Genomic DNA, 72,089 nt, shown 5'->3' with positions numbered 1-72,089 from the left:
GCTCTGGACAGCACTCTCAGATGCCCGATTGTTTGCCGTTGCTCTGACGCTGGGAGGGGTGACTGAGGACATGGCTTACAGGGTTGGCTTCAGGGAGCTAAAATCAACAAAGGGGGTGGCTTTACATCTAGGAGTATTTCAGGCAGGACTTCACGGAGGGTTCCAATAAGAAATGGTGCACCTAAGTTATCGTTCTTATTGGAACAAGAAGGTTAGCCTGGCCTCTGATTGATACATGGCTAGATTTACCTCGCTGCACCTTCTCTGTGAGTGACTGCAGTGTGACCTAGAAGAATGAGTCCCCTAGACAGGGGAGGGGGGGAAGCAAATGAGTACAAAACAAATCTGGTCTATTTCTTGTTTTGATCCACTCCATCTATCTTTTACATCTTTGGCTGGCAGCAGACGGTGCAGAAGGACTGCATGCCATCCACATCTCATGGCTGCTCGGCAGAAGATGGTACAGTACGACTGCTAGCAGTCCGTATCGCCTGCCCGCTCACCATAAGACGGTTCAATAGGACTGACTGCAGGACTAAAGAGAATGACCTGGTCAAGTCACTCCAAATTTAGTCCCTGTGCCCATGTCTGCCCAGGCGCTCCTGATCGACCTCACAGAGGCGACCAGGAGCACCTCAGACATGACGATGATGGCTACCAGTCGTACTGTACCGTCTGCTGCCACAAGGCAAGGGGTTGCTGCTACTGTGTAGCAATGCCGTACCGCGTCTGCCAGCACCCAGGAGACACAGGGTGACGGTTACCTGAGCGGGCTCCATGCTTGCCATGGTATGGCGTCTGCACAGGTAACTCAGGAAAAAAGGCGCAAAATGATTGTCTGCCCTTGCTTTCACGGGGGGAGGGAGGGAACGGGGGGCTGACGATATGTACCCAGAACCACCCACGACAATGTTTTAGCCCCATCAGGCATTGGGATCTCAACCCAGAATTCCAATGGGCAGCGGAGACTGCGGGAACTGTGGGATAGCTACCCACAGTGCAACGCTCCGGAAGTCGACGCTTGCCTCGGTACTGTGGAAGCGCTCCGCCGAGTTAATGCACTTAATGCACTTAGAGCATTTTCTGTGGGGACACACACACTCGAATATATAAAACCGATTTCTAAAAAACCGACTTCTATAAATTCGACCTAATTTCGTAGTGTAGACATACCCTTAGACTGTAAACTCTCTGGGGCAGGGACTGTCTTTTACTATGTGTATATACAACACCTAGCAGAACAGAGCCATGAAAACACCTGTTATTCTGCCATTCAGATGCGAATTGCTAGCCAAGACCTAGCTGGGCACATCGCTATCCCTTTTCACAGGACAATCCAAATGGAAAGCAAATGGTTAACTATATCTGGTACTGTGTGTCCAGCAGTAGCAAGGAAGAGTCTGTAGACTGTTAATGGGCTAAGAGAGATTCTGATGTGGCTCTCTCTCAGTCTCTTCTCTTGAAGTTGTTCCACTGAGTATTAAATAATGATATATGGATTGGATCAGAGAGCAAGTGAGAATGACTGTAGTCCCATGGCTAGAGCATTCACCACAGAGGTGGGGCAGAAAGGGGAATTAACCTAGACACTTCCACATCCTGAGGCCTCCTCCTCCTTGGTCATTTTGTGTGGAGTTTGGTCTGCTCTGAGCATGCCTACTGGATTGAGCCCCATGGGTAAGATAAGTGGGACCACATCTAGTTTCAGCTGGTTGGAAGATTCCACTTGGGATAAGGTGTGAGACTGAAGGAGGAGCATGCATGTCCAGCACCTCGGGGACTGTAACAGTGGAAATTTAGGTGCTGAGGGATTTTTAGGCACCTCTGGGTTGAGGCGGCAGCTTAGCGGGGCTTTTGAGGATGTCAGTGGTGCCTAAATTTTGGACTTAGGCACCTAAGTGGGAGTTAGGTGCCTACGTCTTTTTATGGAGCTTGGCCTTCCTCTTTCTGTGCCTCCATTCCCCATCTATACAACAGGGATTAAAGCACAGTGGTGCTGTGAGGATAAATACATTAAAGACTGTGAGAGCCTATGTGCTCTCATAACAGGGGTCATATAAGTACGTAGATGTTTGATTGTGCCAGAATGACCAAGATGTCTGCCTCCATAACTCCGTGGATTGCAGTGGAGTTTCACCGGCAGAGAATTGGACCCAAATTGTCCTTAATGTCAACTCTCTCATAGAGCATAGCTATAAAAATTCTCTTCCGATTCCAGAATCAAGCTGGCTGCATTCCTGAGATTAGGTTCAATGCTCTTGGGGGCAACAAAGCAATTCTACTTAATTACAAAAGGCTCGCTCTGCTCTTTGAACATAGTACATTTGATATAAGAATATTGCACTGGTTTTACAACTACACTGAAATATACAGTAGAACAAACAGCCTATGCAATTACATTGCATGGCAACATATTTGCCCATCTTAGAAAGGCACAGGACAGACACCTGGATTATGCACAAAACAGTTAGCTGGCAGAAGTTAAACGTCTACTTTATTTGCTTTTTATAAAGATCCCCAATCTCTTTTCAAGAAACCCAAAGATGCTAACAGGCTGAGATGATTAAATGAAACTTATGAAGAAACACTTTATACCAATTTAGGTTATTTACCCCACTGTGCAAGGTACTAGGGAAGAAGACCTACATCTCAAAATGTTGTTAAGGTACTTCAGCTCATAAAGCAGTGAATGATCTCCAGTTTATGAAGACTGAAGGCAATATTCTTTGTGATCCAGTGGATAAGAACAGATTTAACATTTTTATTAAAGTTAATGTTAAAAAAATTATATAATGCATAGGTTGGGAAAAGAGTGTCTGTACATCTGGGTATAGTGCTTAGATTATCCACAAATACAAAGTTCGTTTTTAAAAGTCATATGATACATAGAGTACTTAATCAGCAATAACCCAAATAAGATGCAGAACGAGAGAAGTCTCTCCTACCTCTGCCACTGACTTACTATGTCATTTCCCCTCCTATGCTTTGTCTGTCTTATCTACTTAGACTGCAAGCTCTTCAGGTCTGGAACTCTCTCTTATTCTGTGTTTGTACAGCGCCTAACACAACGGGCGCTTACTGTTGGTTGGTGTCTCCAGGCTCTATTTTAAGAGAAATGATAACAATGAATCCTTACAGAGCCTATCAATCTGTATTGTCTGGGGCAGACTCCGGGTTATATTAAGGTGTTGAATTCCAACAGCTGTGCGTCATGAACAAGGCATTCTACTCTCTGGAAGACAATGAGGCAGCCTTAATTAAATCTAATTGTCGCTTTCCATTGCATTACATTGTAAAGCTGAATGTTTTTGCTTAGTCCATAAAAGACCAGCATCCAATGTCTCCTGTATTCTAAAGCGCTCAATGACATTTGTTTTTCTGCCTGTGCAATATGCAGCAATAACAACTAGCTAATGCCACAACAGACAAAATGCCTCAAGGTTCGTGTCAACTGGAGTGTGATCTCTCTGAGCTGGAGTTTATATAAATTGGCTGTAGCTCATTAGTGAAGAGTTACACATGGTAAACGTTGCTGAGCATCCATGAATGTGACATAACATTGCAAGCTATTTAGGAGAGACACTGGGAGAGTGAGGATCATTATTATGATTATAAGAACAGGAGGACTTGTGGCACCTTAGAGACTAACAAATTTATTTGAGCATAAGCTTTCATGAGCTACAGCTCACTTCATTGGATGCATTCAGTGGTTATGCCGGTCATTAAATCCTTTCTTTCTGCTTACCAGGCTATAGCAGTTAGCTAGGTGCACTTAGTAAATCATGACATCAGTTATCGGGGATTTAGGGCCCAGTCCAACAGCTCCTGTTCACACAAGTAAGAATAGCTGGATCAAATGCATGCTGGCTATTGACTTTGCATTGAAAAGATAAATGATTATCAGACAGAATGGAGTTCGGGGCTGATCTTGCAAAGTATTGATGCCCTACTGAAGTCAATGGGAGTTGATGACATTCGCCACCTGTCTGGGTCAGACCATTTATGTGTAGGTAGCAGGTAGAAAGGACTGTCCATCATCAGCCAACTCTCCAGTATGATGTTTATTGCAGTGGCATTGTCTGGAGGAATAAGCACAGTTTTGAGAACCAGGGAGTTCGGAGGTCTAATCTCAAATCACCAAGTATGGCATTTTGGGGAAGTCACTTCTTATCTGATTGAAAAATTTCTATTGAAACTGGTTTTAGACAGAAAATTGGGTTTCTGGGTGAATGCAAACTTTCATGAATAGTGTCTACTTTCCGTGCAGAAATTTGACTTTTCAACGAAAAACTTTTCAGCCAACAACTGCAAACCTTTGTCTTTCAGCTGAACATGTGCTAAGAAAAAAACAGAAAGCTCCCAAACAGAAGTTGAAATTTTCCATGAAAAAATTAGATAATCCCCCCCCACCCCCCCACCCCACACACGTTGCTGGGATTTTCCACAAAAAAACCCAAACAAACAAAATACACAACAACCATCACCATTTTTCTGGCTAGTTTTAGTCACAACAATTTTCCTTATGGTAGATCTGAACACATAAAGTCATATAAAATAGCTAAGTATAGATAAGAGTGTTTCTTATCCAGACTTGTAGTCTGTGTAATTTAATACCAGGTAAACATCTGTTTGCTGGTGCTTGTTTTCCATTGCCAGACAATTGTGCTTTGGTTGTGTATATGTTCCACATTGTGCTTCCAGCTGTTACTTTCTCCTTTTTTGTGATCTCCTGCCTTAGTAACAGTGCTCGCAGTCCTGATACAGGAACCTTGGCTAGTTGCTCACATCCCTACAAATAGCTACGTACTTCATTTTCCAGCAGGCATGCAGAAGGAATGTACAGCTTTGCCCTTGTAATGTATACCTGATTCATGGCCAAAAATGAAATGAAAAACCAGTGACAGTATTACAGCAAGAGATAGACTAAGAGAAAGAATGGCCATAGTTACTCATTTCTCTTACAGGTTTCAGAGGAACAGCCGTGTTAGTCTGTATTCGCAAAAAGAAAAGGAGTACAGTATTTGCCCATGATTTTGTTCATAGAGGCCCGATCCAATGCCCACAGCAGCCCATTGACTTCAATGGGACTCTATGGACATCAGTGGGAGTTGGACAAGTCCCATAAACAACAGGGTGCAAAAGTCATAGATGCAAATATATCACCTTGGTCCCATGCCAGTTTGCCTGGACGTCATCAGCCTAACAGATAATAATTGGAGCTGGACGGAAGTTTCCCAAAGGAACATTTTTCCCATCAGAAAATGCCAGTTTGTCAAAACTGAAATGTTCAGCTGGAATGTGTTGATTTTGATGAAATTCCTGTAGAAACTAGGCACTTTATGACAGAACCCTGCCTTGTTTCGTGCCAGGACCTGGGAGGCAGCCTGGAATCCTTGAGTCCCAAGTTCACGGTTTCTTGCCTTCACAGGGCTTCCAGGGGCAGCCCACCAGGCCAGCTCTATCTCCCCGGCTCCTTGACAGCTCATCTCATGAGCTGCCACAGATCTGCAGCTCCCTAGCATTTGCAGCACCCAGGGACTCGCACCTCAACAGCCCTGGGGCTCTTTCCTGAAGCTCATGCTTCAGAATTTCAGGCAGCCACCTGCAGGACTCAGAAAGGGATTTCTTCTTCCCTCACCAGTGTATTCTGAAAGGGTTTTTAAAAAAAAAAAAAAAAAAATTCTCTGAAGCACCAGGGATGGCCAGAGCTGGAGATGGGACACTGGACAGGGTGGGCTGGGGCTCTGAGGTGGCACCGAGCATTCTCTCTCAGGTGCTTGTCTGGTTGGTTCTTGCTCACATGCTCAGGGTCTAGCTAATCGCCATATGTGGGGTCAGGCAGGAATTTCCCCCAGGTCACGTGGGCCGTGACCTTGGGGGTTCTTCACCTTCATATGCAGAGTGTGGGTGTGGGTCACTTGCCAGGGTTGTCTGGGTGTATCTAACTAAATCATTTCCCTGCCATTGCAGGGGGCTTGGGTACTGGTACACCTCGGTCCTTCACCCTCCTTCCCCATTCTCTCCCTGTGGCACAGAATAGTCTAGTCTCCTGTTGACTGTAATATTGGGGACTCATTTTGGTTGTTGGGTTCAGTGTGCAAGTTGCTGGGTGGGGGTTGGTGGCCTGTGATATGCAGGAGGTAAGACTAGATGGTCTGGTGGTCTCTTCTAGCCTTAAACTCTCTGACCTCCCTGGGGAGTCAGGTGGCTGTCCGGCTCCATGGCAGGCTACCCTCCTGGAGGGTGGGTGGGTAGCCGGGATGATGTTCAGCTAAAAATTCAGAGCCCTGGTCTACACTACAAACTTACGCTGGTATAACTAATCCACACCCTTGAGTGCCACAGTTATATCAGCCTAACTCTTGGTGCAGACAGCTCTATGTCGATGGGAGGGCTTCTCCCATCAACACAGCCAATGGCAGATTATCCAGTGGACCAATGGGGCCTGTGCCCAGGGGCCCTGGCCAATTGGGGACTCCAGAAAAATGGGCACCCCGCCCCCAGCAGAAATCCGCTGTGGGGCAGCGGAAGCCTGGAGCCCTGGCAGAAGCGTCGGGAGGGTGGGGCCGGAGAAGGCCCAGCGCCCTGACCCTGGTCCCCCACAGAAGCATGGAGCGGCGGGGGATGTCCTAGCACCCAGACCTCCACTGTGGCCTCGGGACTGGAGGAGCTCTCAATCCCTGCTGCAGCCTCGGGCTGGAGGAGCTCTGATGCTCTGTTGCACCCCAGGGCTGTGGTGGAGGTACAGAGCTTCTCTGGTCTTGGGGCCGCAGTGGGGGATGGTGCAGAAAGGAGCAAACAGGTTGCAGGGCCACAGTGTGGGGGCAAAATGTGGGGGACCCTTGGTGGAACAGTGGCGGGGCCACAGGGGAAGGGGCAGAACGGGGGCAGGACTGCAGGTGGAAGGGGTGGGGAGGGGCTCCGCATTTGCTCTGGCCCAGGGCCCCAGGAAAGCTTAATCCACCTCTGGACACAGCTATTGCCTCTCAGGGCAGTGGAGTACCTGCACCGATAGAAGAAGCTCTCCCGTCTGCATGGGTAGCGGTTTTGCTAAGCACTACCGCGGCGCTGTAAGTGTAGACAAGCTCTGAGATTATTTTTGTTCTGTTAGGAAACAATGTTGTTGTTTTTCTCAAAATCGTGGATGTTTCCATGGCACAGAAAATCCTGTTACCACCCCACTGTAACAATCCAAAAGAGGAGATTTTCCTAAACGAGGGCAGTGGGTTTGGATACCAACTGAAATCCAAGCACAATTCTTTTCTGGGTGCGATTGTCCATCTGTCCTATGTAGCTGTGTGAAGAAATAAGGGGGTGTATATGGCCCTTTGCGGCATGTCTGGTCAGGAGTTTGGATGTTGGAGGAGGGGGAAAAAAGCCGGGTCCATGGGGCTGCTACTCAGCGGTGGCAAAACCAGGGGCAGAGGAAGCACTAGTGCCCCTGCTATGGAAATATTGTGGGGGGCTGATGTATGCGTCCCCCCCTGCAGTGTTTTCCACCCCCATAATATCGCCTGGAGGGAGAGCGAGATGTGGAGGACGGACTGAGGTGGTTGCCATGGTGCATGAGATGGGTCTCTGGGGAGCAGAAGGGAGACATCCAGCCCGGGGCGGGAGGTATCAGTATCAGTCAGTTATGTGAGGTGGGGAACAGGGCACCAGCACCTGCATGGGGAGACGGGGCATCGGTGAACAGGGCACCAACGGTGTGGTGGTGGTGGGGGGTGACCACAGGGCACCCCCCACCAAGTCACAGTAGCTCCCCTCACTATCCCTTCTATATCCCCCCCTGCTGCTACCCGTCTCCACTCAAGAACGTGGGGGAGAAAGATGGGAGTGGGAGGAGTATTAGCTCTGCCCATCATAGAATCATAGAATATCAGGTTTGGAAGGGACCCCTGAAGGTCATCTAGTCCAACCCCCTGCTCGAAGCAGGACCAATTCCCAGTTAAATCATCCCAGCCAGGGCTTTGTCAAGCCTGACCTTAAAAACCTCTAAGGAAGGAGATTCTACCACCTCCCTAGGTAACGCATTCCAGTGTTTCACCACCCTCTTAGTGAAAAAGTTTTTCCTAATATCCAATCTAAACCTCCCCCACTGCAGCTTGAGACCATTACTCCTCGTTCTGTCATCTGCTACCATTGAGAACAGTCTAGAGCCATCCTCTTTGGAACCCCCTTTCAGGTAGTTGAAAGCAGCTATCAAATCCCCCCTCATTCTTCTCTTCTGCAGGCTAAACAATCCCAGCTCCCTCAGCCTCTCCTCATAAGTCATGTGTTCTAGACCCCTAATCATTTTTGTTGCCCTTCGCTGGATTCTCTCCAATTTATCCACATCCTTCTTGTAGTGTGGGGCCCAAAACTGGACACAGTACTCCAGATGAGGCCTCACCAATGTCGAATAGAGGGGAACGATCACGTCCCTCAATCTGCTCGCTATGCCCCTACTTATACATCCCAAAATGCCATTGGCCTTCTTGGCAACAAGGGCACACTGCTGACTCATATCCAGCTTCTCGTCCACTGTCACCCCTAGGTCCTTTTCCGCAGAACTGCTGCCGAGCCATTCGGTCCCTAGTCTGTAGCGGTGCATTGGATTCTTCCATCCTAAGTGCAGGACCCTGCACTTATCCTTATTGAACCTCATCAGATTTCTTTTGGCCCAATCCTCCAATTTGTCTAGGTCCTTCTGTATCCTATCCCTCCCCTCCAGCGTATCTACCACTCCTCCCAGTTTAGTATCATCCGCAAATTTGCTGAGAGTGCAATCCACACCATCCTCCAGATCATTTATGAAGATATTGAACAAAACCACGGCCCCAGGACCGACCCTTGGGGCACTCCACTTGATACCGGCTGCCAACTAGACATGGAGCCATTGATCACTACCCGTTGAGCCCGACAATCTAGCCAGCTTTCTACCCACCTTATAATGCATTCATCCAGCCCATACTTCCTTAACTTGCTGACAAGAATACTGTGGGAGACGGTGTCAAAAGCTTTGCTAAAGTCAAGAAACAATACATCCACTGCTTTCCCTTCATCCACAGAACCAGTAATCTCATCATAGAAGGCGATTAGATTAGTCAGGCATGACCTTCCCTTGGTGAATCCATGCTGGCTGTTCCTGATCACTTTCCTCTCATGCAAGTGCTTCAGGATTGATTCTTTGAGGACCTGCTCCATGATTTTTCCAGGGCCTGAGGTGAGGCTGACTGGCCTGTAGTTCCCTGGATCCTCCTTCTTCCCTTTTTTAAAGATTGGCACTACATTAGCCTTTTTCCAGTCATCTGGGACTTCCCCCGTTCGCCACGAGTTTTCAAAGATAATGGCCAATGGCTCTGCAATCACAGCCGCCAATTCCTTCAGCACTCTCGGATGCAACTCGTCCGGCCCCATGGACTTGTGCACGTCCAGCTTTTCTAAATAGTCCCTAACCACCTCTATCTCCACAGAGGGCTGGCCATCTCTTCCCCATTTTGTGATGCCCAGCGCAGCAGTCTGGGAGCTGACCTTGTTAGTGAAAAAGGAGGCAAAAAAAGCATTGAGTACATTAGCTTTTTCCACATCCTCTGTCACTAGGTTGCCTCCCTCATTCAGTAAGGGGCCCACAACTTTCCTTGGCTTTCTTCTTGTTGCCAACATACCTGAAGAAACCCTTCTTGTTACTCTTGACATCTCTTGCTAGCTGCAGCTCCAGGTGCGATTTGGCCCTCCTGATTTCATTCCTACATGCCCGAGCAATATTTTTATACTCTTCCCTGGTCATATGTCCAATCTTCCACTTCTTGTAAGCTTCTTTTTTATGTTTAAGATCCGCTAGGATTTCACCATTAAGCCAAGCTGGTCGCCTGCCATATTTACTATTCTTTCGACTCATCGGGATGGTTTGTCCCTGTAACCTCAACAGGGATTCCTTGAAATACAGCCAGCTCTCCTGGACTCCTTTCCCCTTCAAGTTAGTCCCCCAGGGGATCCTGGCCATCCGTTCCCTGAGGGAGTCGAAGTCTGCTTTCCTGAAGTCCAGGGTCCGTATCCTGCTGCTTACCTTTCTTCCCTGTGTCAGGATCCTGAACTCAACCAACTCATGGTCACTGCCTCCCAGATTCCCATCCACTTTTGCTTCCCCCACTAATTCTACCCGGTTTGTGAGCAGCAGGTCAAGAAAAGCGCCCCCCCTAGTGGGCTCCTCTAGCACTTGCGCCAGGAAATTGTCCCCTACGCTTTCCAAAAACTTCCTGGATTGTCTATGCACCGCTGTATTGCTCTCCCAGCAGATATCAGGAAAATTAAAGTCACCCATGAGAATCAGGGCATGCGATCTAGTAGCTTCCGTGAGCTGCCGGAAGAAAGTCTCATCTACCTCATCCCCCTGGTCCGGTGGTCTATAGCAGACTCCCACCACTACATCACTCTTGTTGCACACACTTCTAAACTTAATCCAGAGACACTCAGGTTTTTCTACAGTTTCATACCGGAGCTCTGAGCAGTCATACTGCTCCCTTACATACAGTGCTACTCCCCCACCTTTTCTGCCCTGCCTGTCCTTCCTGAACAGTTTATAACCATCCATGACAGTACTCCAGTCATGTGAGTTATCCCACCAAGTCTCTTTTATTCCAATCACGTCATAGTTCTTTGACATCACCAGGACCTCCAGTTCTCCCTGCTTGTTACCAAGGCTTTGTGCATTTGTATATAAGCACTTGAGATAACCTGTTGATCGCCCCTCATTCCCAGTATGAGGCAGGAGCCCTCCCCTCACAGACATTCCTGCCTGTGCTTCCTCCCGGTATCCCGCTTTCCCACTTACCTCAGGGCTTTGGTCTCCTTCCCCCGGTGAACCTAGTTTAAAGCCCTCCTCACTAGGTCAGCCAGCCTGCTGGCAAAAATGCTCTTCCCTCTCTTCGTAAGATGGAACCCGTCTCTGCCCAGCACTCCTCCTTCATGGAACACCATCCCATGGTCAAAGAATCCAAAGCCTTCTCTCCGACACCACCTGCGTAGCCATTCGTTGACTTCCATGATTCGACGGTCCCTACCCAGGCCTTTTCCTTCCACGGGGAGGATGGACGAGAACACCACTTGCGCCTCCAACTCCTTTATCCTTCTTCCCAGAGCCACGTAGTCCGCAGTGATCCGCTCAAGGTCATTCTTGGCAGTATCATTGGTGCCCACGTGGAGCCAATCAACCCATCAGCCAGCAGAGCTGAGCCTTGAGAAGAGCCAGCGCAAAGGGGAGCTCACTCACGATTCGTTCCCAAGGCTCCTCCTGGGGGCAGCACATCTACGCATCCCCCTTTGCGTGGGTCATTGAGGAAAGTCTCCCACATCGTATATATTTTTTAAAAATGCCAAATCAGTGTTTCCAAAACACCTCTCTAGATGATCCTATTCCATAGGGCCTAAAAACAAGACATTCCCATTCACTTTAGAAAGTTTTCCCCAGAAATAATGGATAATGGCTTGTTGCAGCAGCAGGATGGCCTAGTGATTGGGTGGCCAGCTGGACACCTAGGTTCAATTCAGCAAGTCATTTAGTCGCTGCGACTCAATTCCCCATCTGTAAAATGGGGAAATACTTCCCTACCTCACAGGGGTGTTGCAAGAACAAATACATTAAAGATTGTGAAGTGCTCAGGGACTATGCCAATGGGGGCCATAGAAATATCTAAGAGAGATAACAGGAGGTTAAAACAAGTTGGGCCAACCCCTCTAGCCTCCCAGCACTACCCAGCAGAGTTTCACCAGGGATGAATTTGGCCCACTGAGGGGCGAAATGTCCAAACAGATGCAACTCTCCTGCTGCAAAGGACCTTATTTGAAGAGGGTTTTCAGACCCACGATGTGTAACATTTCTCATCCTTCGCTTTGAAATGCTTCCGTGCTCTTTAATGTCCACTCATCCAGTCCAGCCCTGAAACCAGGATCTCTGTGAAAGAGCTCAGCGAGAGGCAGGGTGTGTCAGCTTTGTGTTCCAACTCCTTTTGTGAGGTGCCGTTGCTCAGTGACGGCCGGAGGCTGTGCATAATACAGAGAAAAGGGCAGCTGCTGTTACACCCACTTGTCCCCTGACTTCAATGCTTTCCCCCATCAGTCCGCTAGGGATCTGTACAAATGGCAGGCGATAGCCCTCGAGGCAATTCCGATCCTATCACAGTGTCTAATGCTATGTCTTCTACAGTAGGTGCTGGGAGTTAGAATTTCCTGGCATTACCATAACTTTTCCCATCATGAAATTAGAGTGACACTGTAGGTGTGTTCTCAGGCTTCATGCTGCCCCCAGTCAATGAACACTTGCTAAAGCATATTCCCAGTATATGTCAGTGCCCATGGGGTACTGCAGATCAGTGCTCATTGCTACTCTTGCTTCCCAGGTTCTTCCTAAGCAGAAAGAGAACAACCCTGCTTCTGGCTGTTGATATGATGCACGGTGCCAAACTGCCATAGCCTGGTGGTCAGGAAGAAAATACTGCACTGCTGTTCAAGACCCGATCCTGCAACTGAATGCACATGGGCAGACCCTTCTGGCTGTGTGGACCATCACTGACTTGAATGGGCTTGAGATCTGTGCATGCAGATCAGATCAGAGGATCGGGGTCATGCACTGGACACAATTATGCCTGCGCTATGGGACCCACTTAGCTTCCAAAGGCTAACCTGGGAAAATTAGCCTCCACCATCATCCACTCCCATAATCTCTTGCTTGATGTTCACATTGTTATGGTGATTTAGCACACAGGGGCAATGTAGCCTAGTGGATAGGGCACTCAGCTCGGAGACAGGAAACCTGGCTTCTGGTCCCCGTTGTGGCCCTGATCTGCTCTGGGACTCTACACAAGTCACTTAATTTTTCTGTTTCATGTATTTAGATTGCAATCTCTTTTGGGGGGGAGGGCTGTCTTTAGAGCGCCGCCTCTGATGGGTCTCTGAACTCGTTTGGGCAAGGAGGTGCTAATGTGATGCACATAATAGTAACAAGAGAGCTAATAAATGATCTCAGGTTTTGGCACGAGATCTGTTTACAGACAAAAGTCTTGAGTTTTTTTGTCTAAATTGGGAAAGCGAGTTTTTTCCCCCCATTGTCTTCTCTCTGACACCTGTTAAACGACCTTCACTCACACTTCTCAAAAACCAACACATCACTCCTCGGCGATTTTCTGACTGGAAGGTGAACATCTCTTAAAGTTATGAGCAATTTTAAACAGGAAATGTGTGTGCAATGTTAGCTGATAGGGATCATGGCCATTTCTCTCACCAGGTTCTACAGTAGCTGTCATCCAAGAGTCAACAGTTAGCCACAGTTACCACAACACCCAGGATGGACTAGAAACTAACTGTGGAATCCCAGAGACTATGATAAATTAATATTTAATGGCGCTTACTGGACTGGGCATTACAAGAAGAGCTTTGAATAACGTGAAAGCAAAAATACTCCACAGAGATCATGGATACCCATTTTTAGCAAAAAGGAAGCATGAAGACGGGGAATCTCTCAGGCAAGGGTCAGGCTGGGTGTGGGTTTTGTGGAGGGAAAGGTCTGCAAGAATGGTGCTCAGAATATTAACACTCTGGTTTATTTAATGCCAAGCATTGTGGTGACTGGAACTCATTAATATGCCAGGCAGCATCTAAATGTGTTTCTCACACCCACATTTTAAATCAAAGAGTTTTGCTTGGAGACCCCATTAAATGTTGCATTTCCATTCTCACGCAACCCTGAATTCATATCTCTGCCTGGAAATAAAACAGTGTGGGAATCTTTACTTTGGTCTTCCTTTACATATGGGAGCTGACAGAATAGCCTTGGGTTTCATAAAACTGCCAATCAACTAGGGGTCTGTGTGTTAAGGGCCTAATCCTAGAAGGTGCTGGAATGCTCTCAAACACCCATGGTTGTTAAACGGGTGTTGACAGCCCTTCTCAGAACCAGGCCAGGAAGAAATAACAGTGCAATTTAGCTAGAAAAATTGTTCTTCTCAAGATTGGGAACTTGGAGCGCAATGCTTCTTTACCAAGCAATCATAGACTGACCTCACACTTGGTAAAACAACCCCCATCCTTTCATGTATTTATACCTGCTCCTGTATTTTCACTCCATGCATCTGATGAAATGGGTTCTAACCCACAAAAGCTTATGCCCAAATAAATTTATTAGTCTCTAAGGTGCCACAAGGAGGATTCGTTATTTAAGGGAATGTCATTTCATACATGAGATGGCTCCTACCAGGTTGCATTGGGAAGCCTGCTAGAAAGCTAGAAATCTTTAACAAGATTAAAAAGTAGTAATAATAAAATAAAGAAACCAGGAGAAGGTCACCGTTTTAAAATCATTTCTTTCTTCACTCTCAACTCCACTACCACATTCTTAGGATTCTAAGGTTTTAAAGATTATTCTCTGGCTGGGAACATACAGGCCCCTTTTTGTGAAAAACAATTACACATGCTGTGGAATTCTGCCTGCTGCTACTTCTGCATAAATAGGTAAAGCTATTTTCTCCAGCCCGGAAAAGTAAATTAATTCAGTTGCTGGAACACAGGACAGTGATGTGTGTGATGAACCATATTCCATGACCAACCTAACCAAAAGATTAAAGCAAGCCTCCAAGTCATTTACGATCAAGTTTAGCATCATGTATTTGCTCTGTACCATGCCATTGCAAATAATCTAGAAACTGCAAAGGAAATTGGAATAATCAAAGCCTTCTTTGTTCAGGAAAAGAAAGTACAAAGGGAGGTAACTTTTACCCTCTTGGTTTCAGTGAAAATGTAATTGATGTGATAAACCAATGTAAAAGATGAGGCTAGGATCCTGAATATCAATATTTATCCACTGATTCCAACACCCCAGCCTTAGCTAATTTTACTTGGCTCAATCACTAGGCCAGATTTTGAAAGAAAATATGTATGCAGTTGCATACCTAATTTGCATGTGCAATTACCATGACTGAGCACGTGGGTAACTGTGGGGCAAACTCAGCAGGTATAGAGGCCCTTGAGGCAATGAAATCAGTGCAGATAGCAGGTGGATGGGTGAAGTCAAAATACCCTCCTTTGCCCATGCTGTCACATGGGCAGTAACAGTCACAGAACAGCTGTATGGCTTGGAGGTTGAATTCCTTCCAGTCACACATCTCTGTATACAGCCTGTCCCAAGTAGCTGGTCCATGCAGCGAATAGGAATTGGACCTATGTGCAATAAAGTGCTAATTAGGTGCATTGGCACCCCCAGTTTACCTAATCTGTGAGCATAATAACAATAACTGTGGGTGCAGTGTAGGCATGCAATTGCATATGCTTTTTGCCTCTGCTGCTATGACCTTAACATGGTACAAATGCAGCCTAGGATCTTTATAAAGCAAACATTCAGTGCCAAGAGAAAATTTCTGGTAATTGACCATGAATCTCTTTCAGTCCCTTCTGCCAATGCATTTGTATGTTTCCTATTGTAGTCCATAAGTATTGTGGCTTAGGGGGCTTTAGCATCAGGTTTGAAACATCTTGGATCCCTGGAGCCATATGTTCAGATATTAGTGGGGCTACCTGATCTCTTAATTCTTCTAAGGTAGAAAAATGGTGTCACATGCAATTTAGGGGAGAGGAGCATCTCAGGCAAGACCATGCAAACCAAAGTCCTGTCTGTTTTGCATGATATTGAAGATCCAGTGGCTGTCTTTGAAAGAATACGGACTTTCCATGGTGCTTTTAGCAAAAATCCCTCCTCCCATCACTCTTGTGCAATGTGCCAGCTGGCTGGTGTTCTCACCCCCAAGGTGGCTGCATTTCAGTGGTGTTCTATATGCATGCATAGAGGTTGTAAAGGATCTATTGATGAAATAGTTTATTGTTGATACTCCAGCTCTTTTGACAAGTTTCCCTCAGTGAGGAGCCAAGGGAGCACATTTGCCATCTGTTGCAATGACCAAGGACCAGCACACAGAGAGGGTGCTGTGATGCTGACAGTCCAGGTTCCAGTTCTTGTCCAGGCTGCAGGCATTAGCTAATAAGTAAGAACTGACTAACTCATAGCTGGAGACCAGCCCACTTCGCCTGTATGTTAGTTTAGCTGAAAATAAGTATTAATCTTATATGTAGTTAGTGTTTAGACTCTCTGAAAAGCTTATAAATTGCTGTATACATTAATCTCAGTTGCAATATCTGTATTCTATACGATAAGAAAGTATGTAACTTCAGCTTTATAACTTTGAAAATGTTTGTTCTGAACTTGTGAACGCTGGCACAGGAATCGTCCGCCGACCTTGCCCTTCCAGAAGGACTATTAAAATCTGACAGGCCATCACGGAACATCTCAATACAAAGGATTAGTTAAGGTCCCTATTGCACCCATGGAGGAATAAGTGCAGAAGGTCTCGTCCTTTCGCTTTGAACACTGGAAGAGGGAAACAAAAATAGTTGACGTGACGATTTTTCATCTCTTTGCTGTTTGAACTCTCACAGGGCCAGAGAAACCAAACTGAAGCCAGAGATTCCCAGGGGTTATCTCCTGGGTCCGCCCTGAAAGACACTTTGAATTGACAGATGACTATAACTCTGTCACTTTTAGGATTTAGATTGCTACTCATTTGTGCATATGTTTGCTTTCCTTAACCTGTAAATAACTTTCATTTCTTTTTCCTAGTTAATAAACCTTTAGATAGGTTATTACAGGATTGGCTACAAGCGTATTTTGTATAAGATCCAGGGTCCCAATTGATCTGGGCTAAGTGACTGGCCTCTTGGGACTGGAAGCAACCTGAATATTGTGTGATTTTGGGTGTAAGTGACCATTTATCACTAAATCCAGTTTGTCTGGCAAGATAAACTGGAGAGTCTAAGGGGCTGTCTGTGATTCCACGGTAAGACAGTTCTAATTATCCAGGAGTTCACATCTGCCACTGGCTGGGTACTATCTAATTATAGAACATGCCACCAGTTTGGAGTATCTGCACTGTTTTTGACAGTCTTCCCTGAGATAGGCACTCAAGGTCGAAAGCTACTTCAGACAGCGTGACAGGCATATTGTTGAGGAACATGCAGTCCATGTTACCTAGATTGTAACAATCCTGGTGATTTGTGTTCTGTAAACAGCAATATTCACCACACGCCCTACTGCAAAACTCATAGCAATTGTGGATGGTTCTTAATGAGAAGAGCACAATTGGAAGTCTGGGTGTCTAAAACCAAGGAGCAGAACTCATAGCCTATTATATGATGTTTTAAATGCAATTGGCAGAACAAGTCAAAAACACTTCTTACCGCACATGGTGGGAAACCTACATACTGAGTCCCATACAGCTGAACAAATTCGCTTCACAGACACCAGAATGGAAAATATACAGGACAGCTGCAAAACTTAGCTGACTTCCTGTCAGAATAATGCACAGCCCAGCTCTAACTGCATTTCCAATGTGCATTTAAAATACTGTTATACTGGGGTTAGTAAAACCATCTTTTAAAATAAAATCTAAATTTTAAGCCTAGACTACTTAACAGTGTTGATTTAAAAACAGCTCTTTCTTAGACCAGGAAAGGACTTTTGAGAGAGAGAAGGAGAGAGAGAGAGAGAGGGGGGTACATTTTGTGTTTGTGTTATCATGTGTTTGTTAAGCATAGAGATGGGACTAACCTAAAACCCAGGTTTCAATCTTTGTGATCCTAATCTAGACTTCAGAGTTGGGCCTCTATAAACCAATGGACCAAACTAGAACCCTTAAATACCAACACCCCTGAATTTTGTGGCTTGGGGGTATGTCTAGCTATACGAAGTCTAAGGAGCAGCCAAGCAAACTGAAATGACATGAATTAATGCAACTACATCGTTCATTTTCGACACATCTGGTCAAATTCTGCCCCCATTTGCACTTAGAGCTGGACAAATTATTCATTCTGAATAATCATCATTGTGAACATTATCCTTTTTTTCGGTTTGTCTCTAGTTGCAAAATTATCCTGACTTCTGCAAACATATTTATTTTTTAACTATCCCTTGAAAAGTTTGGACAGATTATTGGCCGAGCATGAACTCTTTGCAATGCTATAGTCACAGGGTGAAATCCTGGCCCCAGTGAAGTCAATAGCCAAACTCCCCTTGACTTTCACAGAGCCAATATTTCACCCACATTGTGTGATTAGTAACACTGTCACAAAATTCAGTAGAGGGCTTTACAAGCCACACAGATTTTAGATTCATAAATTCAAAGATTTGAAGGCCAGAAGGAACCATTGCAATCTTCTAGGCTGAACTTCTCCATAATACAGGCCATTGGCCTTCTATAAATTAATTCCGGCCCTAAGTCCAATAGTTGAGGTGAAAGTAGGGCATATCTTTTAGAATAACATCCAATCTTGACTTTAAAATGTCCAGTAATAGAAGCTACTACAACTCTCAGTAAGTTGTTCCAATGGCTAATTACCCTCACTGTTAAAAAGTTGCCCCTTATTTCTAGTTTGATTTTGTCTAGTTTCAACTTCTAGCCACTGGCTTTTGTTATATCTTTGTCTGCTAGATTGAAGAGCTTTCTATTATCAAATTTCTGTTCCCTTTGTAGATACTTACAGGCTGCGATCAAGTTACTCCTTCACCTTCTCTTTGCTAAGATAAATTGATTGAGCTCATTGAGTCTATCGCTATAAGGCATGTTTTCCAATCCTTTAATCATTCTCTGAACCCTCTCCAATTTTTCAACCTCCCTCTTGTATTATGGACACCAGAGCTGGACAAAGTATTCCAATAGTGGTTACACCAGTGCAAATACAGAGGAAATATAACTTCTCTACACCTGCTTGATAGTCCCCTGTTTATACATCCAAGGATCACATTCGCATTTCTGGCCACAGTATCGCACATGTTCAGCTGATTATCCACCATGACCCTCAAGTCTTTTTCGGAATCACTGCTTTCCAGGATAGCGTCCCCCGCTTCTGGAAGTATGGTCTACAGTCTTTTTTCCCCTAGATGTATGACCTGACATTTAGCCATATTGAAATGAATGTTGTTTGAAATGTTTGTGCCCTGCTGACCAAGCAATTCAGATCTCTCTATGTCAGTGACTTGTCCATTTCATTATTTACCACTCCCCCAGTCGTTGTGTTATTTGCAAACTTTATCAGTAATGATTTTATGTTTTCTTTCAAGTCATTGATAAAAATGTTAAATAGCATAAGGCCAAGAACTTATCCCTTCGGGATCCTGCTAGATGATCATTCTATATTTACAATTACATTTTGACACCTATCAGCTAGCCAGTTTTTAATCCACTTTATTTGTGTCATGCTGATTTTATATCATTCTACTTTCAAATTCCTTACAGAAGTCCATCACATCAACACAATTACCTTTAGCAATAAAACTTGTAATCTCATCCAAAGAGATACCAGTTTAATAAAACAAGAATTATTTCCCATAAACCCAAGTTAATTGGCATTAATTATATTACCCTCCTTTAATTAATTATGAAGTGAGTCCCATATCAGCCATTCCATTATTTTGCCTGGTATCAATGTCAAGATGACAGGTCTATAATTATCCTGGCCATCCAATTTACCCTTTCAAAATATTGGCACAACATTAGCTTTCTTTGTCTTCTGGAACTTCCCCAGCGTTCCAAGACTTACTGAAAATCGGTATTAATGGTCCAGAGAGCTCCTTGCCCAGCTCCTTGGACCTGTTGATTTCAACATTTCTAACTACAGTAGTTGCTCTTTAACAGTCTCCTTAGTTAATGTTAGTCTAGAAAGATGTTATCATCATCAGATATGAACACATCATCTGACTTTTTACCAAAAACAGAACAAAAATATTTATTGAACGTTTCTGCCTTATTACTGACAATGCTACCATTCCTATCTAATAATGGACCAATATTGTTAGGATTCATTTTGTTACTAATATGCTTTAACAACTGTTTCTTATTGTCCTTCACCCTGATGGCTATAGATTTGTTGTGTTCTTTTGCTTCCCTTATCAATTTTCTACAATTATTGGCTTCTAATTTATATTTGCTATCAAATTCCCCTTTTTATTTGTTATATATATTGATCTTTTTATTTTTTTTTTGTTATAATTACATGCACATCCTCTTTAAGCCATGAAGTTTGTTTTTTTAACCAGTGTAGCCTTCTTTCTTAATTGTGGGACTGTAAGTTTTCAGGCATCTGGTAAAGTGTTCTTAAAACAGACCTCAGTTTTCATTCATACATTTTTAAAGCACCAAGTAAAGACTAGTTTGACTTTATTCTGTTAAAGGCTTTGCAAATTCCACTTGCTGTCAATCCCCTGGCTGTATTCTGGCATAGTAATATTTTCAGAGCTAACCTTCTTCATTTCCCCCAATTTGCTTTAGAGTTCAGTACTGTCAATACGTTAATCAGGTTATCTGCATCCACTTTTGTATTATGACAGGTTTCAGAGTAACAGCCGTGTTAGTCTGTATTCGCAAAAAGAAAAGGAGTACTTGTGGCACCTTAGAGACTAACCAATTTATTTGAGCATAAGCTTTCATGAGCTACAGCTGTACTCCACAAGTACTCCTTTTCTTTTCACTTTTGTATTATCTGCACTGACAACTAATTGCAAAAGATGTCTGATTTCAGTGCATACTGGGGGTTTTGCCATGTTACAAAAATCACTCCCCATCAGAAGGCCAGGAGGAAAGTTAGTTTAATATTTAATGTTTCCACAGGAAACAGCCGGGTGTGTTTTGCCATGTGATACATGGGTTGTCATGGTACAGAGCTTCAGCCTTGAACAGAAGCAGAGAGAATAAACAGAGAACACAGTCACTGAGCACTCAGCAGTGCCAGAAAAAAAGGAGAGAAAGAGAAAATACATCCTTTTTCGTAAGAAAATGGTTCTTACTCAGATAGATGAAGCTTCCATCTATGGCATGTTTTCAAGTAAATGAAGGATGGGCCTTCACTTAAAAAAACCCAGAGGGTTCTAAGATGTTTCTGAGAACTAACTATGAAGATTTGCAAGTGGAACATTTTCTTGCTCTCTTGAAAATTGAAACCTACTGATGTCCATTTTCAGCTGAGCCTCACTGAATCTCACCCAACTTTTTAGATAAAATGCATTGCAATAGCCTCCCCAAACTCTACACATAAAAAAGAGCATAGAGGAGGAGTTCAGTTTTTGGAAGGACACTCAGTGCTGCCTGTCCTGAAAAACTCATTACTATAAAGTATAGGGAGTTTCTTATTAATTTGCTGCAAGCCTAGTACAGTTTGTGAAGCTGATATTTTCCCCCTTAAAGCAGCTCCCTGCATGGGCAAAAGCCAAGATTTATAAATCAACTGGGTAAACAGAAATATTCACCTTCCTTGAATCTGATTATTGTTCAGAAAAACTAGGTTTTCCATTCAGTAGGCAAAGGAACTGTTTAGTCTGGAGAGAACTCTTCTGATGCCAGACACTGGTTACCATAACAGTTTTCCTTGTGTACAAAGCTTGAAGATAGAAAATTAAAATATCTGTCTAAGACTTATTCTATTTTTGCCAATTTCTGTTCAACTAAAGGCGTTTTCAGGGCGTTTCAACGTAAACACTCTTTACGTTGCCTGAAATCTATTGATTGTCGTCTGTATTTTTGTATTCATACAAAAGATCACTTCCAACCCTTGCGCTGCGTGCTATACGTTCACATAGTAAGAGACATTTCCTGCCCGGAAGAGCTTAGCCTAAATAAGCATGACAGACAGAAAGAATTATCTCCAGTTTACAGATGGGGAATTGAGAGATTAAATGGCTTGTCTAATGTCGCACAAGCAGCTTGTGGCAAAGCCACAACCTGAACCCAAATCTCCCAAGTTCCAGCCCAGTGTCTTAACCACAAACCCATCTCTCCTTCTTGTTAGTTTGCTTTTCTCAATAAAGACACACGTGTCTAGTCAATGTATACAACCAGTCACTATAGGTCCGTGCTGCTGACAGAATTCATTGATTTAGTTGGGGATTGGTCCTGCTTTGAGCAGGGGGTGGGACTAGATGACCTCCTGAGGTCCCTTCCAACCCTGATAGTCTATGATTCTATGATTAATTATGCCTTAGTTACAAATATTAACCAGGGCCTCTGGTAACAGAGGAAGGGAGAAAAGCAGAAGACACAGTTAAGTCATCACTGCATTTATTCACTTCACCTGGGAAGCACAGAGGCCATGATCCTGCGAAGACACGTTGAGCATTATGTATGCCAGTAGTCCAGCTGAAGATGAATCATCATCAAGGGTAATAAAGGGTAATAAATAAATAAATAAATCCTTGCAGATTGAGCAGCACCTGGATCAATTTCTAGCTAGGTTTCTTCAGAGACCCTGGTAGATGCTCAGTCTCTCTCCATCATTGTGCAATCTTGTCACACCACTAAAGCTTTTGGTGGCCATGTGATTGCTGGCTGTGTAGCGTAATTTCTTGGCAAACATGCTTCATGCTTCACTGGTCTTCCATCCTAACAATTTGGCCATACCAAGAAAGCTGCCAAAACTAAACCAGTGCTGATGGAGGCAGGGGCTTGGTTCAGCTACTAATGTTCTCACTGGTGATCTTGACTAGCCACTTGATATGCAGCGGCTGATAAAGACGAGAACTGAAAATGTCAATCCGCTGCTCTTCAGCCTTCCTGTGAAATGTGGGTACTGAGGCAGAAGATGAATGGTGACACACAGATCCTAAAATAGATCAATCAATGTGATGCCCTATGAGATTTAATGTTTTCTAGAGCTGGTTGAAAAATGAAAAAAACAAACAAAGATTTCACTAATATCCCCCCCTTTAAAAAAAATCTACAAATTTGAAATTTCAATGAAAATTTTCAAAGAAAAATTCCAAATTTAGAAAATTTCAACCAGCTATAATTTAAATATTATACACACACACACACACACACACACACACACACACGTGAGCTGTAGCTCACGAAAGCTTATGTTCAAATAAATTTGTTAGTCTCTAAGGTGCCACAAGTACTCCTTTTCTTTTTGCGGATACAGACTAACATGGCTGCTACTCTGAAACCGCACAGAACCTTGGAATTTTCTAAAATAAGACCAGTATTTTATTATAAAGAAAACCCTGATCCACTTCTAGTTATGTGTGTTCTTTCCGCCAACTCCAAAGGTTTGTAAAAGCATCTATCCCACTTTTCCAGTGCAATTGCTTGCTCAGGGCCTTTAATCCAGCACTTGCTATGCACATTTGCGCCAAAGATGAGAGTCAGCTTCATAACGTAACATGTTGATCAAACTGATTGTGTGTAGAGAGGTGATGAATCACAAATGGAAATGGATGCAGACAGGTCACACAAACAGATCTGGTGTTTAAGAATCTGTAATGGAGACTGTAAATTTTGTTTAAAAAACTGAGTGGAAATATCTCCTGCTGGATAGTGTTTGTTAGTATATATTTTAACGGTGGACTGGACAAGCTGTAAATGTGTCCTTGCTCATTTCATACCACTTTACTCATCTATGAAAGTGTAAACCATTTCCAAAAAGAACGGCTCCCTGATGCAAGCTTAGAGTTTAGAACACTGTGTGGGAGACCTTACGAGAACGAGTGCTGGTCTCAAGGTCTGCGATGTGCAAATGAATGGGAAAACCCCAGTCCAGTAGAGCCTATTAATAATAAATTCACCTTCATCTAGAGCAGTGTTTCTTGCCCAGTGGGTTCCAACCCCTGGGGTAGTCATGAAGGGCAACCAGGGGAGGGGGGTTATGAGGGAATAAACATTTTCTTACCATTTTAAAGCAAAGAGAATTAAATGTCCAGAAAAAACTTCAGGGTGGCCAGAACGGTCAGTTTCTGATGTTAAAACATAGTGCAGCAGTTGTATTATATAGGCTTAGCATTGCACACTTGGTCCGTTTTTTACTCTTCTGTAGTGAATGTGAGGGAGTTGTGAACATTTCTGATGTCAAGTTAAGGGTTGCCACCCTGGAACACTGGTTTACGGCAGATGGTAACAAAACAACCTGACTGAAGTGGCACCATAACAGGACAGCAGCCTACAGGGTGTTAGCCTCAAGCAAAAGTAATCCAGCGGCGACGTGGAACCCTGCTTGTGCTCCTAAGGCGTACGCTGGTCCCTGGGCCCCTGCCTCCAGGGAGCTATGGAAAATACCATTCTGTGCCAATGCTCCTGCTTCCATATCTTCTGCCCGCGGGCTCTCCCCACCCCAGCGCACACCTGCATGGCATGCTCCACTGTTAGTCTTCTTTGTTACTGGGAGCACACAGCGTGCTGGAATGGACAGTAGCCCTGGCCTCTGAAGTTCTTCGGGAGTCACATACACAGACGATTCAATACTCAGCTTCCCGGCTGACAGGAGCTGAATGCCCAGGGCTGGCAGAAGCACAGAATGAGCAGCTGCAAGGCTAAACACAGCTCGAACACTCAGCGAGTGATGGGTAAGCACTTCTTTCTTTTAGACTGGCCTCCCACACCTACTGATTTCCTCCAGCCAGGCACTCCTGTTCCCTTCTCACCATACCCAAAAAAGACCGGTTATTCCCAGAGAACCAAAACATTACTAATTTAATCCTAGGATGGACAAATCAGTAAACAAACCATTTTGGGTTGCATTGTATAATACAATGCAGGTAATTATGCTGTAATTACATAACAATCACACTGTGGTTAGGCATCACATGGCCTGTATTTACCAATAATCCATGTAACCACAAAGTTCACTGCACAGCTGACAATAACTAGTGTAAATACAATGTAGTTAATATCCCTCGTTCCTAATATTATCTATCTGTATTTTGGTAGTGCATAGGGACCAGGAACAAAGCCCCCAGTACAAAGCAGAAGACAGTTCCTGCCCCCAAAGTGCTCACTATCTAAACAGGCAACACCCACAAAGAGTAGGGGAAAGGGATAGAAGATGCACGCAATGAACAACATGATGGTCTGCAAATGTTGTGTTAGTTCCTTGACTTTTGGTGGTGCAGGACTGTTTGTTTCCTTCTTAATTCTTTGGGTGGGGATTTGTTAAAATGGGATTAGCGAGACCGGGAGAAAAGGAAAGGAGGGGCACTCGAAGGGCTGGGCTGGGAGACTATAGGTAGGATGGGAGGAAGCAGGGGAGCCTGGAGGGCAGATGGGGTGAAGCTGAGGGGAGGAAGCAGGGGAGCCTGGAGGGGAGATGGAGTGAAGCTGAGGTGAAGAGAGAGGGTGGGAGAGAGTTGGAGCAAACAGTCAATCAACACAGGACAAGTATATTTCTTATAGATGGCACAGGTAGCAATGCATATGCTTAAGGTTGCCTGACACTTTGCATTAGAAGACCCTGTTTTCAGTTGTGTGTATCTTTTGACAAACTTCAGCTTCTTGGGCTGCAATGTTCCAGGCTGGCTTTCTGCTAAAAGCTGACTTTATTAGGACAGTTCAGCAGTTGAATGGCTGGGCAACCTTAATTGTGCCATTTCCTAACTTGCTTGACTTTGCAACTTCAATGTGCTTCTAATGAAGGGCTTATTTTTAATGTAATTGAGACTAACATCAGAAGAATAAGTAATTCAGTCACGTAGTGAACTTTTGGGTTATTTGAAAAGGTGGTGATTACCTGCTGAAAAGCAAAACCAGTGTGATTATGTTGTCCTTTCAGTGTAATTACAATCGTGGCATTATAAACCTGACCCATACTTTGTTAGGCAACAGGTACAAATGAAAGACAGTCCGGGAACTAATGGTTGAAAAGATTGTGTCACTTTACTCATGCCATTTATTCCATCTTGACTTCTTCTCCCTGACATGAGCTAACAATAGTTTAGGAGCAATAGATGGCATGTGTGACATCCTGTAGCTGTTTATTACCACACAAATGCTTTGGGGTTATTTTTGGAGGTGGAAGGATTATCACAGGGAAATTATAATGCATTCTTGGATGTTAGGAAGAGTCCATTAATGTACACCTTCCTGAGATTTGCACCACATCTGCACTAAAATGCAACAGATTGCTGCCATCTTCCTTTTTCTTTTTTTGTTATAAATATGGAGTTACATCCTTCAGAGAATATGGCATAGGTCATGTATGCCTGCACCCTGGGTACATCTTGATCCAAGCAGCCTGGGTTCTTTGCATGCTGGGATTTGTTCTTCTTGGACAGCACCTCCTGGTTAAAGTCAAGGGAAGCTGCAGATTACATTGTAGAGCCTGGCGGGTCCTTAAGAACATAAAAGCGGCAATACTGGGTCAGACCAAAGGTCCATCTAGCCCAGTATCCTGTTTTCTGACAGTGGCCGGTGCTGGGTGCCCCAGAGGGTATGAACAGAACAGGGAATCATCAAGTGATCCATCCCCTGTTGCCCATTCCCAGCTTCTGGCAAACAGAGGCTAGGGACACCATTTACACTTATTTACTTTCTCCTTTTCTCACCACTGCATCTGATGTGTAAAAGACAGGGCTGCTTTTCTTTTTTTCCCCCTGAGAAGATGCTGAGTCCACCAAAAGATAATCGGTTTCATGTGTTTCTAGCACTTTCATCTTCTCTCCGGCCACGAGGGCCGATTGTCAGTTTGTTTTGTTTTTGTTTTTTTAAAATTCTTCATCTCTATTATTGTGAGAGGAGCTGTGCAGCCTGACAGACTTCCTCCAAATGCCGAGAAGGCAACAGCAAAACAAGAAAGCAGGAGCCCAATCCAGCACAATTGGATGAAAACAAGTAGCAAAGAAAAATCACTTGCAAACTGTCTGCGCTGTAGCTGCTGAGTTTCATAAGAAGTTGGACTGACACTCACTGTTTCCTTTGGACACCGGCAAGGAAGTTGCCGCAACAGAAGCCACCAGACCAACAGCTGAATGAACAGGGGCTTTCATATTATGAAGCTCACTAGGCAACAACAAGAAAACTAAGGAGAAGGGGATTTTGAGTCACAAGGTAAGTTAAATGGATCTACACAGATGGCAAAACAGTACTGATCTGGAGTCAGAACTGTTCCCAACCAGCGGCTGCAGGTTGTTCTCGTGAGTCACTATAAAGGGATGGCTGTGCCTCACTTTCTGCTTGCTGCCACATGCAAAATAAGTGAAAGGAAGCGCATGGGCTTTCCAGAATGTCACTGAACTGGCTCTGATTTGTTCCCACTTAACGCTCATTGTTTCATTAGTCACCACAGACACTGAGGCATGAATATATTTTGTACTATTGTCTGGTGTGGGGTAAGTGGTGGAAGAGTCACCATGACCCTGTTGTATACAACCAGGGCCCCTGCTCTGTGATGCTTGCCATTATTTCTGAAAGCCTCCTGAGCTATGGTGACCTTCAGCTGTATTAGTCTGCAGATCAACTCTCTGCTAGAACAGATGTGATGGAGGAAAGAAGGGGGAGACAGGCAGGGAAACAACATGGACTCAACAGTTTTGATTGTGCTTTTTTTCTTAGCCTCAGCCAGGAATCAATGGTGGTGCCAGAGTGGCTCAGGGGACAGAGATATCGTAATCAGTTATTAATTGTTATTATTATTATGATTGTTAGTCACAGTAGTGTAGGTCGCATGGATTGAAAGAGGGACCCGCCGGTCATATTGGACTCAGCATCCACTCTCAGCTCTTTCACAGGTAGGATGAGTGTGGCAATTTGAAACGGGGTATTTGTGCCGTTCTGCTGTGACACGTCAATCTGTGCTGTGAAAACATTTTAGTTGCTGAAAAAAGCAAACAAACCCTCCAAACAATTTCAGCCTTTAGCTGAAACCAAGAAAGTCCAAAGATCAGGTGACTCATTGCTGGTGAGTCACTGAGACAAACGATATTTCCACCAGAAGAGTGCAAAGGAGCATGAGACACAGTCAGTTAATTTGCTTCATCTGGGCAATTGCCCTGCATATTATTTCACTGTAACTTGTCTCCTCTCTCCACAAAGCAGGGCTGAATCATTGTCTGGACATGCTGCGAAAATGGGATTCCTTTCAAGGGCCCGCCTAGTAAAAAAGCATGGCCATTTCCAATCCATGGCAATCATCCTGGCAAGTAGGGACTCTGGATGCACATGCCAAATCCCGCTCAGGGGAAAGATGAACTAGAAAGGGATTTTTATTTCTTTAGTAAGAAAGAGTAACTGTTTACCATCCCAAATTATTCGTGAACCAGAGGGCAACTGACACCTGCTTTAAAACCATGGTTTAAAACCCCAGGTGCTACTCCCCAGATCACAGTGGAGTTACGTCTGCTTACACTGGATCTGAATTAGTGATATAAATATAGTAACAGAATAATTCTATCCCTTTTTATTAGGAATTGGATTAAAAACTTGTTGAGTGGCAAAGTTTGAATCAAAACTTTTGTGTAGCCCATTTAAAAGGACGGACCAGCCAGCCAGTGAGCTTGGGTCTAATCTGAGCTTCTGCAGTGATAAGATCCAGTTCAAAACAAGCCCAGCTTTTGGAGTGTACAAGTCTAGGGGTTTGCTTCAGGCTCTTAGAAGCTCTTTTTGTATGTATCGGCATGTATTCATACAAAGCGAGGAAGCTATAAGCAGCAGCATTAAAAGGATTTCAGCCAATTTAGATTCTGCTCGCAATGCTAGGGAATCCTCTTCAGATTAATTCCAAAATGTTTTGAAAACAGCGTGAACAGAGGAAGCTACCAGTGGGTCATCTGCACTAGGCAATGAATAACGTAGGTATTTCGAACCACATTGCCTTTTTGAATCTAACTCTTCCTCTTCATGAATTTGCAAGTCAATTCATGGCTGCGAGAATGTTAATTACTACTCAGCGTGTGCTATAGTTTCTAAGAATGGCTGCCCACCCATTTCACCATGAGCCATTGCAGGGAGAAGAAATTGCTCAGCTGTTTGGACTTGTAGACCTTGTAGTGCTAACAGCTCTGGAGAGTGGCAAGGCCTTTGCATAATAAATCATCCAAGAAGAAACTTTAGCTCCTCCAGCAAAATCAGATTACTTCCAAGATGGAGTCTAGTGTTCACAGTGTAACAGCCTTAAAGTTCTTTGCTTCCAGCCATTTCCACCACCAGGAGCGGGGAACATGTTAGCCAACATTGAAGACTTCCCAGAAGGTAATAAAGGTAAAGCAGAAGGCACGTTTCTGCTACTAGAGGGGGCTCCATCCTCGGATCAATTCAAAAGCCTGCAGTACAACAAAAATCGCGGTGTGTTTTCCAGCTATACCATACAAAAGGGATCTTTACCTTAAATCAGCTACTGGGTTTTAGTTGAGGATGTTTATCCTCAGTGAATTGGGCAGTGGCTTAAGCTGCTCTGTAAGTTAAAGGAAAGGTAATCTTAGAACGGCGTTTTTAAGTGACCAGGACAAATCCTAGGAATAAAAGGAAAGGACTATATTAGCAGAAATTTAAACAGACATCCTGTGACTCAAGAATAGATATACCTACTTACCTGGCCTTCATCAAGCGCCTCCCAGTTATGAATGAATTTTATCCTCACAACCCCTGTGTGAGCAAATAAAATATTATCCCAACTTTACAGATGGAAAACTGAGGCACAGGATAGATTAAGTGTTGGCCAAGGTCACACAAAGTCTGTGCCAGAACTAGGAATTTAACCCACATCTCCAGAATACTATGTCCCTACCCACAAGGCATATTGCCTTTTGTATAAACTAAAGAGATTCCCTTTCCCCAGGCTGACTTGCCTTCAGCTTGTAGAGAAACCAAACTGAATGGTCAGACTGGAGGAGTGTGAGTTGTTCATTAACCCCCCTTTCCTTGCATGTCATTCACTTTATTATTATTATTTTTAAATCTATGTTCAGACAGACTCTAGCACCATATATACCATTCTCCAGCAACCCACCTCACCCCAGTGACCAGTCAGCTGGGCGATGTTTTAAATGTAACGAGCTGGGACATGTAAAAGCCAACTGCCCCAAGAACCCCAACAGACTACAGATCATTGCACTGGAATCACACCAGAGGCCCTCAGGCCCAGATGCCTCCCAGATACCCTCAGAGTGGAGGGAAACTGTGAGTGTGGGTGGGAAGAAGGTCACGTGTCAAGGTTCCTCCCCACTCTGAACTCTAGGGTACAGATGTGGGGACCTGCATGAAAGACCCCCTAAGCTTATTCTTACCAGCTTAGGTTAAAAACTTCCCCAAGGTACAAACTTTGCCTTGTCCTTGAACCGTATGCTGCCACAACTAAACGTTTTAAACAAAGAAAAGGAAAGAGCCCCCTTGGAGACGTCTTCCCCAAAATATCCCCCCAAACTCTACACCCCCTTTCCTGGGGAAGGCTTGATAATAATCCTCACCAATTGGTACAGGTGAACACAGACCCAAACCCTTGGATCTTAAGAACAATGAAAAATCAATCAGGTTCTTAAAAGAAGAATTTTAATTAAAGAAAAGGTAAAAGAATCACCTCTGTAAAATCAGGATGGTAAATACCTTACAGGGTAATCAGATTCAAAACATGGAGAATCCCTCTAGGCAAAACCTTAAGTTACAAAAAGACACAAAAATAGGAATATACATTCCCTCCAGCACAGCTTATTTTACCAGCCATTAAACAAAAGAAAATCTAACGCATTTTCTAGTTAGATTACTTACTAACTTAACAGGAGTTGGAAGGCTTGCATTTCTGATCTGTTCCCGGCAAAAGCATCACACAGACAGACCAAACCCTTTGTCCCTTCCCCCCTCCAGATTTGAAAGAATCTTGTCCCCTCATTGGCCATTTTGGGTCAGGTGCCAGTGGGGTTACTTTAGCTTCTTAACCCTTTACAGGTGAAAGGGTTTTGCCTCTGGCCAGGAGGGATTTTATAGCACTGTGTACAGAAAGGTGGTTACCCTTCCCTTTATATTTATAAAAAGAAAAGGAGTACTTGTGGCATCTTAGAGACTAACCAATTTATTTGAGCATAAGCTTTCGTGAACTACAGCTCACTTAATCGGATGCATACTGTGGAAAGTGTAGAAGATCTTTTATACACACAAAGCATGAAAAAATACCTCCCCCCACCCCACTCTCCTGCTGGCAATAGCTTATCTAAAGTGATCACTCTCCTTACAATGTGTATGATAATCAAGTTGGGCCATTTCCAGCACAAATCCAGGTTTCCTCACCACCCCCCCAACAACACACACACAAACCCACTCTCCTGCTGGTAATAGCTTATCTAAAGTGACCACTCTCCTTACAATGTGTATGATAATCAAGGTGGGCCATTTCCAGCACAAATCCGGGGTTTAACAAGAACGTCTGGGGGTGGGGTAGGAAAAAACAAGGGGAAATAGGTTACCTTGCATAATGACTTAGCCACTCCCAGTCTCTATTCAAGCCTAAGTTAATTGTATCCAATTTGCAAATGAATTCCAATTCAACAGTTTCTCGCTGGAGTCTGGATTTGAAGTTTTTTTGTTGAAGAATTGCAACTTTCATGTCTGTAACTGCGTGACCAGAGAGATTGAAGTGTTCTCCGACTGGTTTATGAATGTTATAATTCTTGACATCTGATTTGCGTCCATTTATTCTTTTACGTAGAGACTGTCCAGTTTGACCAATGTACATGACAGAGGGGCATTGCTGGCACATGATGGCATAAATCACATTGGTGGATGTGCAGGTGAACGAGCCTCTGATAGTGTGGCTGATGTTATTAGGCCCTGTGATGGTGTCCCCTGAATAGATATGTGGGCACAGTTGGCAACGGGCTTTGTTGCAAGGATAGGTTCCTGGTTTAGTGGTTCTGTTGTGTGGTATGTGGTTGCTGGTGAGTATTTGCTTCATTATGTCACGGCTAACCTGGTGGCTGAACTTTGTGACTTTGTTCTTACCCATAACTATTTTACATTTGGGGACAATGTATACCTTCAGATCAGCGGCACTGCTATGGGTACCTGCATGGCCCCACAGTATGCCAACATTTTTATGGCTGACTTAGAACAACGCTTCCTCAGCTCTCGTCCCCTAACGCCCCTACTCTACTTGCGCTATATTGATTACATCTTCATCATCTGGACCCATGGAAAAGAAGCCCTTGAGGAATTCCACCATGATTTCAACAATTTCCATCCCACCATCAACCTCAGCCTGGTCCAGTCCACACAAGAGATCCACTTCCTGGACACTACAGTGCTAATAAACGATGGTCACATAAACACCACCCTATACCGGAAACCTACTGACCACTATTCCTACCTACATGCCTCCAGCTTTCACCCTGACCACACCATACGATCCATCGTCTACAGTCAAGCTCTGCGATACAACCGCATTTGCTCCAACCCCTCAGACAGAGACAAACACCTACAAGATCTCTATCAAGCATTCTTACAACTACAATACCCACCTGCGGAAGTGAAGAAACAGATTGATAGAGCCAGAAGAGTTCCCAGAAGTCACCTACTACAGGACAGGCCTAACAAAGAAAATAACAGAACGCCACTAGCCATCACCTTCAGCCCCCAACTAAAACCCCTCCAACGCATTATTAGGGATCTACAACCTATCCTGAAGGATGACCCAACACTCTCACAAATCCTGGGAGACAGGCCAGTCCTTGCCTACAGACAGCCCCCCAACCTGAAGCAAATACTCACCAGCAACCACATCCCACACAACAGAACCACTAACCCAGGAACCTATCCTTGCAACAAAGCCCGTTGCCAACTGTGCCCACATATCTATTCAGGGGACACCATCACAGGGCCTAATCACATCAGCCACACTATCAGAGGCTCGTTCACCTGCACATCCACCAATGTGATATATGCCATCATGTGCCAGCAATGCCCCTCTGCCATGTACATTGGTCAAACTGGACAGTCTCTACGTAAAAGAATAAATGGACACAAATCAGATGTCAAGAATTATAACATTCATAAACCAGTCGGAGAACACTTCAATCTCTCTGGTCACGCAGTTACAGACATGAAAGTTGCAATTCTTCAACAAAAAAACTTCAAATACAGACTCCAGCGAGAAACTGTTGAATTGGAATTCATTTGCAAATTGGATACAATTAACTTAGGTTTGAATAGAGACTGGGAGTTGCTAAGTCATTATGCAAGGTAACCTATTTCCCCTTGTTTTTTCCTACCCCCCCCCAGACGTTCTTGTTAAACCCCGGATTTGTGCTGGAAATGGCCCCCCTTGATTATCATACATATTGTAAGGAGAGTGGTCACTTTAGATAAGCTATTGCCAGCAGGAGAGTGGGGTGGGGGGAGGTATTTTTTCATGCTTTGTGTGTATAAAAAGATCTTCTACACTTTCCACAGTATGCATCCAGTGAAGTGAGCTGTAGCTCATGAAAGCTTATGTTCAAATAAATTGGTTAGTCTCTAAGGTGCCACAAGTACTCCTTTTCTTTTTGCGAATACAGACTAACACGGCTGTTACTCTGAAACCTTTATATTTATGACACCCCCCTTTCCTTGCATGTCATTCACTTTATTATTATTATTTTTAAATCTATGTTCAAACAGACTCTAGCACCATATATGTGACCTTTCCCTCTAGAATCAAATGAAACAGCCAGTGTTTGTTAAAGCCAACCCAGCTGCATAAACACATTCAGTGTTCACCTTTGTTATTTGATGAGTTATACCACCTCATTCAGAGAGGAATCTGGATGCCCACTGTCATTAAATAATGATTGTCTGACACCCCCCTTATAATGTCCCACAACAATAGAAATTTAAATAGATAACAATAAAAATGCTTAAAACCCATCATTTTGGACAACGGTGAAAATTTAACTGGATAGAAATAAAAATAAACATTGATATCTGTCAAAATCATTCAAAAAATTAAATCAAACTCTGCCATGGCTATTCATACCACACCTGCTTTGCCACTGATGTAAGGGAGCTCAGTCCTCAGTAATAAGATGCGGGTTCTGTTCGCAAATGGGCACCAAAGTTTGGACACTTACACTTTTCAGAATCTGTTGAATTTGCTATATGGGAGACAGACTTTCATGAGACTGTAGTACTTCCTGCTCTGGTCTGGCAGAAATACCTTAGGAACAGAGTCTTATGTTGGTTTGACATTGTCATCCTAGTCAAAAATGCAGAGCGGGAGAGAAAAATGACCAAAAAACCGGTTTTGAAGCTATCCCCATTTAACATCCAAAGAAGTTCTATTCTGCCAATTGTAGGAGAAAATGTCAATGTTGTTTGTTTTGTTTTAATTTCCACCAGAAATTAAGCACATTAATGTTGAACTTCCTGGGTTCAGAGCAGGGCATTTGGCAGTGTTATCGGGACAGCAAGAAATTTTTCTTCTGTCATTGAAATTGCCTATTTGGAATCAGATTAGCTGAGAAATAGCATCCCCTTAAAGTAACAAAAACTCGTTAATGGAAATCTGACAGATCAAAGTATGTGGAGCTCTCGTAATGAGGAATTATCAGCGCCATCGCATACACAGTTTGGTCACGTCTACTGTCAGGGAACATGGATCTAGGTGTGGAAGGAATTAAAATGGGCAAACCTCAAAAGGTTCAGAAGTTGGGTGCTCTATGGACAAACTCAGAAAAATTCAGATACTTTTTCAGAGTTTATTTAAACCGAGGACATCTGCAAAATTGGGCTAGAAATCAGAACTGATCCCAAACCTAAAAGTCAGGATCCAAACACTTTTGAAGCTTGGGAAAATACACATTCAAATCCAAACCTTCTGATCTGGGCTTCCTGAAATGTGGGAAAGTTCAATTCCTGATGTAAATGTTGTGGGTTGGGTCCCTCTCTCCAAGAAGTCTCCCAAATACCGTTTTTCTTTGTTTGTTTTTGTTTTGCTGTATTTCTGCTTCTTTGTTTTAGGGTCCTTGAAAGTGCAGCAAAAATGAAAGAAATACATCATTTGGTAGGAAGGTTGTAACCCCCTGAACTGTATTTTGGAAAAGTCCTCCTTTGTCTTGGAGCCTCCTCCTATAGCAAGTAGCAGATAAGAATACCAGACAAATAAAAAAAAATTCCTTTTAATTCAGTTATAGGTGTTAATAACATGATGACTGTGTATGATCCCATGTCTGGGCTTTCTACTCAGTGGGACAACAGACATCTGGGGATTCTTGTTTTCATAGCAGGGAAACATTTTTCACAGCAAAGAAATAAGCTGATTTATACTTCTATTTCTGACCTGCTGCTTCGAAAATGAATCTTTCCCTAGAGGCACCATGAAGGGTGATCAAATAAGAAAGAGATCAGCTTTGCAGTCTCCGGGCATTCAGTGTTGAGCTAATATATCATTTTAGACACAAGCAAGCATGTCAGATCAGTATCAGAAAGTAGGACAAACATTCCTCTGGTACAGGATTTTGATTTATTTTCTGAAGACGCACAGACTGCCAGATCTTTATTGGAAGTGAACGTGATAACAATCAGAGTTCGTTGTTCAGAAGAAGATACACCTGCCTTCTTGTTGAGAGAAAACAGGTTATCGCCATACTTGGGACAGTAAGATCCCAATAACTGTCTTTAATAAGAAAAAAACACACAACCCTCCCCACATCTATTTCCTTCCTGGCTGTTATGGTTTTGGCTCTCTCCCGCTTTTTACATTTTTCTTTTCTTGTATTGTACCTTCTTGCCTCTTTCTCCAGGTTTCTGATTGGTTGGAAAAACCTATCTCTAGACTTACTTTTCTTCTCTTATTTTTCCCCCTCTGAATTAGGTTGCTTCCCTGTAACTCAGAGTTTGGTCTCTCTTTATTCACTCATTCTGCTTTCTAGATTTCTCCTTTTCCTTTAGTTGCTGTGTGTCTTTATACCGAATGGCTTTCAAACTTTCAAAAATTCTCTACTGTGGCTTTATTTGGTTGGTTTATTCCTCTCCCTCCATTCGCCTCTTTCCCCCCAGCTCTCTATTTTGCATCTCCTCTCCTCTCTACTAGTAACAATCTATAACCACATGCATGCTCAAAACCCCCGGTGGTCTCATCTAACTACACATGGTCCACGAGTCATTCAGATACACAGGTTTCTACCATTCAGATCTAAATCAGGTCTAAAAATTCCATCCAGAAGAGGACAGTGGTATACACACACCAAGACACAGTAGAAAACCTTGGTGAGGCCCAAACTCCACAGGTCTGAAAGAAAATGTATTTCCTGGATTCCATTGACTCATAGATTTTTAGGCCAGAAGGGACCACTGTGATCATGTAGTCTGACCTCCTGTATATAACGCAGGTTCTAGGACTCCCCTGAATTAATTCCTTTATGAACTAGAGTTGATCTTTAAAAAAAAACGTGATTGAAATATTGTCAGTGATGTTGGGATATGCTTCATGAGAACGCAAGAGCCATCAGGGGAATTTTTTCTTTAGCTTAGATCTAAGAGGTTCGGTCTATGGATGGATGATTTTCGCAGTTGACAGGGTTTTTCATAACAAAAGGAAATTCTAGCCAAATGCTTGCATTTTGACCCTTCATGGATCATGGAAGAAAATATGGACTTTGTTGATTTCCCCAATGGTGTTACAATGTGCATAGAGCCAGAACACTGCTCTTTTTCTGAGACATAAAAAAAGAAAAAAAAAAGTCACTGAGTGGATGAGTTCTCTCATTTTTTTTTGATAGCAAAACCCCCACACTTGCTAATTTGTTAGTTATAACCACCATTCTTCTGCCTAATGAGGACAGTGTATTTTAATCACGAGAGTTAATGTCTCCACATTTATGAATTTTCCATCTCTGGCCACATTAGAAATATTTTTCTTAATGAATTCTCTGATTGTCCTCAAGTAAGGTATTAAAAGCAGGCATAAAGCAGTTATGTCTCCTAAACTCAATACTTTGAGATTGAAATGACAGTCTCCTACAATATATCTCAAAGGTTACTGACTAGAAGGCCAAGGCCCTGAGAAGAGCTAAATACCTTCAACTTTCGCTGAAATTAAGTTGGCGCTGAATAATTTGTAGATCAAGTGAAGCTAATACAGATCTTTATATTGCTGAGCAAATACAGTACTGCAGTAAACTGTAGGTCAGGCCCTAAGTGAGCCTAGAAACTTGTTGCCCATAAACAGAATGTCCCCTGTGGGCCATACACCATTTAAGCACGATATACTTGGTCCAATGGGTCACCTATCTGAGGCCTGATTCCCATTTACACTAAGACCCCTTTACAATATTCTGCCCATGTAAAGGGTCCTTCAAGTGAGTGGAGCTCTAAATCACACACAGTTTAAAGGCCCTTTTGTACTGCCCGAGTGGTGTAAAGGGTCATTAGTGTAAATGAGAACCTTGTTCTGTAAAACTGATACCTAAAACCAGATTTCTGTATACTGTGAATGAAAAAAATCTTTTAAAATTATTCAAAATTTAGTGAAGGACTGTTGACCGTTCCCAAATGGATGGGTAGTTTTTTCCATGCTATTGACTAGAATTAGTTTAGCATGTTAATAAGCATTCCTCAAGTCTCTTCATGAGTCAGACAGAACAGAACAACTGAATAATAAGGATGTGTGGGTTCTGATTCTTTCCGGATGATAAATTTAAAAAAAACACCAGAGGAAAATGTCTCCTAGAAAGTGCCAGGACAGCCCTCATGAAAATTTGTTCCATATTCTCTGCACGAATCCATTCTCCAGCTGGTGAAGGCATAGTGCTTCCCAGCTCAGGAGAACCAATCTGGCTTACCATGGTTTGAAATCTACTGTGAACAGGATCTTTGTGCAGATCATGTATTTCCCATAACTGGGGCATCCATCCATCACTTCTCCCACCTTCCCCTGATAGTCTAGTAAGAATTGCTGCAGTACTAACGTGTTCATGAAGTGCCTGATCCAAAGTCTGTTGAAGTAAATTAAAGTCTTTTCTTGTATTTCAATGGATGTTGAGACTGGGGGGAAGGGGCATAATTTTTTGCAAGAAACAACTTGCAATTTCCCTGAAGTCAATGAAGACTGTGATTTTCGCCAATAAGGTGATATTTCTACTTCCATCCTTGGTAAGAAGACTGAAAGCTGTATGCTAGAAGGTCTCCTCCTATCCACTGTCTACTATATTTCCCTTCACTTCTCATTTGCAATTCAGGATTTTGGAGCTTGCCAACAATACAGTACAAAAATCAATATTAAAATTCAAGAACCAGTGTTCGTTCAAAGCAACAGTCACTTATGGCTGCATTCATTGGGGATGTTTGGCTTTCCGGTATACATATTCAGCAATGCAAATATGAAGCCTACACAGAATTCTGCAGGAAGCAACAAACCAATATAGTCATAAAAGCATAGTCTGTCTTACAGTGGTTAACTAACAGGCTGAAAGGAAGGTTATCTGGAGCAAATGGTGATTTTTTTTTTCAGTTGAAGGTTTTTCTGAAATCATAGTTTCTTTCTCTCTCTTTATTTTGGAGAGTTATGTTTGTTACATATGAGTTTGCATTATTTTTAGAATTGCAATAATTAGAGATTGTAATAGTAAATAACACCAATAATTAAATAATACATAAATAATAAATAATAAGTAATAATACTAATATCTAGTAATATTTTGTGCTTTTCATCCAAAGCCTTTGGCAAACATTGGCTCGACAATGGTTACACAGTAGGTGTGCTGTGACCAGTACTTGCGACACTAATAATCATCTCTTTGTTAGATCATGATCTCTCCAGTCTTTATGTTGTATCCATCTGTTGTCTCTTCAGACATACTTAGTTTGTAAACTCAAAGGTAGGTACTCTCTCTTTGTTGGGGGTGTACATCGCCTAGTGGAATGGGTCCCTCATCCCTGCCTAAGTGCTACACCAGTATAACATAATAAAGAAGGGAACCCTAAGGTAAGTGAATAGGTGGCCAACGGTTGCTCTGGCTTAAATCACCACATTAATCATTCCTATTACTCTCCTGCTCCAGCTGGCTCAGCTGAAGATGAGTGCTGTGCTTCTGATGCTCTTGGTATCCACTGTGAATGCCAGCACCCTACGAGAAAAGGGCTCGCTGAGACGGGAAGCCCGGCGGCTTTCATGCGTGCGATGTTGTGGGCCTTCAGAAGAGCCAGTCTCCTTCGCCTCGTCACGATCCACTAGGATGAGCAATGACCCTGCCTATTCAGTGCCCAAAGTCCAGCCCACAATAGATATCACCATCCTGAAAGGTGAGTCAAGCCCAGGACCACACTTTGTGAATTTACCATAACTTCACAAGCCATGTTCCTCCTCCAAGGTGGAAAACACCCATCTCTTAAGAACCAAAGCTGCTCAGTCTATATAGTTTATCCAAGAGAAGGACAGGAGGCAACTTGGTTACAGACCATAACTACCTATATGTGGAAAAGATGTCTGAGAGTTGACAGCTTTGTAATCTACCGGGAGATGGCTGTATGAGCTCCAATGGCAGGAAGCTAAAGCTAAACAATTCAGGCTAGAAATAAGGCATATATATTTTAATACCAAGGGTGATTACCCATTGGAACAACATATCTAGGGACATGGCAGACTCTCCATCATGTATTATCTTTGAATCAAGACTGAATAACTTTCTAAAAGATATGGTGTAGCTCAAACAGAAGTTATAAGGTTGATACAGGATGGATTGGGTGAGTTTCTACGTTATTCAGGTCAGACTAGATAGTAACAATGGTCCCTTCTGGCATTAAAACATATGAATCTATTAAACTTGGATGTTTTGTTCTGTTTCCCATCAACCACACCCATAGTTACTCCCTTCTTCTCTGCCACAGAAAGTCTGTATGTGTGTAACTGTATATATGTAAATGATATGGGTCGGGTTCATGGACCTAGGCGGTTTACACATTAAAGTCAATGGGGCTAGGATATCATCCCATGTTTTTATCCCTTTGTTTTTGCCATCCTCTCTCTTACTCACCCTAGGTAGTTGGTCACCTAAATCATAAATCACTCAGCTAAGGGGTGAAAATTCACTTTCTGCAAATATTTGTACCAAAAAACAAAAACGAGAAGAAAACATGTTGTTCCCATGAATGAAAAGAGGTATGGACATGCTAAAAACAAATTCTACATAGTGGTTACCAAAGGTTCCATGAATAATTGTTCTCACTATCCATCCTATTAACACAGATTATAGCTCAATTAATAAAAAAATTAGGACTCTAGCCTTCTCTCCCTAGCAAAATGTCCATGTGCTCTTGAATTTTATAGTTTAATCCTTCCAATAATCTGGTTGGAAATAATAATGCAAATGTAAAATTGCATACCCTAGATGATCAGAGTGGTCCCCTCTGCAGCTGAAATCTATAAATCTATAATGTATCAGAGAAAGCTATCTTATTTGTTGTGTGGTTAATATATGGAATAGGCATGCTAGCTAGCGGGTTCCTGTCAATAGTGTTCCTGAATTCAAATCTAGATGTGATTTAGTTATGATAAATATTTCTCAATGCAGCCATTGAGAAGGTGTTATTTTACCAGTTGGGATGCTGGCTATCTCCATCCAGACGTCTCTGTAGCATGTAGTGTGTGTGCATATGTTTGCAACTTAATTCCTCTTTGTGATCATAGGTGAAAAAGGTGACCTGGGAGAGAAAGGGATCACCGGAGGGGCTGGAAAGGATGGAGAACGAGGGCTACGTGGTTATAATGGACGGAAAGGTCAGAAAGGCCAGGTTGGTCCACCAGGCAATTCCTGCAAGCTGCATTATGCTGCCTTTTCAGTGGGCCGGAGAAAACCTCTCCATAGCTCTGATTATTTCCAGCATGTCACTTTTGATACGGAGTTTGTGAATCTCTACAAACACTTCAGCATGTTCACAGGGAAATTCTTCTGCTATGTGCCAGGGATCTACTTCTTAAACCTTAATGTCCACACCTGGAACTTCAAAGAGACCTACCTGCACTTAATGAAGAACAATAAGGAAGTGGCCATCCTCTATGCCCAGCCCAGTGATCGGAGCATCATGCAGAGCCAGAGTCTCATGCTAGAGCTGCAGGAAGGAGATGAGGTCTGGGTGAGAATGTTTAAACGAGAGAGGGAAAATGGCATCTATAGTGAGGAGTCTGATATTTACATCACCTTCAATGGCCATTTAATTAAACCAGCCATAGAGTAGCCAATTCTGCATCTTTGGGCTCAGTGCTTTAGTAGAGCTCCTTGGGTAGATTACTAACTCCCCTCTTTAAAAGCGCACATGTCTATGTCAACATGGAAATAAATATGCACTAAATATTTTCATGGTCTGATTGTGGCTAGCAGCCAGCTGATCTGCTTTTTGGCTTGCTAATCCTCCCAGTCAATTAGAGATATTTCTCATGCAACAATCTTAATGTGAAGGCACGGGTGTGAGCATGCGTGGGAGAGGAATGGGCACTGCTAGCTAAACGAACAGAAGTTACATGGCAGTGCCCACTTGATGAATACGTAGAAGGCCTGAGCTCTTTCTGACCCATGGGATGCTGTGCTTATTGTCAGCTAGATGGTAAAACAGAAGGACACTGTTCTGAAGTCTTCCATAGGCCTCTGGCAACATCTCTGCTAAACAGCTTGCCAAAGTCATTCAGTACATTACTTCGGTTACAAAAATGTTTTAACCTATCAGCTCTGTTTTAATGGAGTGGCCTAATCATTTTTGTACTCTGTAATTATCTGAAGATCACCTTTCAATCCCCAGCTGTCATATTAGACAAGCTAGTTAACGATTACAATGAAAGTAAAGTGTTTGCAGGTTGCTTTGCTTACAAAACATGTCTTTGTAGTTTACGATTGCTGTCTGCAGTTCCTGTCCTCCAGTTCCATTCTAGAACCATACCTTGCACTCCCCTGAAATCACTGTCACCAAAAATGACCATTTCCTAGATAAAGCTCAGAACCGGTGCTCCATCTTCCTCCTCGTTGACCTGTCAGCTGCCCTTGACATAATCAGCCAGGCTCTTCCTCTTGAAATCTTGTCCTCTCTTGGCTTCTGTGACTCAGTCTTCTCCTGGGTCTCCTCCAGCTTCTAATCACTCCTTCAGCATGTCCTTCAAAAATCTTCCTCATCTCCCCCTCTCAGTTTCTCTGGGGGTCCCACAGGGCTCTGTCCTTGGTCCCCTTCTCTTTTCCCTCTACACCTTGTCTCTGGGTCATCTCATCCACAAACACAAATTCAGTTACCATCTCTGTGTGGACGACGAGGAGATCAACCTCTACTACAGACCTGCCTGCTTCTGTCCAAATGAAAATCTTGGCCTGTCTCTCTGACGTCTCATGGACATCTAACTGTCAGCTCAAGCTCAAAGTGGCTACAACCAAGCTCGTAGTCTTCCTCCCCGCACTCCGAGCCTGTCCCGGTAAGCCCTCCCCGCTACCTCCTTTCTTGATCATTGTGGACAACGCCACCATCCTTCCTGTCACTTGGGCCTGTAACCTGGACATCATCTCTGACTCAGATCTCTCTCGAGCTTCACCTCCAGGCTCTACCTAAACCTTGCGGATTCTTTCTATGTAACAGCTCTAAGATCCAGCCTTTCCTATCCATCCACACCCCTAAAACTCTCATCCAGGCTCTTGTTCTCTGGCATCTTGAGTCCTGCAACATCTGTCTCTTAGCAATGCTCATATGCATTCAGAATGCTGCTGCAAGGATCATTTTCCTAGTTTGTTGCTCTGACCGTGTCGCTCCTCTCTTTGCATCTCTCTACTGGCTCCTGCTTCTCTATCACAACAAATATAAGCTACTTGTCTTCACTTTCAAGTCCCTTCATGGACTAGCACCCTATCTATCATCTGCCATTCAGTATCAAGATGTTGACTCCTCTCTCCCAACTGCCCACGATGCCCATCACCACCCACGTGTTGCATTTTGAAACAAGCATCTTCCTGCTCTTTCCTGTGCTGCCCCTCGCATTTGGCAGGAACTCTCCGTAACCATCCAACACCAAACATTTTCCTTCTTCAAAACTCTCCTTTTGCATGATACCTACCAAGACCATGGCAACGATTAGGCTACTGGGGTGTTGAGACCCCAGCCTATCATGTTGACCAACATAGTCTCATCGGAGTCCGCTATCTCTGTTTTCATCTGTTGTCTCTTGCCTTGCACTTAGATCGCAAGCTGTTTGGCACACGGACCATCTTTTTGTTCTGTGTTTGTACCGCACCTAGCACAACGGGGTCCTGGCCCATGTTTGGGGCTTTAAGACACTACAGTAATACAAATGATAACACATTTTCTAATAAAAAGAAAGGGCCATATTCTCCTCTCAGTTATTCCAGTCCAGCCCCACCGGTTTGGGTCAGGTTGCAGCAGGATTACAGAGCGTTAGTTGGCCCAGTGCACTTACCTTAAAACGATGCTGACTTTCTTTGCTATAATTCATGATTTTGTCCTTTTTCCTAGAATGTAATATTGCAATGACCTAAACATAACACGCCAATCCAGCATAGCGCTTAAGAAGGTACATAACTTTTATCATGTGTGTAGCTCCACTGGGATGGGTATGCTGGAGCAGGACTGATAAGGATATCGAAGAGCATTACAGTGTGTTACCTTTCCCTTTTTAATGGCAACCATCGTAAGGAGAGGCTGATTGTCAGAGTTACTGAGTACCTACCACTCCAGCTGAAGCCAGTGGCAACTGCCAGGGATCAACAATGAAAATTAGTTTACTATAATTTCTAGGCAGTCGAGAAATGATTGTATTGTGCAAAAACCTCCTTTCTGCAGGCTGCAGTGTTAGTTTCTTAATATTCACTGCACACAACAGTGAAATGCTATGTGCTAGAACCAGAAAACAGACCAAATATATATTTGTTAGTCCCTGTCCCCATACACACACCCCCTTGTGGGATGTTTGCATGGAGGATGCATTACATTATATTGTACTGTATGTCTTGCTAGGCTAGTTGTTGCTTGTTGCTGCACATCTCTTGTTACCAATCATTTAACCTGAGAATTAACTGTAATAAAGATAGTGTTTTGAACCCATTGGATCTGTTTTGCTTGCTTTTCATGGAGCAGAACTGACAATCCAGCTCTGTATTGCCAACTATGATGGTGATATTGACACCTAAGTGCTCCAGAAACTAGACCAATTTCATTTCCATAAAGGGCCATTGCCTGGTAATCATATGGGCAAACCCTGTGGATGGGAGATGTCAGGAACACATTTTCTTCACACTTTCACCATCTCGTTTATGCCCTCTTTTGCCCCCTGGATTGCAGCTGAAAGACTAATCCCAATTTTTAGTGAAGTTGCAACAGTGGTGATAACTATGCTATCCTGGTCTACATTTGAACCAGCAACATAGAGGAGTTGGAGGGGTTCCAGATCCCATTGCCGGCTCTCTAGTCCCTCTTTGCGTTGTATGCAGAAACAGCCCTAGAAATGAAATTTGGAAGACTTGTAAGCTTTGAAAAGCGCATGGAACAGAGAGTGGGTTTCCTGCAGATTATCTGTTGACCTGCAACCAGGTAAATTGTTCCTTCTAAGTACACAAAAGTCCCAGTCACCTAAATTGGGCTGTTATGCAATTTAAAAAAGGCTTCTCTAATCAGCAGCTTCCATTAGGATGGTGATAAAAGCAATAATGGCTGCATTGCTTATTTGCAGCATGCCATTTAGTATTGAAAGCACTAGTAGAGAAACCTGCTTTGAACATATAAATACAAGCGGGAAAAACTCCAACTGCGCAATACTTAAAGGTATTTTGAAGTTTCCCCAGCTATTTATCACATTTGGGGGAATTTAAAAGCTTTACATCTCTTCTGTGTCTTCTGGTCTACTTTTGAAGTAATCCCATGTGGGTAAATTTTGCAACCATAGCTTGCTGGCTGACGAGTGTCTACTGAACAAGTGATGGTGGACACAATTCCAGGGGCGAAGGCGACAGCGTGAAAAAGATTTCACAACAGCGTTTTTCACCCTCTGTAGTTCAGCATATTTACTGTACTTAAAAAGAAAAAAACCCTAAGCCTCTTTTAAAATGTCATAACCCAGCTGGTGTTATTGACAGTACATAATCCAGAACTGAGAAAACATGCCCAGAGATTGCTAATGTTCATCCACCTTGACTTTTCCAAATGCTACTTTTTACCAGGAAATGAACAGAAACGTTTGTAAATCCATAACACCTATGCACACAGTAAGAGAGGCTCTGATTATCAGTTTGACAGGGCTATTTCAAAATGTCTGAGTTGCTGATATGACCAATGTTAGCCATAGCTAAATCAATGAAGCCACATTGGTTTGAGAGACAGAATAACCCTTTAAAGGGAAAAAAAGAGATTCCAGTTTATGCAATTATTAACAAGAGAGCCTGGATGCCTGATCTGAACCTAGTTCCATTGTGTAAAAAAAAAAAAAAAAAAAAAAAAAGAGTTAGACAGGCCCTATCCTCCAGAGCTTACACTGTAAGACAGACAAAAGATAGGAGAAAAAGTATTATTCCCCATTTTACAGATAGAGAACTGAGGCACAGAGAGATTAAGTGTCTTGGCTGAGGTTACACAGGAAGTCTGTGGCAGACAATGGAACGGAACTCAGACCTCCTGAGTCCCAGCCCAGTGCTTGAATCAAAAGTCTCTTTCCTTTCCACTGTATACAGTCCCTGGAAGACTGACCACTTTAACATCTATCGTGAATACCTCTTGCTCCCATTTCTCCCTTTGTCTGACTGTGGAAAGTCCAGGTCTACTGAACATATTCCATTAATTGTGGAGCCTGATGAGGAAGTAAATGTGATTGCCTAAAGTCCAGGCATGTAAACATGTTGTCTTGCCCTCTTTAGCCTGTCCAATCAGTTTAGCACTTTAACTCCAACGCCTTCAGCACGCTGCCTTCGTCCATGATGCCTCCCAGCTTCATTCCACCAGCACTACTCAAGCCATCTGGAACACAGTTGCACTTCACTGCATTATCTCTGAGCCTATAGGAAGACTTCCTCCAATCACCTGCTCCATCCTTTCTGACCAGGGGAAAGATTGAGGGGGAAGCATTAGCGGTGCCATATCCAAGCTCTGCCCACTGTCCCAATATCCATCTCCAGCCCCAGAGTACCTGGATATTTCTTCTAAAATTATAAATGGTGATATAGTGATGATGTACATGATTGCATGCCATCATTAGGCACCAGAGTCAACAACTCATTGTATTGAATAGGGGTAAGTAGGCTTCTCAGAATTGTCTGCCTGACTGTAACGGGATATAGGAAGATGCCTTGCAGCTTCGCTTCACATACAGGTTTTCTTTGCAACCAAAAGATCTAAAAACTTAAATTTTAGAAAGGTGTACATTTCTGCTGTACTTATTACTGCCATAACTCAGCCCCATGCCTGAGGCTGAGGGAACACTATTAACTTGGTTCCGGTATTTCTGTTGATTCCTCTTCTCTCCCTTGTGATGAGCATTGTCTGCAGTGCCATTTTGCAAACTCCACCGGGACCTCTGGAAAAGATTTTCTTCAATCAAAAACTCACTTCAAGCATCATACACCAAAAGAAAGGAAAATATTTTAACTACCTGTTGCACTGCCAGTTTGAACAGTGGGTTGGGGCAAACACAGAATCCACTATTACCTGCAGATCTATATGTTTTTAAATAGCACTAAATATATTTGCAGCTCTTCTTCCTCAGTAGATGTGTTAAGAATTTCTAAGTTTATTCTTTTTACAGCAAACAGTTATATTCCCTTCCTTTGAACAACACAAGAAAAGCTGGAATATCTGTGCATTTTCCAAATATTAAAATGCTCGCAGAGTCCTAGATATATTTATAAGATACAAGGCCTCTGAAAGAATGTATTTCAGCTACAAATACACTAGGCATACAGTAAATACATTTGCTCCATGACAATATTTCTGTTATTACTTTATTGGTTTGTTATAGATGTGATTAAAAACTTCCTCATGTATGCAGCCCTCTTATCTAGAAAGATTCTAGAAATATTATAATGATCAGTGTCGACCGTACCTCCACCAAGAGATGGTGCTGTATCTTTACGTTAGTATTAAGCTGTCTTATATGTTATTAGGTTGTTGTATATGACTTGAGGGGAGAGGGGCTTAGTAGGAGGTTAAGTCTGTCTTTGGTGCTGGAGTTGTTACTTGCAGTGTTCCAATAAATCCTGTGATTGCTATAAGCGAGTATAACAATGTTTGAAATGCTAAGCAAACAGTACGTAGAAATCAAAATGACCACCCCAGAGAAGCAGCCATCACTATTTTGGCTTCCTGGACTTCAAATGTTGGGATAATTATCTATATTGGGGGTGCTTTATGAGGCAAAGCCAAATTATGAAAATGTGAAACTCACTGATCAATTTGTAAACAGCTTGCCAGCAGCTGGTCTAATACCTGAGTAGATTTTTAATTCTTTTTTCAGATGCAGTCAACGTGGATAACAAGCCTTTGAAAAAGTCATTTTTTAATCCTTTTGAGATATGGTGCTGGTAAGGCAGGAATCTAATTTATAACGACCCTAACAAAGGGCATGAAGGATTTCATTTATAGTTTTTTAATTTAGATACCGTGCTCCTAAAATTCATCCCAGACTCTGAAGAACCTACGGGACAGCTCTGGAGTTTGCCATAACATTCTTTCTAATCTTTCAGTGAGATGTGATGGCACACAAACGATACAACTGCCTTCTCCAGTATAAAAACTTGGCTTCGCTTGATGGGTAACATTTGTTCTATGACAGAAGTAGCTGAGATCCCCACTTGAAGATCAGAGCCCCATTGTGCAAGGCAGCAACAACAACAAGCAACAAAGAGGAGAGTAAACTCCCTGGGGCGCGGATGATCTGGATGCTAGGAAGAAAACAACAGGTGGAGGAGACAGAGCAATGGGGTTGGGAGGAGGAGGTAATTGATGAGATAATTCTTCTTCACGCAGCGTACAGTCAACCTGTGGAACTCCTTGCCTGAGGAGGTTCTGAAGGCTAGGACTATAACAGGGTTTAAAAGAGAACGAGATAAATTCATGGAGGTTAAGTCCATTAATGGATATTAGCCAGGATGGGTAAGGAATGGTGCCCCCGGACTCTGTTGTCAAAGGATGGAGTGGATGGTAGGAGAGAGATCACTTGATCATTCCCTGTTAGGTTCACTCCCTCTGGGGAACCTGGCATTGGCCACTGTAGGTAGACAGAATACTGGGCTGGATGGACCTTTGGTCTGACCCAGTATGGCTATTCTTATGTTCTTATAGATATAAATCGCTGCACAGAGAAAGCTATTGCAAAGCACAAGAACTTGTATTCGTCCTACATACCAAGGAACATGTTCCTGAGTGCTGGCTCTGGGTGGGGCATGGATCAGCGTTCACATCGCACTCCCTGTCCGTACCTGGCACGGGCTGGGGAAGCTAACGATCCAACCAGCAGACCAAATTTGGTGATGAATCCTGGTCACATGCCACCTCAGGTATGTTGTGCATATGCTAAGAAGAAGTGCTAGCTATTGGCACGTTATCTATTAACTTTTAACCCACACGTGGACACAGAGCACTCTTACAACAGTTAAACTAAAATTAGCATCAGAAATCTCAGCTCACTACTGGCTTAGCCAATGCCAGAGGGCAGCGTTAGTATATAGGTCTGTTTGTTAGCCTGGGATAGAACTTTGGGTTTGCTTTTTGATACTCTTATAGTAAAATGTGTAAACAAGGGACAAAGACACTGTGATGTTGCTTCTGCCTTGTCAGCTGGATTTGTTAGTACAATGGGAACAGGTAAGAGCAGTTAAAGCGTTACACGAGAGCACACTTTAAGTTTGCCTCAACTCCTATCTCAAGGCAAAGTCAAGCAACCAGTCAGGAGGGGCAAAGGGGCTTGGAGGAGGGGGAGGTATAAAACACTGAAAGACCAAATAAATGCCCATCCCTGACTGGAGCACAACCTCACTCCTTACCCCTCCCATAGGGTACAAAAGGGGTGGGATGAAGACCCCAGACCCAAAATGGAACATGACCCTAAGTTGTAAGGGGTGGGACTGTGAGCGTGCATTGCAGGTATAGTTGGGCCTGCTATGGAGGAGGAGGGGGGAATAGGGGAAATGAGAAAGGGGACACAGGCAAGGCTCTGCAGTGTCAGAGCTGGGAAGGGGGATATGGGGTAAATGCTCTGGGAACGGAACACTGGGAAACAGACCCTGCCAGCACGGAGAGATCTGGACATGTTTGTTTGGAACTAACCCCAATAAACATCGCATTGCCGGCACCAAGGGAGGGGGTGAAGGGAAAGCCCTCTCACAGGCAGTGATTTGTAATCACTGGGCATGAGCCCTGAGTTTCAACAGGGCTTTAAAAGATAAGGTAGCAGAAGCAAAACAATTGGGGGCATCATTAGCAGTGTATCTCCTCTGGAATACACATGTGCTTATTGGACAAAACCCCACCTAACGGAGGGGGTAAAAATGTTCCAAATGGTGTCCTCATCCTGCCTCTTTGGAGACAGAAATCCCAAACCCACCTCATAGTACAAAGTGGAATGAATGACTTGCTATCATTCACAGGCTGATCAAGGTCTGACTCAACACCACACTGGCTTCCCTAATGTATTTAGAAAACCTGAGATTGTATTAGATCTTTGGTCTGCTAAATGTGTGAACTCATCTTTGAGGAGAGGCTGAAAAGCACAGTGGGAACCCCTCATGGTGAAATTCCATATACAGAGAAGTAGCATGAAAGCCCCATTTTGTTTAAGTACATTCCTGCTGTAATCTCAGAGAGAAGCCTACACATAGTGAAGCCCTGTGAAAATAGTTTGATAATGGATGTGTCTCCCTAGCTGCACCACTGAATTCTGTGCTCAAGCAGTCTTCCGACTTGCAAACTTGATAACCCATTACCCTTTTTTTTTTAAACACAACGTTACTATTGCTTTATGCTTTTGAGTGTTTCCATAGCGTTCTACCCCATGCAGAGAAATACTGGGGGAAAGTCCTGCCACTAAATCACACATGGGAAGCACTAATCAGATGTAACAAGAGAACACGACTAGGAAACGCAATCTGTGCTTATTTTAAACAAGGAAAAGCCCTCTGACTCCAACAGGACTTGGCAAAATGTGTGTCCTGTGGATGGGGCATAGTGTACCCAGAATGTTTTTAAGCCTTGTTCTAAAAGCAGCTGTGGCTTAACTCCCCATTTATAGAGACAGGCCTTACTCCACCCAGAACACACCTGAGCTGGCTGCTTCATGCTGAGTATATATAAGGGCAGATACAAAGGCTGCTTGGCTTTTTAGGTGGTGTTCTCAGAACAGATGAGCAGTAATTGAGAGGTTAGTGGGATGATACGGGGTATAGTGTAATAAGGGAAGAGTTAAGGAGAAATTATACATAGGAAACTCTTTTTAAAACCTGTGTTAAAATAGAATGGGATGTAAAGCATTTTTCTGTTCAAGTTTTAAGTAATCAGCCTTATGAACCCACATATAAACTCAGGGGTATCTTCACCAGGCATTGGTTTGTGTTGTATAGTCAACCACAGCAGTAATGAAAGCCAGCACTCAATCATCACAACTCCTGGGTTTTATTTCTGGTTCTACAACTTCCTCAATGACTCTATGTGCAAAAAAACCCCCTACAAGTTCCTCTGTAAAAGTTAGGCACTTCCCTGTTTAATGTTTGTAACTCACTTTGAGATACTCTCACAGAAGGGACTCCAAAGAACTGTAATTCTTATTGTAATAAACAAGGGATATTAGAGTTGACAGAATTGTTGCAGCTGGGGCCTATGATGTCTGATGAACAGCATGTGATCCAAACTGGTGCTTAGTGGTCCAGAACTTAAACGATAGCACAGAAGCTAAACATTTTGGAGCATGGCTTCTATCAGGAACTCTTGTTTCCCACCGTCCCCTGATTTCACTGTCCTGCTATCACACCCTTGGCACCTCTGGATTGGTTTTGTAGTGACATGGTCTCTGCTGGCCCTGTCTGGTTTAGGGTTGTTACTACTCTAATTTGGAATCCTGTTATCTGTTTCAAAGTAACTCTTACTCTGACATCATACTTAATCTCCTTAAAAGTGATTACTGTTGAACTTTCACTGGAGGAGCCAAACAGTTAATGAATATTAAGTGTTAAGAGCCTGGTGAAGCACAACAAGTAGGATTCCTATTTAACAGATGAGTAAACTGAGGCACAGAAGTTAATTGACTCACCCAGGCTACATACCGGTAGTGAGTCATCAAAACAAGCTGGGAATAGGACCCAAGAGTCCTGACTCCCAGTCCCCTGCTCGAGCCATCGGACATAATTTCCTTACAAAGCCAGGAGTAGAATCAAAGGGGCCTCTTGACTCCTTTCCTTGATCAATGAGACCATGCTCTGTTCAGCTTTCAGAAGGAGCCCCTATCTTTGACTTTATTTCAGCTTGTAGTAGCATAGCATCACTCAGTGTCAGAAGTAAGAGATGCTCGATCTTGATTCCAGCAGCCACGGTTCTGAGCGCAGCAAATGATATGAAGTGGACTTGGGTCAACCTCAAGAATCAGTTCAGAATGACTGGCCGTATCCATGTTCTGCTTATTATCCATCCTGCTACCGTGTTCCTCTGAACATTCTTTGCTTCTTGAAATTCCCTCCTCTATATAATCAGAGCAGGACCAGACAGTGCTATACATGGTGTGCTTCTTTAGGCAGTTCACATGCAGCAGGAGCACAGAGTCCTGTGCTTGCCAGCTTGTTCATAAGCCTCCATGGTGCACAGTAAGTCCCTCTAGCAGCTGCGGGCAGGAGTAGCACCTCCCCTCTCACCTGTTAGTGGGATTGCCCAGTAAATGGCAGGATGCCTCAAATCTCCTGCAAAAGGACAGGTTGCAAGCAGAATGACAAATTGTACACAATACTGAGTGGGTCTTAAGATTCAGCTGCAAAGAGCGAGCTCTGAAGTAAGGGGCCAGATATACCAGAGTGCAGCTTTTCTGCCCTTGGGGCTGCACCAGAGGGGAATTTAACCCATCATTTTTGAATCACAGTTGAGTCACTCTGTGAGGTTCCAGTTTATTCAGCGCCTATCTCTTTGCAAGCCCCTTTGTTTGTGTGTTGCCAGTGGTTCACCCTAGTTTCCTCCTGATCCTCCACTGATTCCCCTGCGGAGTAGGCTGGACAATATCTCCCAGGATGCACTCAATCAGGTGACTTCATGATGCACCACACGGTTTGTTGTGAGAAGAGCTCATCATGATGCATCATGGGAGATGTAGTCCTTCCAAGGAGCCTAGCCCATAGGGGATAATGGAGCAATAGGCACCCTAACGACACCCTGGGAGGCAGTGACCATGAGATGGTCAAGTTCAGGATCCTGACACAAGGAGGAAAGGAAAGCAGCAGAATAGGACCCTGGACTTCAGAAAAGCAGACTTTGACTCCCTGAGGGAGCTGATGGGCAAGATCCCCTGGGAGAATAACAGGAGGGGGAAAGGAGTCCAGGAGAGCTGGCTGTATTTTAAAGAATTCTTATTGAGGTTACAGGGACAAACCATCCCGATGTGTAGAAAGAATAGTAAATATGGCAGGCGACCAGCTTGGCTTAACAGTGAAATCCTTGCTGATCTTAAATACAAAAACGAAGCTTACAAGAAGTGGAAGATTGGACAAATGACCAGGGATGAGTACAAAAATATTGCTCGGGCATGCAGGAGTGAAATCAGGAAGGCCAAATCACACCTGGAGTTGCAGCTAGCAAGAGATGTTAAGAGTAACAAGAAGGGTTTCTTCAGGTATGTTAGCAACAAGAAGAAAGTCAAGGAAAGTGTGGGCCCCTTACTGAATGAGGGAGGTAACCTACTGACAGAGGATGTGGAAAAAGCTAATGTACTCAATGCTTTTTTTGCCTCTGTCTTCACGAACAAGGTCAGCTCCCAGACTACTGCACTGGGCAGCACAGCATGGGGAGGAGGTGACCAGCCCTCTGTGGAGAAGGAAGTGGTTCGGGACTATTTCGAAAAGCTGGACGTGCACAAGTCCATGGGGCTGGATGCGTTGCATCCGAGAATGCTAAAGGAGTTGGCGGATGCGATTGCAGAGCCATTGGCCATTATCTTTGAAAACTCATGGCGATCGGGGAGGTCCCGGATGACTGGAAAAAGGCTAATGTAATGCCCATCTTTAAAAAAGGGAAGAAGGAGGATCCTGGGAACTACAGGCCAGTCAGCCTCACCTCAGGCCCCGGAAAAATCATGGAGCAGGTCCTCAAGGAATCAATTCTGAAGCACTTAGAGGAGAGGAAAGTGATCAGGAAAGCCAGCATGGATTCACCAAGGGAAGGTCATGCCTGACTAATCTAATTGCCTTCTATGATGAGATTACTGGTTCTGTGGATGAAGGGAAAGCAGTGGGTGTGTTGTTCCTTGACTTTAGCAAAGCTTTTGACACGGTCTCCCACAGTATTCTTGCCAGCAAGTTAAAGAAGTATGGGCTGGATGAATGGACTATAAGGTGGATAGAAAGCTGGCTAGATTGTTGGGCTCAACGGGCAGTGATCAATGGCTCCATGTCTAGTTGGCAGCCAGTATCAAGTGGAGTGCCCCAAGGGTCGGTCCTGGGGCCGGTTTTGTTCAATATCTTCATTAATGATCTGGAGGATGGTGTGGATTGCACCCTCAGCAAGTTTGCAGATGACACTAAACTGGGAGGAGAGGTAAATACGCTGGAGGGTAGGGATAGGATACAGAGGGACCTAGACAAATTGGAGGATTGGGACAAAAGAAATCTGATGAAGTTCAACAAGGACAAGTGCAGAGTCCTGCACTTAGGACGGAAGAATCCAATGCACCGCTACAGACTAGGGACCGAATGGCTAGGCAGCAGTTCTGCGGAAAAGGACCTAGGGGTGACAGTGGACGAGAAGCTGGATATGAGTCAACAGTGTGCCCTTGTTGCCAAGAAGGCCAATGGCATTTTGAGATGTATAAGTAGGGGCATTGCCAGCAGATCAAGGGACGTGATCATTCCCCTCTATTCGATACTGGTGAGGCCTCATCTGGAGTACTGTGTCCAGTTTTGGGCCCCACACCACAAGAAGGATGTGGAAAAATTGGAAAGAGTCCAGTGGAGGGCAACAAAAATGATTAGGGGACTGGAACTCATGAGTTATGAGGAGAGGCTGAGGGAACTAGGGATGTTTAGTCTATGGAAGAGAAGAATGAGGGGGGATTTGATAGCTGCTTTCAACTACCTGAAAGGGGGTTCCAAAGAGGATGGCTCTAGACTGTTCTCAGTGGTAGCGGATGACAGGACAAGGAGTAATGGTCTCAAGTTGCAGTGGGGGAGATTTAGGTTGGATATTAGGAAAAACTTTTTCACTAGGAGGGTGGTGAAACACTGGAATGCGTTACCTAGGGAGGTGGTGGAATCTCCTTCCTTAAAAGTTTTTAAGGTCAGGCTTGACAAAGCCCTGGCTGGGATGATTTAATTGGGGATCGGTCCTGCTTTGAGCAGGGGGTTGGACTAGCTGACCTCCTGAGGTCCCTTCCAATCCTGATAGTCTGATTCTATGACAGCTCCCAAGAGGCCCCACAGCATCTTAGGCAGATGCAGTTCAGTGAAACTAAACTGAAATATTTTGATTTTGGGTGAAACCAACCGGAAATGAAAAATTTAGTTTAGATTGTTCCTGATGGAAAACTGAAAACCATCAGCAAAATTGAAACTTGTGGAAAATTTCTGGCAAAATCATTTTGAGAGAAAATTCCTGATTGTGTCTGTCACAGAGGTCATGGAGCCTTCCCCACTTGCGTCAAAGAAATTGGAAGAACAAGAGGCAGTTTGCTGTACTAGCCCACACGGTATCAGTATTTCAGTGATGTGAAACCATTGTGTATTCTGAGCCTCAATGTTTGTTCTTCTTGAGTACAGATAACTCCCTATGAAAAAAATCAATAAGCCACCTAAGCGTAATGCTAAAATATTGATGTCAGCTCATACATACCATGAGCCCTTCCACCTTTCAAAGTTAGTTTGCCAAAATTTGTCAGAAGTTTCAATACCTGTTAAACATTTATGAGTCATCCATCCTCAGGGGATTTCTGGTGTGTTTTTTGCTGTTATTTTTAATGCATGAAGGAAAGGGGAAGAAAGGAAGGGCACACTCAAGAGGTGGTCGTGGTTTAAGATTATTTATTTATTAGGTCTAATATTGCAATGAGAGTTTCAAAAGCGTTTTATATTACGGACGTAGAAGGCCAAGTTGAGTTCTTCTGAATTCAGCAGAACTAATTCTATGCTCATTTATGCCCATGGAACATTACTGATTTGTCCCCATGGAGTCTCAGTTTCAATGTGGTTGCAGATGAGCAGAATTTGGCTCACTGAGAGTAAAGTTTGTGCATATCAGAACTTGCTTCTCATCTGTTAGTAACCGGATCCCGGCTGCTTAAAACATCCATTCTGACAGGGAGCTGTGCCATCTATTGGCACTAAGCAGACTATCTTAAAGATGTACAGACAGATTTTTAAGAGTATGGCCACTGATATTTGGGCCTTCAGTTTTGGTGGCTCATGTTGGGCAATTAAATGGCTCAAAATAAGTGGCCACTTTAAAAAAAAAATGCTATTCGATCTGATGTTTGAGGTGTTGAACGCCAAGAACACCAGTGAGAGCTGCAGGTGCTTGGTACTTCTGATAATAAGATGTTATATATTAATCAATTGATGGACTATTTGAGATTGCTGATAATGTGCCATTGTTAGAAGGCACTCTGCTTTCTCTTTCTCTTTGCTTTCTGCTCATCGCATTGCTCTTAGCTATTCCTTGGCATCAATCTCTTTTCCAGTAATTTGTTTGAACCAAAACAAACATTTTGTGGCCTTTTTTGTTTGTTTTTTCCCTGTAAAACTTTTTGGTTGACCCAAAATGCAGTATTTTTTTGTCGTCCCTCCCCCCCAATTTACCCACCAAACTGAAAAATCAGTTATTCACACAGCTCTACTTCTGGCTTAAGCTAACTGTTTTCACTTTCTTTCCATCAATAAGGAAATTCTGTTTTATGACAGGCACAGGCTGATGACATCGATGCAGATAAGGAAACCAGGCAACGGATGAAGCTAATGGGTTGTGATTAGATGAGTCGAATGGGACTTAATGATTGTAGTATGAACCTATTTGCTTACACAGATTTAAAGTAGCAGATAAAATATTTAAGTGTTAAAACAAATAGAAACCACTTATATATCAGGGGTAATATGTAGCTAAAAGGGTGTGCTACAGACTTTGGACTGAACCTGCTATATAGAAATTGGTCTTCATTCTCAACCTTGCCCTTTCGTCTGGTTGCATGGGAAAAATTTGAACAACACTTCAGCAAAAGCGGTAGTGCAAAATTCTGGGCCCTATGCACAGAGCAGATAAGTTGCACGCAGACATTTTTCATGGCAATTAGGGGGAACAGAACCCACCTGTCTAGATCTGCTCTGTAGCAACGGCTACAGTCCCAGTGCAAACAGTAGGCCCCGTGGTCCAATTGTACTCCCTTCTTCCAGGGGCAGGGTGGAGAGAGTTGGAAGGTAGATCCTGTGAGCACAGCTCTATGGGCTGCTGGCTCCTTGCATCCTGCCTCCCCATACACACACCCTCCTGCTTTTCCATGGCAGCCTTGGCTCTCTATGCGAAGATCCAGGGGAAAAGCCTTCAGAAAACAAACAACCCCACTGCCGCCAAATGATCTAAAGGGGCCGCATTAAAGTTTCTCAAAGGCCTCTGACTGGCATCATCAATCTTCGTCCAGGGTCGGGTTCTGTGAGGTTCTGAGCACTTCCTGCAAGGTGGCGCATGCCTGGCAGGATTGGGCCCCTCTGTGGGATGAATAAAAGTCAGTGAGGCTGTGCAGATGGGCATCACAGTCCATCAGTGTCACCACCCACCGCTCTGAAGAGCAGGACAGTTCCTTTGTTGTGGAGAAAGAATCCCGCAGCCAATCAGCCTTATACCCTCACAAGAAAACAATAGGTAAGGGAAACGTTGGCAGAACCTGCCGCTCTCAGCATCTCTTTTGCACACCGCTTCCAACGCAGAACCAGGGTCCCATCTGTCAGCACTGGCATCTCTTCAAGAGATCAGAAAGGGTGTGCGGGGCTGGGGGGGAAAAAACACACTTGTTTTGCCTTGGCACACTGCGATTTCACTCCCATCTACCATTTGCCTGAAGAGCCGGTACCATCAGCTTCTTTTCTCCCGTTTTTAAAAAATCAGTGCAGGTTTCACAGATGCCAGCTCTGGTTCAGGAGCTGTTCGAAAGAAGTTGCAGACAAAGCCAACGAGCTGGCAGACAATCTGGGCACCGGGCCGTCATGCCCTGGGCATGGCGACATAATGCTGTTTGCAGCTGCTTTATTCCAGAAGAAATTGCATTAAGCCACCATACACAGAAGTTTCTTCCGCTGTGGGGTCCAGATGGAGTGGGCACCTGAGTAAGGTTATGGATGCTATTTGTATGACAGCAAAGGCAAATCTCACTTTGGCTTTAGTGACATTTAAAGAGCATTTAAAAGAGCAAAACTCTTGTTGCAGGAAACAGAATTAACTGATTGCCACAATTTATTTTCTTTTACTGAGGCAACGGCTCCAAGCCAAAGGAGCCGAACGCTGCCTTGGAGGTAAACGCTGCTATTTATTTGTCTTATGGTGATGGCTAAAAGCCTCAGTGGGGATCATGTGCCCATTGTGCTAGGAGCTGTACAAACCCACAGTAAGAGTCACTCCGTTCCCCAAAGAGTTTACTCTCTAAGTAGATGAGACAGACGGATGATGACAGAGGGTGGAAACTGAGGCAGAGAGGGTGAAGTGACTGCCTAAGGTCACACAGCAAGTCAGAAGCAGAGCCAAGAACAGAACCCATGTCTTTTGATTCCCAGTCCAGTCCCTAGCCACTGCACCTCACTGCCTTCCTTTCTCAGTAGCGCCTTTCCCTCCCTGAAAAGGACCAGGCCATATTACTGTCTGTTATACACAGGGTTTCTGGTTTTAGGTTAAAACCCCACCCAAGAAAAAATTAACTGAAACTACATTATAAACCATCCAAGGTATCTAGAAATCACCATTTAGCAGGGTTGAAAATTCTTTGTAAAAGAGGCTAGTATGTCCTACAGATCTCCCCTGCTCATTGAGAATGCATTATTGACAATATGGGGTTTTAGCAGAAGTCAACTTTTGGTATAATTAAAGGAAAGCAATTTTTGCCCAATCCTTCACAATTTTATTTCAAATATACAGAGTAAGATATTTTCTTATGTTTTCAGTAAAAGGCAGGGTGTCAAGTATACAAGATTATGGTGATGGGGGTATATTAAAAACCTGAAAAGCATGTGCAGAGAACAGGCGATAAGGGTGTACAGCAGAGCTGAGGCAGGATAAGCTATGGTTTGCAGTAAGTCTGCACACTGTTCTAGAAGTTACATCAAGGTTTCTTAGCTACAATCACTGCATATGTCCTGCTGCTTTTCTTAGCCACCCACAGGTATGTCTACACTGCAATGTAAATCCAGGGTTAATAGACCTTGAATTAGCAAACCTGGGTTTGTTAACCTAGGGCTTGAGTGCTTACACTCATTTGTAACCCCAGGTTAGGAATTGTTGAACTCTGGGTCCCAACCTGGGGCTACAATGCATTACATGGGCCCCAGTCCAATCCCCCATATCCCAGACTTCCTAGCACCCTTCCCAAATGTTGTCACTCTAGTCCTTTGTTTGTGGTGCAGTATTGGGAAACTTGACTGTCCACCAAATGTGATGGTTCAGAGAAAAAAGAACATTGGCCCATGGCATTGTGGGATACTCTTGGAAGACTCCCAGAGCACAAATCCAGTGGGGCTGCATCTACACTTCAAAGCAATAGGGCTTGAACCCTGAGTCCCAGCTTGACTTTGGCTCAAACTCTCCACTCCTGTGGGGTCCTAGAACCCTGGGTCTAAGCCCTGGGTTAGTGCAATTTGGGTATAGATGGAAGAGGGGCTAGGCTTGATCCTCTGTTTGAACCCTGGGCTTCCATTGCAGTGTAGACGTACCCCACATGTCTCTAGCGCTTATTGATTTCTTTACAAATGCTGTGCAGAACTACGTTTAAAGTGGTTACACTCAATCACTATCAAACCTTCCAGCTGGTAAGTGCACCCAGGCCAGTGTGTGGGCTGCATTCCCAACAATGGGAAATATTATTACATTTTAGTATATCGGGATATTGGTAATTCCATAACAGGACCTGGGTGCTGTATCCCTGAAATTATTCTCAAATTAGTTTTCAAAAATCCGACGGATGATTTGCAATTTGAGAGAATCCCGGAAGGTATATTGATGGCACTCGATGCCAGGGCACTTTGTTGTGAATGTACTTTATTTAGTAAGATGCTGGGCAAAAATATCTAATCATAACTTTCCGCTGTTCTCACCGCGAGAGAGAACTTGTACTATTTGTATCAACCCAGTTCAGCTGAGACTGCAATCAATAGGAATCTCACCACTAACTTCAGCTGGATTTGGAGCAAGTCTTACATCCTTCCACTTGTCTGGAGGAAATAGCTTGATTAAACTGAGCTGTCTCCAGCTGGTTACAGAATTGAATGTTTGGGTCTATTTTGTTGCTGTTCCTGATCAGATTCAAATGATAAGAACATAAGAATGGACATCGTGGGTCAGACCAAAGGTCCATCTAGCCCAGTTTCCTGTCTTCCGACTGTGGCCAATGCCAGGTGTCCCAGAGGAAATGAACAGAACAGGGAATCCTCAAGTGATCCATCCCCTGTCGCCCATTCCCAGCTTGGCAAACAGAGGCTAGGGACACCATCCCTGCCCATCCTGGCTATTAGCTATTGATCTGATTTAGAGGACATTAATCTGTTTGTAGCCTCTGAGGGGAAAGCAAAGCAGGCCTGCTCAGGCAGTCTGACATGCTGGGAACTCACAGTGCAGGCAGGGGATGTTCAGCTTGGAATTAGCTCAGGCAGAAGGGAGAGATCTGCGTCTCCACTCATCAGAGGTTTAGGAGCTGGAAGAAGCCTGAGTGTGGATGCCCTTGATGGACCATGGAGGGGAAATGCAGGTACAGCTGGCTGGAACTGTGACATGCCGTACATCAAGTTATAAGGCGGGTGGAGAACTTGCTTACGGACTCACTACATGACGTTGGGCAAATCACTACAGGCCAGATTTTTAAAGTGATGTAGGCTCACGTAGGTGCCTAGTGGGATTTTCTAAAGTGCCTCGGTGCCTAACTCAAAATTAATCCCAGACTATCAAAAGTGTCCCCTGATTTCCAGTGCCTCAGTGGTTTGGTGCCTTAGGGCCTATTTTTCAGCAGTAGGGTGCACCTGCAGCTGCCGCTGAACTCAGCTGGCATTCTGGGTGCTCAGCAATATTTACGATTTTTGTCACTTTCACCTGCAGTCGAATCAGGAATCAAAGAGGTGCATAAAAACGAAAGAGGAGAGGAAAATAACCAGATTCTTGTAACCCTCAGTAAAAACTTGGGTCAGGTTTTTAGGCTTTGGACAAACATTCTGGGAGTCTTCACTCTTCTACCGATCATTAGAAACAGATGCTGGCCCTGTATCTGTCCATCTCTAGAGGAAAGGCTCCCACACACACGTTAAAGTGGAGAGCATTTCCCAAGCTAGGTAGATGGGCTGACAGCCTCATAAGGTTTACACAGATCAGCTATTCTCATGCTCAGTATTTTCTGGTGTCCAAGAACTCTCCCATGCTTTTTTTTGGTTTGTGTTTTTTTGTAACAGGGGTCGGGATGGAGTGATTCTCCCACCAGATAATGGGTATTTTGACTCAGCCTTGCTTCTGCCGGGTGTCTACAGGCACAGATTTCCAGGACTGCATAATGGTTATGGTGCCACCGATGCTCTTGATTTTATTGTCCGGTGCAGAGGGGTTTGTTTTTTTGTGAGCATTACCACTCTCCTGTGCATGGAAATGTACTGAGGAGATGGAACAGTGCCAAGACATTAACTAACCAGGAACACAGGAAATGGCAGGTAAGATAAAAGCACACTTAATCTGGGATGTGATGATAAATACACTGGGCCAAAGGTGCACCTGGTGTAACTCCATTAGCTCTGGTGGAGCGACACCACGGATGAATTAAACCCATTTACTTCGATTGTGCCTGGTCTTGTCTCCCCTGGGCCTCAGCTGGCACAGGTAGAATAGTTCGGCATAACAATATTTGCTTGGTACAACCAGAGATAAGCCAAAGCTAGAACCTCAGTTCTGAACCTCTTTGAATTTGGGGCAAGGGAAGTAAGCAGGGGGGTTGGGAGAGTCCTACTCCTAGATTGCAGTCTGCCCATGCAGTTTTGGTCCTGGGCTGGCTATAAACCGGAAACGATCTATTTCCAGTCCTAGTTGTGGGTGGCTAACTTCTCATGAGAATAGCCCAAGAAATTCTGGCACCCATCCAGCCTGAACCTCCAGTTCAGCTTCCAGCTCTGAACCTAAGCCAACAGTAAATCTAAATGCAGCAGACGTCAGCGTACATCTGGCGTGAATTGAGCTCTTACTGTATTAGAGAAATTCCAAAGTATCTAAGGGGCATGGATACAGATATCAATACATGGGTTATCTAACCAGCCCACTTTGTTAATTCACCTACCAGGAGGTTTAAGGTGGAAGACAAAATTCATGTTTTGCTCGAAAAGGCTTCAAACGCGGAGAGCACCTGTGGAGACTCTGCTCCTTACACACCGTTCAAGGGGTATAATTTTCACAGTTGGGAGGGTAGAGAGTACAGCTGTTGACATTTTTCATCTGACACTTTCAAAATGGACATTTTGCCAGGCATGTGCATTTTTGACTGTTTTTTTTGTTGTTGTTGTTGTTTTTTTAGGTTTTGGTAAAAAAAAATTTGAAACCTGAAAATTGACAATTTTCTTTTATAGCAACCAAAAAACTTAAACATCAGCCCAAACCCAAACTGTTTTCAGGTTTCAAAGGAAATTGTTTGGGGAATGGTTGGGGGTTTTCAGTCGTCCAACAAACACTTTTGAAGAAAAATCTAGACAAAAATGAAAACGTTACTGCTTCTGTCACATTTTCAAGGGAACAAAAGACATTTCCTGACCAGCTCTTGCAAGGAGCTCCTGTTTCAATGTTTGCAGGATGTGTTGTGTGGCCTTCCTCAGGATAAGTCCCCATTATGCGTCCCCCATGTCAGCTCTCCTCTACAAAAGCAAAATGATAAATGAGGGAATCGCCACATGGTCAGCATTCAACTAAGTGCCATGATGCAGAACATGAGCGTTGTACAAGCGGGTAAAGTGGATTTCAAAATAACCACAATAACAAACCATTTCTGGCACCGGAATAACAAAATTAATTGAGGGCTTAGCTACAGTGCTGCTCCTGACTTAGCTACAGGCCCAGCAGGTGTGAATCAGCATCAATGAAGTGACGTCAATTTACGCCAGATCAAGATCTGGCCCCTGATTTGATACTTTTCAAGTCTTTGGAGTATCTGGGATCCTTGAGACACAAGTCCCCCTAATCGTTTGTTACTAGATGCTCAGTCCCAAGCTTGTCTTCTTAAAGAATGTTACTATTACATATCTCCTGACAGCATGGGACATTACACTTCAGATGATATTCAATCAGTTCCCATTGAAATGGCACAAATATCACTTATTTGCTATATTAACTTCACCTAATTGAGTCTTTGCCCATGCAGACCAACAGTCATATTAGTGGCCATAAAACTGCGGGCTGTGTTCATTAATTATAGACAATGTCATTTGTTAGGGGCTTCCGAGGAGAAAGTGGTGGGTGTTCATTGAATGCATGACTTCTGTCAACAATGTCAAACCGTGATTTGAGGACTTGGTAACTCAGCCAGAGGTTAGGGACCTATTACAGGAGTGGGTGGGTGAGGTTCTGTGGCCTGCAATGTGCAGGAAGTCAGATTCCATGATCAAGATGGCCTCTTCTGACCTTAGAGTCTATGAGCAGTCCTGCCATATAAGCTCTGACTTTTTCAACTAAACACTTCTCCATTGGAAAATGCTTACTTGTCAGAACCAAAACTTTTTTGGGGAAATATATCAGTTTTTACAAAGATTCTGTTGGAATCTGTTCCATTGCATGATTCTGTTGGAAAAGTTTCTCAGGTCCAGGATGGAATTTCTGGTTGATAGAAAGAACCAACTTCCTTACCCGCGCCCCCAAGACAATAGACCAATGGTTCTACGGCACTCCCTTAGGATGGGGGAGACCCAGGTTTGAGCCTGCTTTGACTCAAGTAGAGCAGTGACTTGAACCTGGCTCTCTAACATCCTGAGGAGGGGGTGCCCAAACCAGCAGGCTAGAGAGTCAGTCTTTCTCCAGCCCACTGAATATTTAATTATTTACACACATTGGAACAGCTCTGGCAGGAAAGCTTGAGAGAGACTGCTTCTGGGTGGTAGAGAATACCCTAGTCACCAGGCTATTCTGTGTCTTCCTCTATCATGGATTTTCTGTAAATAGTTTAGAAAGGTCTTGGTTTTGTTCCAATGCATAACAAAAACATCAACACCTGGACATTTTTTACCTTTTTTCCCATCTGGCCTGACCCATCATAGTATCTGCGTGCCTTGTGTTGCAGCCAGCTCAGAACACCTGCACTGCGGTCAATGGACCTGGACCATTTTGATACAAGCCAGCAGCTGAAATATACCTGTAGGAGGAATAATCTGATGAGGCACAGAACCATTTTCCATTCCACTGCATGATCTATTCACTTGCCAATGAGACTATGGTCAGACAAGAGGAGATACTGGCTCATGATGCATCCTCCCCAGGCATAAATTTCCTTCTGACTAAAATTCTGCAAATTGAATAAGCTGGTCTGGAGCACTCTAAATTATTGCTTTGTCAGGTGTCCTCCCATATCCTTCACTAACGAATACCAAGTAAAGGAAAAATACACAAAGTCACTCTGCTTAATTACATGTCACAGCTTGGAAATAGGATGGTTTGGGAATGATGGATTAGATTTACAAAAAAGCGTGTAAAAAGAAATCAGGAGCTTTAACACCAAAACCATGTACCTATTGCCAGTGCACATGCAGCCATATTAATTTCTGGATTAATACATTGATTGGTTTTATATTAGATCTCAATGACCTGGGTTAAGAGTTCGGCCTCCTAAACAACACCAGTGTCAGGATTATCGGGGTGAGAATCACCGTTAGGAATATCATTAGTTTTGGAGACTCTAACATCACACAAGGAACAATGGCCACCACAGATGTGCTCACAAGTTCTTAACCATCCTTTTATTAAGAAACTTACTAAGCAGATCCACACTATCAAAAACACTACTACCGTCCAACAGTAAAGAAAGGGGTAACACAGCACGTCTAGTCTTAATACTGGCATCACTTACATTTCCTGGTAGGGATCCTGAGGTCCCCCAAAGGACACGGGCCACGATCTCCTTCCCCCAAAGCACACGGGCTATGATACAGCCTTTATAGTGCATTACGCTGATGCCCTCTGTACCCTCATGCTGATCCATAATGGTTTCAGCCTCTTTTCTTATCTGTACTTCCACACCCCAAACTTTTAGGGCACTTTGTTTTTCATTGGCTAAAATTCCTTTGTTCCTCTTACATTCATTAGCATTGATGTCAAGGAGTTGCTATGGTAACTCATGGTCATTGCAGAATTCCTCAAGGTGTTACTCCAGGTCATCTTGCAATATTAACTGATACATTGCGACATGTTTTCCAATCTATTGCTGCAGTTTCCAGAACATCAGCACATCTCTTACGGTAATCTTACACTTTAATGGTACTGAGTTCTCTCTTGGTCAACTAGTTTGAGACCTTCTATGGCCAAGCTCATATTTTAAGGACCTAGAGCCTACAGGCCTTCCATTACAGCTTATCTTACTTATATACCTAATACATACTCATCAGTGATACCTACTTATTAGTCCCATAACCCTGTGGTGTGAGCCTATATACTTTACCACTTAAATCTACAGCTCTAATCTAATCCCCATACATTAATTACCTTATTATGTGATTATATCCATATTTAGCTACCACATGTCTAGATAATAGCCTGCATCTATCAAACATCTTACTCTCTGATGTGCTTTGCAAGCTGCATGACAGATTCTCTTACCATTGTAGGCAAAGCCAAGCCTTCCTCATTGTGGTTGAGCATGAGCCAGCCCTTTGAATCTGGGATGTGTTCAGGGTCCTAGGGCATCAGGTCCTGCAGTTGTGGAATTCCAGCTTCTTTCACCTGCTGGATCAAGAGAGGCATCCATTTTTTAATACTTGGAAGCAAATATTTTTTGGTGCGCACTTCAGGTTTGAAAGTTCTGCCATAAAGAACTCTTCCAAAAGGGCACTTACGGCGTTTCAAGCTTTTTCCCATTTGACAGACTGACCTGCAAAGCAGCGTAATCTGAACACAAAGCTCTAGCAGGGGAGCTGTTCAGGCTGCTTGTGCTTATTACGGATGGACGCAGCTCTTTTGAAGTGACACTCACGGAATTGTCAAGTGTCTGTTATCAGGGCCGGCTCCAGGCACCAGCAAACCAAGCAGGTGCCTGGGGCGGCAAAAACGCTGGAGCCGGCCCTGTCTGTTATCACAGCTGGCATGTAGATTTTGTTCCCCTTCCCTTTGAAATCAAGTCCAACTAGAAAGTATCAGCATTAGCTATCTGAGAGAGTCAGTGTAGATACAAGTTTGTATTGTGCTCACCACTTTAGTACGTGGGCACATCGCAGAACTTAGAAAGCAAACATAATACTGTTACTGCAATAATGAGTTAAATCAGCCCTAAGGTCTCACTGCGAAAGATAAACTATCCCTCCCAGAAGAACGCAGCCTGAAATCAAGGAAGAGGTGCATTAAATTATATTAACTAAAAACTTCTTACATCACAGTCTCAGAGGCACCAACCTCTAGCTCTGATCCACCTATGGGGCAAGTTACAAGGAGTAGAGAAGTGGTTCTCAAACTGTGGGTCAGGAGCCCATTTTAATGGGCTCACCAGGGCTGGCTTAGACTTGCTGAGGCCTAGGGTCGGAGCCGAAGCCCGAGACCCACCACTCGGGGCCAGAGCCAAAGCCTAAGACCCACTGCCTGGGGCTGAAGCCTGAGGCCTTCAGCCCTGAGCAGCAGGGCTCAGGTTACAGGCTCCCTGCTGGGGCTGAAGCCCTTGGGCTTCATTTTTGGCTTCCTCATCTGTGGTGGTGGGGCTTTGGCTTTGACCACCCCACCTGGGGTGGCGGGGATTGGGCTCTGGCTCAGGCATCGGTCCTCCCTTCTGGGGTCATGTAGTAATTTTTGTTGTCAGAAGTGGGGTCGCAGTGCAATGAAGTTTGAGAACCCCTGGGGTAGAGGATTGATTCTTCTCTCATTGGTATAAATCAAGAGTAATAGCCAGACTGATCTAAATGAGATTAGAATCAGCTCGCAGGACTCTTGTCTCAGAATAACAGTTCCCAGCCTCATTGGTATCTATTCCCTATGCTGTTGAGCCCCAGGGACCGTCAGAAATAGCCATTGATGGACCTATCTTCCATGAATTTATCTAGTTCTTTTTTGAACCCTATTATAGTGTTGGCCTTCACAACATCCTCTGGCAAGGAGTTCCACAGGTTGACTGTGCATCATTTGAAGAAATACTTCCTTTTGTTTGTTTTAAACCTGCTGCCTATTAAATGGTAAATGGTCTTCGCTAAGTGCATCTCTCGGACACTTCCAACTTCTTCCTGTTGCACCTTAGGGAGGTTGTTTGTTTGTTAATACATATCAATATCTCATATCAGAGAACGTCTCCAAAGATTCACAAAGGATGAAATGTAGCCCTGTGCAGATAGCCAGGGCAAAATCCATGAACTGTAGTTATAGACCTTTTGCTGGCCTTATGTAGAGTAATCGATTACACTCAACATGAGCTGTCTCAGTAGACTCGTGGGACCAGATTCCATCTGGTTTTAGACCAGCTCCGACCAATCCCGAACCTGCTGGAGGGCCCTCAAACGGAAAGTGTGGAGAGGAGGAAGGCTGTGGTATTGCAAAGGTGTCACAACCTCCTGAGCACAAGGCTTTGCTGCCCATGGAGCACGAAGGAACTTGTACAGACCGCAGAATTTGGCCCACCTGTCCCTTAAAGGCATTTGATGGCGTTATGCAGTTTTTTTCTGTTTACTGCTTCATTTATTCCTATCTGTAGTTGTGTGAGTGGGTTAGACAATAAAATATTCAAGAGTCTCCCTAGATTCATAGGTTTTAGGGGCAGAAGAAACCATTAGATCATCTGGAGTCTGACCACCTGCCTTATGCAGACTGATGTAGGTGAATGCACAGGGCAGATGTAATTCACAGTGTGAGCTTTAATTGAGATACAATCTGGTTAATTCTGTAGTCTAGAAGAAGTTTCATTTCCTTTCATTACTCATCACTGTCATCATGTCTTTGCCTTTTTTGCTTCCACTTTCTTAACCTCGATACCAATAGCAAGGAGTATCTGACGGCACCGTTCAGATCTGGAGGGGACCCTGGCATCCAGGCAAGGTGATCTTTTAAAACAAGTCTGTACTTTTGCAGCAAAAGAGCCCGCGTCTGTAATATGCAAAATCCATTACACTCTGCTGAGCATTTTTCAGCACACAGGTATCAGCGACAGTGGTGAATCATAAGTACTAATTTGAGACTGGGAGGAAAATACAGTGCAACAAATGGTTCTATTAATTTGATTACATCTGTTTCCCTTGCTCTGTCATTTTGCAGCTGACAGTGGGTTTGAGTGGCTACCAGAGCTGAAAAGTGAGAGCGAGAAAGATAGCAAAAGCTGTAGCTAGCAGAAGACAGTGTGGCCTAGTGGATAGGGCATGGGGTTAAAACTCCAGAGACCTGGGTTTTACTTGGCTGTACCACTGTGTGGCCTTGAGCAAGTCACTGCACGTCTCTGAGCTTGTTTCCCTCCCCACTTTGCCTATCCTTCCTATTTAGATTGTCAGAGCAGAGACTCTCTCACTGTGCTGTACAGCTCCTAGCACAATGGGACTTAGGTGCTACTGGAGTGATAACTATCTCAAGGCAGCAAGATGTCCACTGCACAGGGTGAGACTGAGGGGTTTCCGTTAGCTGTGATACTGAAGAAGAAATCAGAGTATGGGGAATATGGCCTTCCCACTGGACGAAAAAGCCCATGGCTGTTGCTTTTTAGTCAGTGGGTGATAGTGGAGTGGAAGCCAGCAACTTCCAAAGAGGTCTGTGGTACTGTGCAAGAGAGAGAAGGGAAAGAACCCATCCCAGGGAGAGGTGTGCACAGAGTGTATATGCTGGCACTGAGTGGGGCGAAGGTATGCGGCTTTGTATCATTTAAAGTCTGCTTAGCCAGACAATTCAGAAGCTCTGCCGATGGGCTGTGCGAACCCTGCTGACCATAAATGATGGCCATGAATCCAGCAGGGTCTCATCTCTTGAAGGTGGAGGATTTAAATCTGGGCGAAATTGGGTTATTTCTTGAGAGTCATTCAGAGTGTTAAAATCCCAATCTTGCCAACCGTTACTCCCAGGATCAGTAATTCCATGGAACTACATGGCCCATAGCGTGGCAGGGAATTTTAAGCTAAAGACGACTAGTGCGGACAAAGCCAAAGAGCCTGAGAGCAGCCACAGCTTCCGCTCTGCTATTTATCAGAGATGGGCCAGAATCAAAACCTCCGATCCAAACATCCTTGACATTTGGGAGGAGTATAATATCCAGATCCATATTTTGCAGTTTGTAGCTTCAGAGTTGGAGCTAGGGGCATCCACTGGCTTGAAGTGGTTTCTGTTATTAAATGGGTTTACAGTTTAGTTCAATGGCTTTTAGCACCCGCCCTATAGAAATTGTTCCTGCACCTATAGTTAGGGCTAAGATTTTGTCACGGATATTTTTGGGGGTGGTGCAGCCCAGGGGGTGGGGTGGCGTAGCCCAGGACCACCACCACTGCTGCTCAGCGGGCGGGAGACCGGAGGTTCGGGACCGCCCCAGCAGTGGTCCGGGTGGCTGACCCTGGGGCAACCCTGGGGTCAGCCGCACCAGCCACTGCAGAAGTCACAGAATCCGTGACCTCTGTGACAGATTGGCAGCCTTACCTATGGTTTCTAGTATACGGGCTGTACAGCTCCAGCTCTAGATACATTCATGTGCACAAAGACCTGGCCAAACTGATCCCTATGGAATCTCCATCTCGGTCAATAGACTTACTGCAAGCATCGATCTGGGCCTTGCTCTATATACAGTGCAATGTCCTAAGAGGTGAATTAAGACTGAAAACGAAACTGTTCACCTTATATCACCTAGCCTCCGGATGAATCCTAGCCCCAGAATACAGGAATATTCATCCTCTGTTGCACCTGCTTAATTTGAATGGGCATTGACCATGCTCTTCAATTAAACATGTCGGAAAGAAAAACATAGTGGCAATTTTGAAAGATTTCTCCAGCAGAGGAGAATCCAAGGAAAGAGATTACATCTGATGTTTGGACAGGCTCATAAATAAATCACTGACCTCAGAGTCCTGGATCAAAAGGCTTAAAGGCTCAGAATAATATCTGGTAAGAGCGAGGAGAGAAAGCTTTCACCTGTAGTGATTTTTCAGGGAAAGATGAAGAGATACAGAGGATTAAGGGTTATGAGATTACAAAGGGAAAAAGAAAGAAAACACGGATACCATAGAGCATTATCCATCTCTTAGCAACAAGGCTGGGTTAAGATGGGGATATTCATATGACACAGAAAAGAGCCAGGGAGAAATGTGACCTGAGGAAGTGAAGGGGAAATGAGTGCGTATGGATATGACTGACCAAGACACTTCGGGTGAATGAGTTAGAGAATGCAGATAATCCATTCTAGCAAAAAGGCAGACTTCTTCAAGTGGCCTTTCAATGTGCCACTTTTTGCACAGCTCTGACTGCAAAGGGGAATGGAAATGTAACAGTGTTAGGGAAAATACATAGTTTAAAAATGATATAAGTGGATGGGTAGGTTGCCTTCCTTTTTTAGTGATATTTTTGCTGCGTTAGCTGTTGGAAATTAGAACTAAACCCAAAGCACTACAAATTCACGGGACGTAACTAGCCTTTTGGAAAACTGAATTCTCTCAGATGTGGATCAATCTGATGTTTAGGGCGATACAATAACGAACGCATCTGCAGCACTTCCACTCCTGGGGTGACATGCTCCAGCCAGGACAATCTAAGTTAATGGGACTATTCATTCACATGAGTAAAATTAAGCACACGCCGAGTGTATGGAATCTGGGCCTAATTTAGAATGACATCCTCTTGAGCCAACACCACCCTTCCTCTGTGTTCTGCGGGGCTGGGGGAAACAATGACGACTGTCAGGTGGCTAAAGAAGCTGGTGAAGGTATGTTTTCAATATGAATTCTGATCGGTTTTTCCAGATCTATTGGGTTGAAATGAAGGAGTGAATAAGCAATAGTGATTAAGGAAATTAGGTTGCGTTTGACAGTAGAGGGGAAAGGAACAAACTGGAAACATTGTCCTGATTCTTCTCTCACTTATGTCCATGCAAATCCAGAGACCTCAGTGGAATCGCTCCTGATTAAGATGCTAATTCAGGAAAGCACTCGGGCCTGTGCTTAACTTTAAGCACATACTTAAGGTGAAATCGGGTCCCCCTGAAGTCAATGGCAAAATTTCACCCTTGATGTTAAGCACCTCTTCAGTGCCTTCCTCTGCTGGAGCCTTATACTGGTGTCAGTGAGAGGAGACCCAGGCCTGTCGTTAACAGAGACTGGGAATCAGGAGTTGTGGGTTGTAGACCTGACTCCACCTCTGACATGCTGTGTGAGTTTGGCTGTGGCACAAGTACGGTCATACGGTCTGTTATGCCGTACCAGTAAGAAATGTATAGCTGGTACGGCATACCGGAAAGACACAGGAGGAGCCTGCCCCCAGCCCCAACCCCTGCCCTTCCGCGGAGCTGCATCTCCTGAGTCCTCCTGTCTGGGGTCTGTACAGCAGAAGTCTCTGGGGCAGTGGGAAGAGGACAGAGCCCCTCCCATGTAACGTGGGATGTGTGTGGATCATGGGGAGGGGACGGGGAAAGCGTAGGGTCCCCAGGCTGGGGATGGGGTGGGGAGGAGTCACATGTGGGGTCACTTGGGCAGGTCACGTGCTCCTCCCCCTTTGTGTCCCTCCCATGTGTGCAGTGTACCGGCAAGAAATTATTTCTGCTTGCACAACTGGAGCTTGGGTAAGTCTTACTCAGTCTCTCTGTGCTTCACTTGCCTCCTCTATAAAATGGGAATAATTGTAGTGTATGGGAAGAGGGTAGCATCCCTCTACATAGTTTGAGCGTCCTCTAGCAGCGCTGGGTTTGAGAAAGTAACCAGTTGGAGCAGCCGTATTTTCGTAGCTACGTCTGGCACATTTGTGCATATCTAGTACTGTAAATACAGTTATTTGAGACCTAACTGTACCTGTGTGCTTTGTTCATATTCTTTTTGTTATGTAAAGAGCAAAAGACAAAGGAATGTTACAAAGCTTAATAAACTGCTGCTGCTTAAAACACTTTGAAGTGGTCAGTTGGAAGGTGCAAAAAGGTGATGACTGTATTCCACAAATTTTGTTTGAGTTAATTTTTCTCTGTCAAATTCTATGCACATTTTTTGGTTGCACAAAGAAAACTAATGCTACATTTGCAAAAGAAATGGGCCCTTTGTCCCAATTCATCCCTTATTTTCTCCTTTCATGTATACTTTAGCAAGCCTCACATTACCCGGCAATTCAATGGCTCTTTGTTTAGCAAATGATCTGCATTGATGAATATTCATGACGTGTGAGTTAAACAGGAAAAGTGCACTGTGCCCGTATTTTGTTGTACATTTCATGGAGGTAGGAGGGACACAGGACATGGCCTGTTTTCACCTTCATTTGCATTTATGTGGGTTAGTCTTCACTAGTGGAGCAGGTTTGCTAACATTTGTTTTGCTTTCACAAAGCACAGGGATCGCAAAGAACTGAGAAGGCAAATGGGGTGGAAAGTTTCTAGTTAGCGCATTGCCTGGCCCTAAGCATTCCAAAAATCATAAGCCAGTCCCTCGGAAATCTTGAGATTGGCTTCAAAATCACAAAAAAGGTTAAAGATGATAAATGTTGGGTTCCTTTTACATGTCTTCTGGCTCTCAAGTAGAGCAAGCTGGAAAAAATTTCAATGCAACATTTTTCATCGGAACACGTCAGTTCTTCGACACTGAAAAGTTTCATGGGGACATGTTGATTTTGATGAAGTTTTGA

At 43.9% G+C, this 72,089-nt stretch overlaps 1 protein-coding gene across 1 annotated transcript; it reads left to right on the top strand.

Moving 5' to 3' along the window:
• The first annotated feature begins 26,639 nt into the window (after positions 1-26,639).
• C1QTNF8 (C1q and TNF related 8) lies at positions 26,640-43,814 on the top strand. The gene is made up of 3 exons (XM_048867976.2): positions 26,640-26,879; positions 38,789-39,029; positions 40,414-43,814. The coding sequence occupies exons 2-3, from the start codon at positions 38,804-38,806 to the stop codon at positions 40,959-40,961; spliced, it is 774 nt and encodes a 257-aa protein (XP_048723933.1). The 5' UTR covers positions 26,640-26,879; positions 38,789-38,803; the 3' UTR covers positions 40,962-43,814.
• The last annotated feature ends 28,275 nt before the right edge of the window (positions 43,815-72,089 follow it).

This window comes from Caretta caretta, chromosome 10 (assembly GCF_965140235.1).
Source record: "Caretta caretta isolate rCarCar2 chromosome 10, rCarCar1.hap1, whole genome shotgun sequence".
Classification (NCBI taxonomy): Eukaryota; Metazoa; Chordata; order Testudines; family Cheloniidae; genus Caretta; species Caretta caretta.
Note: the sequence above shows the minus strand (reverse complement) of the source record. Positions and strands in the feature narration are given on the sequence as shown.

Excerpts from the sequence above, each read along its gene's own strand:
- C1QTNF8 (XM_048867976.2), top strand. The coding sequence starts at position 38,804 with ATGAGTGCTGTGCTTCTGATGCTCTTGGTATCCACTGTGAATGCCAGC. Across the intron at positions 39,030-40,413 it reads AGATATCACCATCCTGAAAG|GTGAAAAAGGTGACCTGGGA; the intron begins GTGAGTCAAGCC and ends TTGTGATCATAG.